Source organism: Pecten maximus, chromosome 1, assembly GCF_902652985.1.
Source record: "Pecten maximus chromosome 1, xPecMax1.1, whole genome shotgun sequence".
NCBI lineage: Eukaryota > Metazoa > Mollusca > Bivalvia > Pectinida > Pectinidae > Pecten > Pecten maximus.
Genome location: NC_047015.1, coordinates 14,848,336 through 14,910,168, shown reverse-complemented (window position 1 = coordinate 14,910,168; position 61,833 = coordinate 14,848,336). Strand labels below are relative to the sequence as shown.

General features: G+C 37.9%; 2 protein-coding genes across 4 annotated transcripts; one reads left to right on the top strand and one right to left on the bottom strand.

Annotated features, from left to right (window-relative positions):
* Positions 1–2,169: 2,169 nt before the first annotated feature.
* On the bottom strand, positions 2,170–47,492 carry LOC117325764 (hemicentin-1-like). Of its 3 annotated transcripts, none has more exons than XM_033882210.1 (11): positions 47,312–47,492; positions 32,231–32,340; positions 22,602–22,661; positions 17,265–17,303; positions 16,048–16,164; positions 9,012–9,098; positions 6,446–6,477; positions 4,974–5,109; positions 4,525–4,752; positions 3,245–3,427; positions 2,170–2,776 (listed from the first exon to the last, which is right to left on the bottom strand). In XM_033882210.1, exons 2-11 carry the CDS (start codon positions 32,313–32,315, stop codon positions 2,484–2,486), a joined length of 1,260 nt encoding a protein of 419 aa, XP_033738101.1. In that variant the 5' UTR covers positions 32,316–32,340; positions 47,312–47,492; the 3' UTR covers positions 2,170–2,483. The 3 variants fall into 3 exon arrangements, with proteins under 3 accessions (XP_033738101.1, XP_033738110.1, XP_033738118.1); XM_033882219.1 differs by having other exon boundaries at positions 47,336–47,492; XM_033882227.1 differs by lacking the exon at positions 47,312–47,492 and adding an exon at positions 34,963–35,056.
* Positions 47,493–53,559: 6,067 nt separating this feature from the next.
* On the top strand, positions 53,560–54,925 carry LOC117329997 (ATP-dependent DNA helicase RecQ-like). Its single transcript, XM_033888257.1, has 2 exons — positions 53,560–53,689; positions 54,103–54,925. Exons 1-2 carry the CDS (start codon positions 53,676–53,678, stop codon positions 54,923–54,925), a joined length of 837 nt encoding a protein of 278 aa, XP_033744148.1. The 5' UTR covers positions 53,560–53,675.
* The last annotated feature ends 6,908 nt before the right edge of the window (positions 54,926–61,833 follow it).

Genomic DNA, 61,833 nt, shown 5'->3' with positions numbered 1-61,833 from the left:
AGTGAAAATTGTCCCAGTTGTGTGATATATTAAAATTAAATAGTCATCATTATGAATATAAAAAGACGTTATTTCATGTCCAAGGCACGTTGAGTCAACATATACAATAAAAATAGATGTTTAGGGACGTAGCAAAGTTTCTAGTTTGCCAAGACTATGTCTATTTCATTATGCAAAAGTTGAAAAAAAAACTTGCTATTTCCCTCAATCCCTTACTTTAACTATTTTACTAAGAAGTGATTCACATTAAAAAAGAAAAAAGAAAACGACCAAAAACAACGAAATGTTTTATCCGCATTTAAGCTACAAACTAAAGAAAACACTATTGGATAAGCTTTGAATGAGTTTGTATTGCCAAGTGAGGATACTTACATGGATTTCACATTGATGACGGTCTGGTCTTTATTTGATATCGTCTACAATACAGCCCGTTTACATGTCTCTCCTATCAACACACTCTAGGTAACAAACATTTAAAATGTACATTGTGTTCATGTATCAACGTGTTACTGTTACGTTCGTAATAAAATTTCATTATTAAACAAACATTTCAACACATATACAGGAATGACAAAAGGGTGTTTTAATTCACCGGTCCTTCTGTCATGCAGCAGCGTCCATTGTTCGTACGTCTTTTTTCTTAAAATCCCTAATAGTCATGAACGAATAAGCGGATTGTGGTTAAATTTAGTTAGAAGCATCATTTTGGGAAGAAAAACAAGTGTTATGTAAAAGGTAAGTCTGAATAGATAGTGGAATAGTGGAAACGGAGGAATATCTTTAAACTCCTTCGTCAGGTGGAAAGTAGACCTGTATTTGCTCAAATGGTCTACAGCATGATTGAGCAACTGAAAACCGATTTTGTACAAACGGATGGTCTTTTATCTCCTGTATGAAATATACTCTTTTTTTTTTTTTTTTTTTTTAACTTTTTCAAACTTTTTGTTGGTTATATGGAGGGTCTAGAAAAGCATGATTCCATATATCATGTCTAAGTTTATCTATAAAAAACAATGTATGTACAAATCATGACGTCACATATATATTTCGAAGTTTAGTAAGTATAATATACAATTTTATCACATTTTTACCAGTGAAATATCAAAAATTATTCATTCTATAAAAGTGATATTTTTCACTAGTGAAGAATATCATATTTTTCACTAGTGAAAAATATCACTTTTGCTGATTTGACCAATCAAATTAATGATTAGAAAATAGCACAATAATTGACCAATCAGAAAGCCCGACATATACATCAGCAGCTGGACAGGGGAAACTACTTTTTTTGTTTACAAATTATCGCTGTAGTCCTAGTTAGCATACGGGATAGGGTTTTCGTTGATAAAAAATGTAATAAACAGAATATCTAACAGTGTCTTCAGTAAAACCAAATATATTTCACTCGTGTGGCTAATATTTTGATATTTTTCACTCGTGCTGCGCACTCTTGAAAAATATCAAAATATTAGCCCCACTCGTGAAATAAATTTGGTATTACTGAAAACACTGTTAGATATCCTCTATTTATTACATTTTTACCAGTGAAATATCAAAAATTATTCATTTTATAAAAGTGATATTTTTCACTAGTGAAAAATATCACTTTTGCTGATTTGACCAATCAAATTAATGATTAGAAAATACCACAATAATTGACCAATCAGAAAGCCCGACATATTTGTCAGCACCTGGACAGGGGGAACTACATTTTTTGTATGCAAACTTTCGCTGTAGGCCTAGTTAGCATACGGGGTAGGTTTTTCGTTGATAAAAAATGTGATAAACAGAATATCTAACAGTATCTTCAGTAATACCAAATATATTTCACTCGTGTGGCTAATATTTTGATATTTTTCACGAGTGCGCATATCCTCTATACTCTGAATGCCAGATATTTTGGATTTAAATCTGTACACAGAAAACAGTTTAATAGCCAAAAAAATAATGTTCCAAATGAGCAAATCTATGAAATTGATTATAACATATATCTACACTGAAATGCAGGACAATTAAATGGATTACAATTAAATATGTTGTCTATAAAGATTGCACGCGGCCGGAGAGCGAAACTATATTAGAAGATTGATTTTCTTCAACAACCAATTTAAATTGTTATATACAGGTGATCGTAATGGAGATGTTAGGTGATATACGGGGTCTGTAAGGTAAATTTCAATATAAATGCCATTTATTACAGAGATGTTAAAGGTACGGTGATTCACAACGAGTCCAGCCATCCTCTGACAGTCCACATACTCTACAGGGTACTTGATGCCAGGTTAGCCCCCACTCCTATTTTTATCCGACCGTAGTTTTGTAAAATCCTACAACTTAACAAGTCATGTGAACGCCAGAGTAATATTTTACATATTCCGGTTTAAAACATTGGTCACTTGCTGTAGCATGACATCTTTTTGGGTAGATTCCCAATCTCCTGTGTCGAAACATGTCATGTCATGCTCCGTAAACGTGTATAGCCTTCATGGTTCCACAACAGTTTCGGCTGGCTTGTACCTTCTTGATACGGAAGTGTTGTCTATGAGTTTACGGAGACCCTTTAGTGGAGTACACCGGCTTTCATGGCAGTGTTCTACTGAAACTTTGAGCAGGTAACAGGCCTGCGCCACCTCTTCTCCACTGATTTCCGCCAGCTCACCCCCTGGAGCTTGGCACACAAGTTTGGTTCGAACTCTCAGCCAGCCAGGAACTTCATTCTCAAATGTGATATTGCCCCAGGAGGAGAATTCCGTCATCTGTAGCTCTGATCCAGATACTTAAAATAAACAATATAATATTTACAACCGTATCAAACTTTAAAAAGTCACACACAGTTCACCAGTCCATGAGAAACAGCTGACTACGTGTAATAGTTTCCCATGTTTTTTTTTTACTGTGGGTTGGTCCCCGTGTCCATATGGCAACAGACTCATATACATGTATACGGTAAGAAAACGTGACACTTTATCGTGCTAAATCATTGATACAAATACATAGAATTAATTAATCAACAAACGCAGTATTGCATCTTCATTTTGACTTCAAGTGTATCTATTATGACACCACATTGCAAAACTTAATATATGATGACATGAAGTTGTGATGTCATAAATGAATTTCGAAATGAAAACTTCAGCTACAATGTGTAATTACAATAACTGAAGGGCGATATCAAACTTGTGTTATATAATGTTATCAGTTGTCTGGTACATTCTTTTGCTTCAGTCCTTGAGTTGACTCCTACCTGGACAGTCATGGTTGCATCTCTCTGTCTGTACGTCCGTGTCCTCTGACTTCCCGTCACATGACCTACCGCCATACTTGGGAGCAGGGTTGCTGCAAAATCTATACCGGGTCCGTTTCCCACTCCTCCCACGGGTAGATGAGCATGCTGACCACGGCGTCCAGTCTGTCCAGTGTCCGTGTTCTGGTGGTCACGAATAAAATTTGTTGTAAAATAAATTTAATAAATTTTACTTCATGAAAATAATTTAAACCATTAGTAAGCATTCGATATCTTGCCTTGTTGTAATTACGATAAATGTTTCTGTTAAAAAGACACAAAAATGATAGAAGTGTTTTGATTTAAACAATTGTTTGTCCTCAAAGAATTGACGGATGATTGTACTTTACTTGTAAAATTGGACGCAGTGTTTAGGTAGACACCTTATCTGCACAATCAGACAGTATATCAATAATAATCAAACATTTCCCTCTTTGTAAACACAATGTTAGCTTGGTGTTGATGTTCAAACAATAGTAAATCACATTATTACTGTAGGTGATTTTAGGCAAACTTATGGAAATATAAAAATCTATAAGATATTTATCTTTACTCAACTGTCGATTCTAATTCAGAATATTCAGTTCAATTTCTGTAATGCCTTGCGCAATTCACTTTGGTAAGTAAACAAACCGGTAAGACAGTTTTACCTGTGTCATTAGACCGCTCAGTAAGACAATTTTATCTTTGTCATTAGACCGTTCAGCAAGATAGTTTTACCTGTGTCATTAGACCGTACAGTAAGGCAGTTTTACCTGTGTCATTAGACCGTACAGTAAGGCAGTTTTACCCGTCATTAGACCGTACAGTAAGACAGTTTTAGCTGTGTCATTAGACTGTACAGTATGACCGTTTTACCTGTGTCATTAGACTGTACAGTATGACCGTTCTACCTGTGTCATTAGACTGTACAGTAAGACAGTTTTACCCACGCCATTAGACAGTACAGTAAGACAGTTTTACCTGTGTCATTAGACCGTGCAGTTACGACAGTTTTACCCGTGTCATTAGACTGTACAGTAAGACAGTTTTACCTGTGCCATTAGACCGTACAGTAAGACAGTTTTACCTGTGCCATTAGACTGTACAGTAAGACAGTTTTACCTGTGCCATTAGACCGTACAGTAAGACAGTTTTACCTGTGTCATTAGACCGTACAGTAAGACAGTTTTACCTGTGTCATTAGACCGTACAGTAAGACAGTTTTCATTAGAGGTCTTTAACTGATATACACCTCTTACCTGTACAATTGGTCACTTGAATATCTGTTCCTTGACAACTTTCGTCCTTACATTCCCTCCTCCGGCACATACAGGGCCCCGTTGATCTAGCATCTTCTGACATGGAACACCTTGACCACTGAGACCAAGCTGACCACTGGCCAGTGTTAACGGGACCTTCGGTCACGGGATCAGGGGTCACCAGACCTCCCTCAGGGATCTGGGAACATTCTGTCAGACCACTCACATCTATAACGTGATTTTAGGAAGAATTTATTTGAAACGACTCCTGAGTTCAATATTATTCTTGATAATTCAAGCTTATATAATTGGCTTATGTTGTCATACATTGTCATCAATATTTACTTATCACATCTTCAATCTCCAGATTGTAACACCTGTATACTTACTTATTATGTTATTAATATACAGAATCTGAAAATGTCTACAAACATAATATTGTTTCTAACCTTTTCGTGGCACTGGGATATCGCAGTGGAAGCTAGTATGGTTTACTGTATGTAAACAGGGAGACGGAGACTCGCCAACGCTCTCACAACTCGGTAAATCAGCAGTAAATGCATCTTTGGAACATTTTCGGTTAACCTGTCAAAATCAATTAAATCAAATTGTAGTGGTTAACCTCTCGAAAACTGATATTGGTGACAAATATCAAATTAGATGTGTTGGTGATATGATATTCATAGCATACAGTTGTGTTTGTGTTTTAGCCCGACGTGTACGTGATACAACAGCCTTATTTTCCATCCCTCCATCCCATGGTCTATGTGTTTTAGCCCGACGTGTACGTGATACAACAGCCTTATTTCCCATCCCTCCTTCCTATGGTATATGCCTTTTAGCCCGACGTGTACGTGATACAACAGACTTATTCCCCATCCCTCCTTCCTATGGTATATGCCTTTTAGCCCGACGTGTACGTGATACAACAGCCTCCCTCCTAGAATATGGTATATGCCTTTTAGCCCGACGTGTACGTGATACAACAGCCTCCCTCCTAGAATATGGTATATGCCTTTTAGCCCGACGTGTACGTGATACAACAGCCTCCCTCCTAGAATATGGTATATGCCTTTTAGCCCGACGTGTACGTGATACAACAGCCTTATTTCCCGTCCCTCCTAGAATATGGTATATGTCTTTTAGCCCACCATCATGCATCAGACAGTGAGTTATTCACCTCGAGCCCATGGTCCGTCCTTAAATCATTATTGTTGTAGATATTTCGTGAGAAGTGCGGATGAATCACTCAGATTTTATATGCAGTTTTCTCTTTTTTCCCTAGTTTTGCCCTTTTCCCTATTTTGTGCCCTTTAGGTTTTTGGACTGGTCAGAAAAATATACTGAATGGGGCAGTCATCTTTGATTTTGGCGACGAAATGTTGTCATCATTATCCGATGTACTAAATGGATCTTACTGAAACATGATAGGTACACCACTCTAAGCCCCTAAATGGATCTTACTGAAACATGATAGGTACACTACTCTAAGCCCCTTATACATGCTAGGTACACTACTATAAGCCCCTAAATACATGCTAGGTACACTACTATAAGCCCCTTATTTTGTTCAGTTACGAGCCTAATCAGGAAAGCATCCATCCTGGATTTTGACGGTACAATTTAGTTACTGATATTTCATGGAAATTTGTTATCGATATATCTATTAGTTCTTAGATCTTTCGTATACTTCATCTAGGGCCCCTTATTATCAAATGCTTAGAGGAAGAATGAAAAGAATAGAGAAAATATCAGATCTCTTTGGGATCTTCTGTTTGTATCGACAACACATACAGCTAAAAGCAGAACAACTTGTCTAAAGGTGGTCTATGTGTTGAAGGATATTTTTTGACGAGATGAGAACTAAGAAAACAGCACCAAATATGCTTGATAAAACAATTTACAGTGGCAGATTACTTACACTAACTAACTCACACCTTTCACCTCGAAATGCTGTAAACAAACAAATTAATAATTAGAATGTGTACCTTATCGATTGCCCCTTCGAATAATTGACATTGTTTTAAACACTAATCGCATTGTCTTTATGGCATATTATAGTGACACTCCGGGGCATATTATAGTGACACTCCGGGGCATATTATAGTGACACTCCGGGGCATATTATAGTGACACTCCGGGGCATTTAAGGATTGAGGTGTATGGGGGTATAAACCTCAATAGGTCTTGAGACAAATTTTATGAACTGCGAAGCAGTTCATGATCAATTTGTCTCAAGACCTATTGAGGTTTATACCCCCATACACCTCAACAAAACTTTATTTAATCCTTATATTTATATTTTTTGATATTTTGTATATATTTTGTCCTTGACAAATAGGGACTTGTGCAAGTCTACCACGGAACTTACCGAAATGTACGTCATCACTCTTCGTCTACATATGGGTATTACTTTCAGGATTTCTTTCATGAACAAACTTAATAACGAATTAAAACAAATATTATTTTTAATGGAATTTATTTCATATAAATATGATAACTTTTGAAAATGATATAGTCCCAGCTCGATAAATGTATTCCTACGCCAGACTTGATATAGTTCATTGAAAAATGACTTGAGTTAACTGTGGTAGGTTCATTGAGTCTGAATTAAGTGGAAATATAGATATATTATAGTGACACTCCGGGGCATATTATAGTGACACTCCGGGGCATATTATAGTGACACTCCGGGGCATATTATAGGAACTGGGATATTATAGTGAATCGGGCATATAAGCACTCCAATATAGTGACCTCGGGCATATTATAGGAACTCCGGCATATTATGTGAACACTCGAGGCATATTATATACCTCCGGGGCATAATGCGACACTCCCATTATATACATCCGAGGATATTATAGGACACTCGGCATATTTGTGACACTGAGATATTATGTGCACTAGGCATATTATAGGACACTCCGGGCATATTATAGTGACACTCCGAGCATATTATAGTGACACTCGAGGCATATTATAGCGACACTCCGGGCATATTATTGACACTCGGCATATTATAGTGACACTCCGAGCAATTATGACACTGGGCATATGATAGTGACATCGGCATATTATAGTGACACTCCGGCATATTATAGTGACACTCCGGCATATATAGTGACACTCCGGGCATATTATAGTGACATGGGATATTATGTGCAACTCGATAAATGTATTCCTACGCCAGACTTGATATAGTTCATTGAAAAATGACTTGAGTTAACTGTGGTAGGTTCATTGAGTCTGAATTAAGTGGAAATATAGATATATTATAGTGACACTCCGGGGCATATTATAGTGACACTCCGGGGCATATTATAGTGACACTCCGGGGCATATTACAGTGACACTCCGGGCATATTATAGTGACACTCCGGGGCATATTATAGCGACACTCCGGGCATATTATAGTGACACTCCGGGGCATATTATAGTGACACTCCGAGGCATATTATAGTGATACTCCGGGGCATATTATAGCGACACTCCGGGGCATATTATAGTGACACTCCGAGGCATATTATAGCGACACTCCGGGCATATTATAGTGACACTCCGAGGTATATTATAGTGACACTCCGAGGCATATTATAGCGACACTCCGGGCATATTATAGTGACACTCCGAGGCATATTATAGTGACACTCCGAGGCATATTATAGCGACACTCCGGGCATATTATAGTGACACTCCGGGGCATATTATAGTGACACTCCGGGGCATATTATAGTGACACTCCGAGGCATATTATAGTGACACTCCGGGGCATATTATAGTGACACTCCGGGCATATTATAGTGACACTCCGGGGCATATTATAGTGACACTCCGGGCATATTATAGTGACACTCCGGGTCATATTATAGTGACACTCCGGGCATATTATAGTGACACTCCGGGGCATATTATAGTGACACTCCGGGCATATTATAGTGACACTCCGGGGCATATTATAGTGACACTCCGGGCATATTATAGTGACACTCCGGGCATATTATAGTGACACTCCGGGGCATATTATAGTGACACTCCGGGCATATTATAGTGACACTCCGGGCATATTATAGTGACACTCCGGGGCATATTATAGTGACACTCCGGGGCATATTATAGTGACACTCCGGGGCATATTATAGTGACACTCCGGGGCATATTATAGTGACCCTCCGGGCATATTACAGTGACACTCCGGGGCATATTATAGTGACACTCCGGGCATATTATAGTGACACTCCGGGGCATATTATAGTGACACTCCGGGGCATTGCTGACAATAACGTTCGCTACAAAATGTATGACATGGATTTCAATTTTCAGCGGATCATTTTTACTTTCAAACGGCAAGATAAGTAAACTTATGTTACATAATCTCAATGTGTTCAATTTCTACAATAGAAAATTCCACGTGATTTCATAGCTCATGTTTCGTTTGCTTACTAGCTCAATGATAGAATAGCAAAAATAATAAAGGAGACACTTACGGTCACTACAGTTACATTGGAAATAACCGGGTTTACAAGTCAGCAGCCTTCCTCCATTCAGACATATCCAGTTCCCTCTTGTACAGCCTGAAATGAATGTATACAAATGGAAAATGATATTTCTTCCTTAGTCAATTTCCTAGAAACTGTCTGGCCGAGAAATGTCGGCAATGAATATCTTCTTATGTTTATATATCAGATAAGTACATTTGTATACCTGATGATATACACTAACGTTTATGTATCAGATACATATACCTGATGATATACACTAATGTTTATGTATCAGATAAATATACCTGATGATATACACTAATGTTTATGTATCAGATAAATATACCTGATGATTTACACTAACGTTTATGTATCAGATAAATATACCTGATGATATACACTAATGTTTATGTATCAGATACATATACCTGATGATATACACTAACGTTTATGTATCAGATAAATATACCTGATGATATACACTAATGTTTATGTATCAGATAAATATACCTGATGATTTACACTAACGTTTATGTATCAGATAAATATACCTGATGATATACACTAACGTTTATGTATCAGATACATATACCTGATGATATACACTAACGTTTATGTATCAGATAAATATACCTGATGATATACACTAACGATATACACTAACGTTTATGTATCAGATAAATATACCTGATGATATCAGATAAATATACCTGATGATATACACTAACGTTTATGTATCAGATAAATATACCTGATGATATACACTAACGTTTATGTATCAGATAAATATACCTGAAGATATCAGATAAATATACCTGATGATATACACTAACGTTTATGAATCAGATAAATATACCTGATGATATACCTGATGATATACCTGATGATATACACTAACGTTTATGTATCAGATAAATATACCTGATGATATACACTAACGTTTATGTATCAGATAAATATACCTGATGATATACCTGATGATATACCTGATGATATACACTAACGTTTATGTATCAGATAAATATACCTGATGATATACACTAACGTTTATGTATCAGATAAATATACCTGATGATATACACTAACGTTTATGTATCAGATAAATATACCTGATGATATACCTGATGATATACCTGATGATATACACTAACGTTTATGTATCCAATACATATACCTAATGATATACACTAACGTTTATGTATCAGATAAATATACCTGATGATATTACACTAACGTTTATGTATCAGATAAATATACCTGATGATATCAGATAAATATACCTGATGATTTACACTAACGCTTATGTATCAGATAAATATACCTGATGATATACACTAACGTTTATGTATCAGATAAATATACCTGATGATATACACTAACGTTTATGTATCAGATAAATATACCTGATGATTTACACTAACGTTTATGTATCAGATAAATATACCTGATGATATACACTAACGTTTATGTATCAGATAAATATACCTGATGATATACACTAATGTTTATATATCAGATAAGTACAATGTACATTTGTATACCTGATGATATTACACTAACGTTTATGTATCAAATAAGTACAATGTACATTTGTATACCTGATGATATTACACTAACGTTTATGTATCAGATAAATATACCTAATGATATCAGATAAATATACCTGATGATTTACACTAACGTTTATGTATCAGATAAATATACCTGATGATATACACTAACGTTTATGTATCAAATACATATACCTGATGATTTCAGATAAATATACCTGATGATATACACTAACGTTTATGTATCAGATAAATATACCTGATGATATACACTAACGTTTATGTATCAGATAAATATACCTGATGATATACACTAACGTTTATGTATCAGATAAATATACCTGATGATATACCTGATGATACCTGATGATATACATTTGTGTTGTCAGGAGGATTCTGACCAGCTTTATTCTCGGTATTTTTTACTTTTGTGGACGGAGGTGAAATTTTCAGGTTTGCATACGTATGCCAAAACAAGTGTGCATAGGCTTCTGCATCTAGCTACACCAGAGACCTATATTTAGTATATAAGTCTCTGGCTACATGTAGTAGAGTATCTATAGAAATATTAGTCCCTAATCTGCTATATCAACCAGATGTAACATTGTAAAGTCAGAAGCAGAGGATAAGCTGCAATTCACTTTGAATTTTGGTTTAATTCGGCCATAAAATGCATACTTCAATAACGTACCTTGGTTAAAATGTTTAATATCAACGGATGCTATTCTTTTGTCGTGTGACAATGAAAATATAAAAAAATAAAGATTGAAAATAGGCTATCTATTTTAGAGTGGTTTTGCAACGGGCAATCGGATTGGTCAACAGCTCTGTGAAACAATACTGACTATAATTGTCGACCAATCAGACTGTCCGTACCAGATGCAGACACCTGTGATGTGTGCAAAGGTTCATTTAATTCGTAATATTAGAAATTTTAGCAACCTAAGGTTGACGAATTCTACATTGACGATTTAGAGATAAAATGAAAGTTACTTGCACAATTGGCTCACTGCACAATAGGTGACTTTGTATAGGACACGGGTATTTCTGGCTAGGCGATTGGATGGCGTATATCATGAGTTCGAGGTCCGGTCAGGCCACGAGTCATAAAGTTTTCTCGTACCTTTGCAGATGCAGTTGTCGCACGTGGAACACCCATATACAGGTTACACGAGTGGTTGTTGGATATGGAATTTATTTCACACGAGTAAGTTATTTTTTTAAAAGTTACAAAAGACACGAATTTATCGCTAGCGCTTCATGTTAAATTTGCCTCTGTCCAGTTGGCATTCATCAGCCCACAACTTCCAAATGAAAGCAGTTCAATGCATATATTTACCTTTGACAATAATTTTTAAAGACTATATCCAGGAATTTCGCTCTGACTATGAATGAACTAATTATTATCGTCAAAGACGGGACAGCCTTTTCATCAGCCATCTTTCGTTATCGCCCACGTGACTATTATGATGTCACTATATAAAAATGACATCATAATAAAGATTTGGAAGTTAGGGCGACAAGAAATATTTATCTGTCACCCAAATTGTATTCTTATCGACTGCATACTACTATTTGGTAACAGTCCAATGCTTATAATATTTACATTCATATCTTTTTACGGTAGCTTAAGTCGCGTTTTAATTTGCCGCTTCCCCTATCACTGACGTCAACAAGTTCAAATACCGAAACAGCCAAAATTTCCAGAAGGAATGATATAGTCCTTCCATGTCGTTATTAATAGTAATCACATAAAAAATATATTATATTTCATATACGTTTGTAGACATCGTCAAATTGTACACAATTGCCTAATTTCTTAGTGTTTAAAATCAAAGCCGTTTTTAGGCGCAATGATATGCGGTTACATGTAACATTTAGAAGTGATGCGGCGTTGAACGGGTACTGCACAGGACATACTTGATTCCTCGGAAACACGTACGTTTCTATCGACTGGATTTACGTTATTTTCAGAAGAATATCAGTTCTTAAATTCTAAATGAAAGTCGTCTTGACCACAGGCGCTTGCATAGGAAATGCGATTTTCAAAAAAAAAAAAAAAAAAAATTGATATCAATTTTTTTTTTTTTTTTTTTTTTGAAAATCGCATTTTCTATGCAAGCGCCAGTGATCTTGACATTAGGTGAAAACGATTCCAAGGATATTTCTTTCGAAACCGATTCCAGTCTAACCTGTCACATCAGTGTCGCTAACTTAGCAGACGATGTTCAACTTCACAGGGACTCGATTTTGGAGTAAGGTAGGCCTTTAACATCAGTGAAAAACCACAAAACTATCATTCAGTATGCATACACAACCGGAAACCATGTCGATACTGCCGATTTTTTTCACAAGATTTTTGAATGTTGTCGTGTCTAGCATTTCTGAAAATTCGGCAACGAGCCTTGGCAAAGCCTAAACAAAGTACCACACAAAAGACTTCAGTACAAACTCAAATTTTATGGGATTACAGTGAACACACTCGCATAGATAACAGACTTCGTAACACACAGCACACAAACAGTAGTACTTGATGGGAAGCACTCAGATAAAATACCAGTAACATCAGGAGTACCCCAAGGAACCTGTTTGGGCCCCATCCTCTTCGTCATTTACATTAATGATTTACTAGATTACATCAAACACAGTACCCTCAGACTTTTTGCAGATGACAGCATCATTTACAAAACAATACACAACATCAATGACGCAACCAAACTACAACAAGACATAGACGTAGCAGGCAAATGGGAACACGATTGGCTGATGACCTTTCACCCCGACAAATGCAATATCATATCCACATCCAACAAACGTACAAAAATTAAATACCCATACAAACTCCACAACCACACATTACAACAAGTAGATTCCAGGAAGTACTTAGGCATACCATTACATAATCTTAAATGGGACACACATATAAACAACATCACATCAAACGCAAACAAATCACTAGGATTTTTGAAACGGAACCTAAAAATAAACTCACAACACATCAAAGATAATGCATACAAGGCCATTGTTAGACCCAAACTGGAGTACTGCTCCTCCATATTGGACCCTCACAACACAAGCCAAATAGATCAGTTTCAAAAGAAAAATACAACGCAGAGCAGCACGATATGTGAAAAAAACAGATACCACAACACAAGCTCATTACACGACTTGCTAGACAACTTAAATTGGTCATCACTACAAACAAGACTCATTCTATTCTACAAAATCATACACCAACATGTATCCATAGAATACAGCAACATCCTTCATCCAACAGACTCTAGAACCAGACAAGTACACCCGTACACTTACAAACACATATATCTGCTACCAAGGACACATACATTCTCCTTCTTTCCTCACACAATTACACAATGGAACCTCCTTCCGGTAGCAGGAGTACCGTGCACCACATCGGAGGGCTTGAAGGCACACATACCACACTCAGTCCTTGAACCCCTCACAAACAAACAGTAGGTCACAATAAATTGTTTATCCTTTTAACCATACTAAAAGAAATGAATAAGCGCCCCTGTGACCCACACTCCCATAATCGTCATTATGTGGTATACCACATTGACAGACGAGTTAAGTACCTGTGGTATACTACATTGACAGACGTGTTGAGTACCTGTGGTATACTACATTGACAGACGAGTTGAGTACCTGTGGTATACCACATTGACAGACGTGTTGAGTACCTGTGCTATACTACATTGACAGACGAGTTGAGTACCTGTGGTATACCACATTGACAGACGTGTTGAGTACCTGTGCTATACTACATTGGCAGACGAGTTGAGTACCTGTGGTATACTACATTGACAGACGAGTTGAGTACCTGTGGTATACTACATTGACAGACGGGTTGAGTACCTGTGGTATACTACATTGACAGACGTGTTGAGTACCTGTGGTATACCACATTGACAGGCGGGTTAAGTACCTGTGGTATACTACATTGACAGACGGGTTGAGTACCTGTGGTATACTACATTGACAGACGGGTTGAGTACCTGTGGTATACTACATTGACAGACGGGTTGAGTACCTGTGTTATACTACATTGACAGACGGGTTGAGTACCTGTGCTATACTACATTGACAGACGAGTTGAGTACCTGTGCTATACTACATTGACAGACGGGTTGAGTACCTGTGGTATACTACATTGACAGACGGGTTGAGTATCTGTGTTATACTACATTGACAGACGAGTTGAGGGACTGTGGTATACTACATTGACAGACGAGTTGAGTACATGTGGTATACCACATTGACAGACGGGTAAGTACCTGTGGTATACTACATTGACAGACGTGTTGAGTACATGTGGTATACTACATTGACAGACGAGTTGAGCAACTGTGGTATACTACATTGACAGACGAGTTGAGGAACTGTGGTATACTACATTGACAGACGGGTTGAGTACCTGTGGTATACTACATTGACAGACGGGTTGAGTACATGTGGTATACTACATTGACAGACGTGTTGAGTACCTGTGGTATACTACATTGACAGACGGGTTGAGTACCTGTGTTATAGGACTCACACAACTAAATCAGCTAATCAGCTGGTGTTTCACCCGAACCAAGTCCCTGAGGAAAATGTGTTTCTTAGGTTTGTAGCTGTTTTCCTGAGTAAGTAACATATGAAATGGGTACTTTCTATATACGAGAATAAAGTATAGGGTCTTGAGGTTTGGAAAATCAAAAATATACACTCCCACTGAAAATAGAATGGCGTAGGATTCGAGGTGTAAAAAGGCGAGAATTCCCCAGGTGGGGGTTCCCCAGTGTACTGTTAATGTCAGGGTTACTGTCTTTCGAGTACCCGTGTGCTCTAATATGCCATTAAACCTATACAATAACAACATTTATCCGATAGAAAAAACTTCAAACTTTAATTTGATATAAATTTCACATCATTTGAACTTCAAACGAGCAAATAAAGGGATTGGGTCACTAATAATAACATATAGTAAATTATTTAGTTGTGTGAGTCCTTTAACAGAAACAAATCGTTAGTCCAAACTTAGCTGCAGATGCAATACAGAATGTAGGTGTATGAATATGTAAGGAATTCAGACATTTTGTTCGCTGTAAAACGATTTACTATGAAATTGCGCGGAAGTAAAAGCAAAGTTGGGTGTTAACTATGAATCGTAATATCAAATTTTAAAACACTGTTTCAAACATCCAAATTCATTTATGAGAAAAATATCAGTATTATCACAGACTGCAGAAAACCTAATGTTATTTTGAGCAAACTGTTTTCTAGTCTTCCTCGTCAAGTTCAAGGTCATATGTTTTTTTGTCGAACAAAATGAATGATATCTTGATATATTACTACATCACTCACATCCGGGGTTATATGTAAAGTCACCGTGGAGTTCCGATATTCACGTCACCGGAACTACTTACATTCGTTTACGTCACAATCCAAATGACTTTTTTTAACATCTCGTGCCCGCATTCCGTACTTACATTCGTTTACGTCACACTCCAAATGAATATGTTCTATCATCTCGTGCCTGCCACACAAACAACGGAGACTCACAGCCTTAGGAGAGGAACTATGTGGTTGTTTACAGAGCAATACATCTGGAAGAAGACACAAGGGCAGACATCAGTACCAAATATTATATATTAGTGAACTCCTATCATATTTAGATAAACTTCAAATGTTTCTATATAAGAACTAAAACACCGACATTTCTGTTCCGTTATATCCTGGTAATCATCAAGCAGCCATATGACCGTATCGCTTTAGTTAACGCTCGATATAACTATTGACTTCTATGTTTTTGTTCACTTCGATTTGATTCATTTAACCCTTACATACCATCACCACTAACAACCAGGATCACTGTCAGAGATCAACTCTGTCCTTGAACCTTTGACCCAAATGACCCTGACCAAGTAACATTGATCTTTGATCAGCTGACTCCGTGTTTTCTTACGACCAAGTTTGCTTCATACTGTCGTAACAAAATGTGCATTTGACGTGATACAAAATTTAACTGAACTTTTGACCCAAAGACCTTAACATTTTTACTTCGGTAACCTTGATCTTTGGTACGTTTACTACTTGTGTAATTCCGACTGACCTCCCTCCATCATTTCACAAAATGTTAATCAGTGGAAAGATATAAAATTTGACTTTGAGCTTTAGGGCTAATGACAACTACCCTTGACCTTGATTTTCGATCCCAGTATGATCAATTGACTCTCTCTTTAATTCCGAACAAATTTGCTGCATCATTTCATAACAAACTATTCATCAGTGACCCAGTGACCTTACCTTTCTTGATATAGTAACAGTGACCTTACCTTTCTATATATAGTAACAGTGACCTTTAGTTGGTTAACACCTTGTTTACCAGATCTCCACCATTCATCAGATACATTAAAACCAAAAAATCACCTTGACCTTTCGGCCTAATGACCTTTATAGGTGACCTTAATCTTTGACTTCAGCTAAATGATTCAATGCTTTTTTACATTCACAATGATAATGAGCGATATGTTGACGTTCACACTGACGTTGATATTCACAGTGACGTTGATATTCACAGTGACGTTGACATTCACAGTGACGTTGATATTCACAGTGACGTTGACTTTCACACTGACGTTGACATTCACACTGACGATCATACATTATCATATCATTATAAACCAATGTTGATTTAGATACTTACTTTCTGGATCACCATTAGTGCAGTCTTCCAATGTCAGGTCTAAAACATATAAATTGCGATGAGTCAACATTCGAGATCAACATTTTAGTCACTTATAACGAATTAGGTATGTTCCAACCCATTACATTTATAAGTACATTTGAGTTAATGGGAATTTGTATTCTTAGCGCAAAAGAATTTTTCTCCCAATAACGCATGATCTGCGTGAAACTTAAAATGAACCATGACGCATATATATGAAATACTGACATATTCTAATAACACGTGGAACACCAACACCGACCTCGAATAAATCAGGATATGGTTGGTTTATTAAAAAGTTTGTCAATCAATAAAATCTGTCGCGACCCTACGGGGGAATAATTGTTGATTAATGTTATTTACCTTGAAATTTACACTAACCTTAAGCCTTATGACGTAAACTGGGACCTTTAAACCCACGCCGCTAGAATGTATGTATCGTTTAACGAGAACTGTAGGTAAGTGATCAACTTAGAAACGTCATCAAACATTACACTATTGTCAACACCACATGTCAGTATGCTCCCTGGTCCTGTTAGCATAGTGACTTGATCAATTGCTAGTATGATAGCTAACCATGGGTCTTGCTGTTAACATGTACATGTAAAGAGGTCCACCTGGATTTTTCAGGAAACATAGCAAAATGCTCCGATTTAACTTCTATTTCAAATATTTTCCTACTTTTGAATTGGCTCTCCCAACAATGGTTCTACAGGTGGCATAAATCCTGTCATTCTTGAAAAGGTTTGTTTTGTTTTGTTTGTTTGTTTGTTTTTTTAAGTAACAATTGAATAAATTCGGTACAGTGTAGGTATTGTCTCGGATATGTATCATCTTTTGTTACGGTACAGTGTAGGTATTGTCTCGGATATGTATCATCTTTTGTTATGGTACATTTTAGGTATTGTCTCGGATATGTATCATGTTTTGTTATAGTACAGTGTAGGTATTGTCTCGGATATGTATCATCTTTTGTTATGGTACAGTGTAGGTATTGTCTCGGATATGTGTCATCTTTTGTTACGGTACAGTGTAGGTGTTGTCTCGGATATGTATCATCTTTTGTTATAGTACAGTGTAGGTATTGTCTCGGATATGTATCATCTTTTGTTACGGTACAGTGTAGGTGTTGTCTCGGATATGTGTCATCTTTTGTTACGGTACAGTGTAGGTGTTGTCTCGGATATGTATCATGTTTTGTTATAGTACAGTGTAGGTATTGTCTCGGATATGTATCATCTTTTGTTATAGTACAGTGTAGGTATTGTCTCGGATATGTATCATCTTTTGTTACGGTACAGTGTAGGTGTTGTCTCGGATATGTGTCATCTTTTGTTACGGTACAGTGTAGGTGTTGTCTCGAATATGTGTCATCTTTTGTTACGGTACAGTGTAGGTATTGTCTCGGATATGTATCATCTTTTGTTATGGTACAGTGTAGGTATTGTCTCGGATATCTGTCATCTTTTGTCATAGTACAGTGTAGGTATTGTGTCGGATATGTGTCATCTTTTGTTACGGTACAGTGTAGGTATTGTCTCGGATATGTATCATCTTTTGTTATGGTACAGTGTAGGTATTGTCTCGGATATCTGTCATCTTTTGTTATAGTACAGTGTAGGTGTTGTCTCGGATATGTGTCATCTTTTGTTATAGTACAGTGTAGGTGTTGTCTCGGATATGTATCATGTTTTGTTATAGTACAGTGTAGGTATTGTCTCGGATATGTGCCATCTTTTGTTATAGTACAGTGTAGGTGTTGTCTCGGATATGTGTCATCTTTTGTTACGGTACAGTGTAGGTATTGTCTCGGATATGTGCCATCTTTTGTTATAGTACAGTGTAGGTGTTGTCTCGGATATGTATCATCTTTTGTTACGGTACAGTGTAGGTATTGTCTCGGATATGTGCCATCTTTTGTTATAGTACAGTGTAGGTGTTGTCTCGGATATGTATCATCTTTTGTTACGGTACAGTGTAGGTATTGTCTCGGATATGTGTCATCTTTTGTTACGGTACAGTGTAGGTATTGTCTCGGATATGTGTCATCTTTTGTTACGGTACAGTGTAGGTGTTGTCTCGGATATGTGTCATCTTTTGTTACGGTACAGTGTAGGTGTTGTCTCGGATATGTGTCATCTTTTGTTACGGTACAGTGTAGGTATTGTCTCGGATATGTATCATCTTTTGTTACGGTACAGTGTAGGTATTGTCTCGGATATGTATCATCTTTTGTTACGGTACAGTGTAGGTGTTGTCTCGGATATGTATCATCTTTTGTTATGGTACAGTGTAGGTATTGTCTCGGATATGTATCATCTTTTGTTACGGTACAGTGTAGGTATTGTCTCGGATATGTGTCATCTTTTGTTACGGTACAGTGTAGGTATTGTCTCGGATATGTGTCATCTTTTGTTACGGTACAGTGTAGGTGTTGTCTCGGATATGTGTCATCTTTTGTTACGGTACAGTGTAGGTGTTGTCTCGGATATGTGTCATCTTTTGTTACGGTACAGTGTAGGTATTGTCTCGGATATGTATCATCTTTTGTTACGGTACAGTGTAGGTATTGTCTCGGATATGTATCATCTTTTGTTATGGTACAGTGTAGGTATTGTCTCGGATATCTGTCATCTTTTGTTATAGTACAGTGTAGGTGTTGTCTCGGATATGTGTCATCTTTTGTTATAGTACAGTGTAGGTGTTGTCTCGGATATGTATCATGTTTTGTTATAGTACAGTGTAGGTATTGTCTCGGATATGTGTCATCTTTTGTTACGGTACAGTGTAGGTATTGTCTCGGATATGTGCCATCTTTTGTTATAGTACAGTGTAGGTGTTGTCTCGGATATGTGTCATCTTTTGTTATAGTACAGTGTAGGTGTTGTCTCGGATATGTATCATCTTTTGTTACGGTACAGTGTAGGTATTGTCTCGGATATGTGTCATCTTTTGTTACGGTACAGTGTAGGTATTGTCTCGGATATGTGTCATCTTTTGTTATAGTACAGTGTAGGTGTTGTCTCGGATATGTGTCATCTTTTGTTACGGTACAGTGTAGGTGTTGTCTCGGATATGTATCATCTTTTGTTATAGTACAGAGTAGGTGTTGTCTCGGATATGTGTCATCTTTTGTTACGGTACAGTGTAGGTATTGTCTCGGATATGTGTCATCTTTTGTTACGGTACAGTGTAGGTATTGTCTCGGATATGTGTCATCTTTTGTTACGGTACAGTGTAGGTGTTGTCTCGGATATGTGTCATCTTTTGTTACGGTACAGTGTAGGTGTTGTCTCGGATATGTGTCATCTTTTGTTACGGTACAGTGTAGGTATTGTCTCGGATATGTATCATCTTTTGTTACGGTACAGTGTAGGTATTGTCTCGGATATGTATCATCTTTTGTTACGGTACAGTGTAGGTGTTGTCTCGGATATGTGTCATCTTTTGTTATAGTACAGTGTAGGTGTTGTCTCGGATATGTACCATCTTTTTTTATAGTACAGTGTAGGTATTGTCTCGGATATGTATCATCTTTTGTTACGGTACAGTGTAGGTGTTGTCTCGGATATGTGTCATCTTTTGTTACGGTACAGTGTAGGTGTTGTCTCGGATATGTGTCATCTTTTGTTATAGTACAGTGTAGGTGTTGTCTCGGATATGTATCATCTTTTGTTATGGTACAGTGTAGGTATTGTCTCGGATATCTGTCATCTTCTGTTATGGTACAGTGTAGGTGTTGTCTCGGATATGTACCATCTTTTGTTAGAGTACAGTGTAGGTATTGTCTCGGATATGTGTCATCTTTTGTTATAGTACAGTGTAGGTATTGTCTCGGATATGTATCATCTTTTGTTATGGTACAGTGTAGGTATTGTCTCGGATATGTATCATCTTTTGTTATGGTACAGTGTAGGTATTGTCTCGGATATGTATCATCTTTTGTTATGGTACAGTGTAGGTATTGTTCCTGATGTTTTCAACTTTTGTCACTACATTGTCATCGTACATAGTATCGTTCTGTCAACTCACGTGTCCTCACTTTATCATTGTCCTGTTATCGTAAACATCATCACTTTTCCATTGTCCTGTCATCGTACGAATAGCCTTTTGTAATTGTCATCGTATGTGCCCAACTTTTGTCATTGTTCTGTCATCTTTAATGTCATCACCTCTACCAGTATTTTCTCATTGTACAAATGTGCATGGTATCATTTTACCATTGTTCTGCCATCATATATGTCTTTAGTAAGTAAATCATAGCATAATCGTTAAGAAACCTGCATGTGTAATCATCCTTTTCCTAATTTAACATGGTTTTTCCGTAGATGGTGCCGACTGGACGTGACCAGGTATAAACATGATACGTATTCATTATACATTATACATACATTATACATACATTATACATTATACATACATTATACATACATTATACATTATACATACATTATACATACATTATACATTATACATACATTATACATACATTATACATTATACATTATACATTATACATACATTATACATACATTATACATTACATTATACATTATACATTATACATACATTATACATACATTATACATTATACATACATTATACATTATACATTATACATTATACATACATTATACATACATTATACATTATACATTACATTATACATTATACATACATTATACATTATACATTATACATACATTATACATACATTATACATTATACATTATACATACATTATACATACATTATACATACATTATACATAATACATTATACATACATTATACATTATACATACATTATACATACATTATACATTATACATTATACATACATTATACATTATACAAGCATAACCTTCCTATTAGCTCGATATTTGGTTTTACTAACCTGTAAAAATATATATCAACCGATGTATTTAAGTAAGTCATAATCAATTTATTTTTAGAAGCAACCAATCATCCAGCATTTTGTATCATTTCTTGTTTTGTTTGTTTATTTATTTTTTTTTTTTTTTTGCACGGCCGTTCAATGTGACATTTTTATCGGAATTTGCGACAAAATGTTAGCCAATCAGAAAGTGTGAAACATATATTTTTGTCAGTATGTATCAATGCGCCAAAAACCGTCACGAGGTGGGTGAACAATTCGGTATATAACACAGCACAAATTCCCAACCCACTGTCCACTTACATAGGCTGGCAATTAGTGCAAAGTATCTATGTTATGGCATACATATCTATAAAGTATTGTACCGATATTATAACATCAGTGATGTTTATTGCCATGTTGGCTCGGTCAGGTACCTACCTTGTAGTTTATTATAGGCCGTACTATTGAAGTTTTTCTTAAACACACATTGAGGGCTCACTGCAATTATAAAATGGTTTGTTGTTAAGAAAAGGAGCCACAATCCGCTGTAGAAATGATGTCACCCTATCAAATTATTCACACATTATAAAAAAACGAGGTCACTCTCTGCAACTATACATTTATGTCAATCATATTCAAGTATGAAGGAGTTTAATATTAATTTTCTTGCAACTATAGACTAGTAACGATATTGTAACTATAGACTAGTACTGGTATTGTCACTATACACTAGTACTGGTATTGTCACTATACACTAGTACTGGTATTGTCACTTTACACTAGTACTGGTATTGTCACTATACACTAGTACTGGTATTGTCACTATACACTATAGTACTGGTATTGTCACTATACACTAGTACTGGTATTGTCACTATACACTAGTACTGGTATTGCCACTATACACTAGTACTGGTATTGTCACTATACACTAGTACTGGTATTGTCACTATACACTAGTACTGGTAGTGTCACTATACACTAGTACTGGTATTGTCACTATACACTATAGTACTGGTATTTTCACTATACACTAGTACTGGTATTTTCACTATACACTAGTACTGGTATTGTCACTATACACTATAGTACTGGTATTGTCACTTACACTAGTACTGGTATTGTCACTGTACACTAGTACTGGTATTGTCACTATACACTAGTACTGGTATTGTCACTATACACTAGTACTGGTATTGTCACTATATACTAGTACTGGTATTGTCACTATACACTAGTACTGGTATTGTCACTATACACTAGAACTGGTAGTGTCACTATACACTAGTACTGGTATTGTCACTATACACTAGTACTGGTATTGTCACTATACACTATAGTACTGGTATTGTCACTATATACTAGTACTGGTATAGTCACTATACACTAGTACTGGTATTGTCACTATATACTAGTACTGGTATAGTCACTATACACTAGTACTGGTATTGTCACTATACACTAGTACTGGTATTGTCACTATATACTAGTACTGGTATAGTCACTATATACTAGTACTGGTATTGTCACTATACACTAGTACTGGTATTGTCACTATACACTAGTACTGGTATTGTCACTATACACTAGTACTGGTATTGTCACTATACACTAGTACTGGTATTGTCACTATACACTAGTACTGGTATTGTCACTATACACTAGTACTGGTATTGTCACTATACACTAGTACTGGTATTGTCACTATACACTAGTACTGGTATTGTCACTATACACTAGTAACGATATTGTAACTATAGACTAGTACTGGTATTGTCACTATACACTAATACTATTATTGTCACTATACACTAGCACTGGTATTGTCACTATACACTAGTACTGGTATTGTCACTATACACTAGTACTGGTATTATCACTATACACTAGTACTGGTATTGTCACTATACACTAGTACTGGTATTGTCACTATACACTATAGTACTGGTATTGTCACTATACACTATAGTACTGTTATTGTCACTATACACTAGTACTGGTATAGTCACTATACACTAGTATACTGGTATTGTCACTATACACTAGTACTGGTATTGTCACTATACACTAGTACTGGTATTGTCACTATACACTATAGTACTGGTATTGTCACTATACACTAGTACTGGTATTGTCACTATACACTAGTACTGGTATTGTCACTATACACTAGTAGTAGTATTGTCACTATACACTAGTACTGGTATTGTCACTATACACTATAGTACTGGAATTGTCACTATACACTAGTAGTAGTATTGTCACTATACACTAGTACTGGTATAGTCACTATACACTAGTACTGGTATTGTCACTATACACTAGTACTGGTATTGTCACTATACACTAGTATTGGTATTGTCACTATAAACTAGTACTGGTATTGTCACTATACACTAGTACTGGTAGTGTCACTATACACTAGTACTGGTATTGTCACTATACACTAGTACTGGTATTGTCACTATACACTAGTACTGGTATTGTCACTATACACTAGTACTGGTATTGTCACTATACACTAGTATACTGGTATTGTCACTATACACTAGTACTGGTAGTGTCACTATACACTAGTACTGGTATTGCCACTATACACTAGTATTGGTATTGTCACTATACACTAGTACTGGTATTGTCACTATACACTAGTACTGGTATTGTCACTATACACTAGTACTGGTATTGTCACTATACACTAGTACTGGTATTGTCACTATACACTAGTACTGGTATTGTCACTATACACTAGTACTGGTATTGTCACTATACACTAGTATACTGGTATTGTCACTATACACTAGTAGTAGTATTGTCACTATACACTAGTACTGGTATTGTCACTATACACTATAGTACTGGTATTGTCACTATACACTAGTACTGGTATAGTCACTATACACTAGTACTGGTATAGTCACTATACACTAGTACTGGTATTGTCACTATACACTAGTACTGGTATTGTCACTATACACTAGTATTGGTATTGTCACTATAAACTAGTACTGGTATTGTCACTATACACTAGTTCTGGTAGTGTCACTATACACTAGTACTGGTATTGTCACTATACACTAGTACTGGTATTGTCACTATACACTAGTACTGGTATTGTCACTATACACTAGTATACTGGTATTGTCACTATACACTAGTACTGGTATTGTCACTATACACTAGTACTCGTATTGTCACTATACACTAGTATACTGGTATTGTCACTATACACTAGTACTGGTATTGTCACTATACACTAGTATTGGTATTGTCACTATAAACTAGTACTGGCATTGTCACTATACACTAGTACTGGTATTGTCACTATACACTAGTACTGGTATTGTCACTATACACTAGTACTGGTATTGTCACTATACACTAGTACTGGTATTGTCACTATACACTAGTATACTGGTATTGTCACTATACACTAGTACTGGTATTGTCACTATACACTAGTACTGGTAGTGTCACTATACACTAGTACTGGTATAGTCACTATACACTAGTATACTGGTATTGTCACTATACACTAGTACTGGTATAGTCACTATACACTAGTACTGGTATTGTCACTATACACTAGTACTGGTATTGTCACTATACACTATAGTACTGGTATTGTCACTATACAATATAGTACTGGTATTGTCACTATACACTAGTACTGGTATTGTCACTTTACACTAGTACTGGTATTGTCACTATACACTAGTACTGGTATTGTCACTATACACTAGTACTGGTAGTGTCACTATACACTAGTACTGGTATTGTCACTATACACTAGTACTGGTATTTTCACTATACACTAGTACTGGTATTTTCACTATACACTAGTACTGGTATTGTCACTATACACTATAGTACTGGTATTGTCACTTTACACTAGTACTGGTATTGTCACTGTACACTAGTACTGGTATTGTCACTATACACTATAGTACTGGTATTGTCACTATACACTAGTACTGGTATTGTCACTATATACTAGTACTGGTATTGTCACTGTACACTAGTACTGGTATTGTCACTATACACTAGAACTGGTAGTGTCACTATATACTAGTACTGGTATTGTCACTATACACTAGTACTGGTATTGTCACTATACACTAGTACTGGTATTGTCACTATACACTATAGTACTGGTATTGTCACTTTACACTAGTACTGGTACTGTCACTATACACTAGTACTGGTATTGTCACTATACACTAGTACTGGTATTGTCACTGTACACTAGTACTGGTATTGTCACTATACACTAGTACTGGTATTGTCACTATACACTATAGTACTGGTATTGTCACTATATACTAGTACTGGTATAGTCACTATACACTAGTACTGGTATTGTCACTATATACTAGTACTGGTATAGTCACTATACACTAGTACTGGTATTGTCACTATACACTAGTACTGGTATTGTCACTATATACTAGTACTGGTATAGTCACTATATACTAGTACTGGTATTGTCACTATACACTAGTACTGGTATTGTCACTATACACTAGTACTGGTATTGTCACTATATACTAGTACTGGTATAGTCACTATACACTAGTACTGGTATTGTCACTATACACTAGTACTGGTATTGTCACTGTACACTAGTACTGGTATTGTCACTATACACTATAGTACTGGTGTTGTCACTATACACTAGTACTGGTATTGTCACTATACACTAGTAACGATATTGTAACTATAGACTAGAACTGGTATTGTCACTATACACTAATACTATTATTGTCACTATACACTAGCACTGGTATTGTCACTATACACTAGTACTGGTATTGTCACTATACACTAGTACTGGTATTATCACTATACACTAGTACTGGTATTGTCACTATACACTAGTAGTGGTATTGTCACTATACACTATAGTACTGGTATTGTCACTATACACTATAGTACTGTTATTGTCACTATACACTAGTACTGGTATAGTCACTATACACTAGTATACTGGTATTGTCACTATACACTAGTACTGGTATTGTCACTATACACTAGTACTGGTATTGTCACTATACACTATAGTACTGGTATTGTCACTATACACTAGTACTGGTATTGTCACTATACACTAGTACTGGTATTGTCACTATACACTAGTACTAGTATTGTCACTATACACTAGTACTGGTATTGTCACTATACACTATAGTACTGGAATTGTCACTATACACTAGTAGTAGTATTGTCACTATACACTAGTACTGGTATAGTCACTATACACTAGTACTGGTATTGTCACTATACACTAGTACTGGTATTGTCACTATACACTAGTATTGGTATTGTCACTATAAACTAGTACTGGTATTGTCACTATACACTAGTTCTGGTAGTGTCACTATACACTAGTACTGGTATTGTCACTATACACTAGTACTGGTATTGTCACTATACACTAGTACTGGAATTGTCACTATACACTAGTACTGGTATTGTCACTATACACTAGTATACTGGTATTGTCACTATACACTAGTACTGGTAGTGTCACTATACACTAGTACTGGTATTGCCACTATACACTAGTATTGGTATTGTCACTATAAACTAGTACTGGTATTGTCACTATACACTAGTACTGGTATTGTCACTATACACTAGTACTGGTATTGTCACTATACACTAGTACTGGTATTGTCACTATACACTAGTACTGGTATTGTCACTATACACTAGTACTGGTATTGTCACTATACACTAATATACTGGTATTGTCACTATACACTAGTAGTAGTATTGTCACTATACACTAGTACTGGTATTGTCACTATACACTATAGTACTGGTATTGTCACTATACACTAGTACTGGTATAGTCACTATACACTAGTACTGGTATAGTCACTATACACTAGTACTGGTATTGTCACTATACACTATAGTACTGGTATTGTCACTATACACTATAGTACTGTTATTGTCACTATACACTAGTACTGGTATTGTCACTATACACTAGTACTGGAATTGTCACTATACACTAGTACTGGTATTGTCACTATACACTAGTATACTGGTATTGTCACTATACACTAGTACTGGTAGTGTCACTATACACTAGTACTGGTATTGCCACTATACACTAGTATTGGTATTGTCACTATAAACTAGTACTGGTATTGTCACTATACACTAGTACTGGTATTGTCACTATACACTAGTACTGGTATTGTCACTATACACTAGTACTGGTATTGTCACTATACACTAGTACTGGTATTGTCACTATACACTAGTACTGGTATTGTCACTATACACTAGTATACTGGTATTGTCACTATACACTAGTAGTAGTATTGTCACTATACACTAGTACTGGTATTGTCACTATACACTATAGTACTGGTATTGTCACTATACACTAGTACTGGTATAGTCACTATACACTAGTACTGGTATAGTCACTATACACTAGTACTGGTATTGTCACTATACACTAGTACTGGTATTGTCACTATACACTAGTATTGGTATTGTCACTATAAACTAGTACTGGTATTGTCACTATACACTAGTTCTGGTAGTGTCACTATACACTAGTACTGGTATTGTCACTATACACTAGTACTGGTATTGTCACTATACACTAGTACTGGTATTGTCACTATACACTAGTATACTGGTATTGTCACTATACACTAGTACTGGTAGTGTCACTATACACTAGTACTGGTATTGTCACTATACACTAGTATTGGTATTGTCACTATAAATTAGTACTGGTATTGTCACTATACACTAGTACTGGTATTGTCACTATACACTAGTACTGGTATTGTCACTATACACTAGTACTGGTATTGTCACTATACACTAGTACTGGTATTGTCACTATACACTAGTATACTGGTATTGTCACTATACACTAGTATTGGTATTGTCACTATACACTAGTACTCGTATTGTCACTATACACTAGTACTGGTATTGTCACTATACACTAGTACTGGTATTGTCACTATACACTAGTACTGGTATTGTCACTATACACTAGTACTGGTATTGTCACTATACACTAGTATACTGGTATTGTCACTATACACTAGTACTGGTATAGTCACTATACACTAGTACTGGTATTGTCACTATACACTAGTACTGGTATTGTCACTATACACTATAGTACTGGTATTGTCACTATACAATATAGTACTGGTATTGTCACTATACACTAGTACTGGTAGTGTCACTATACACTAGTACTGGTATTGTCACTATACACTAGTATTGGTATTGTCACTATAAACTAGTACTGGTATTGTCACTATACACTAGTACTGGTATTGTCACTATACACTAGTACTGGTATTGTCACTATACACTAGTACTGGTATTGTCACTATACACTAGTACTGGTAGTGTCACTATACACTAGTACTGGTATTGTCACTATACACTAGTATACTGGTATTGTCACTATACACTAGTACTGGTAGTGTCACTATACACTAGTACTGGTATTGTCACTATACACTAGTACTGGTATTGTCACTATACACTATAGTACTAGTATTGTCACTATACACTAGTACTGGTAGTGTCACTATACACTAGTACTGGTAGTGTCACTATACATTAGTACTGGTATTGTCACTATATACTAGTACTGGTATTGTCACTATACACTATTACTGGTGTTGTCACTATATACTAGTACTGGTATTGTCACTATACATTAGTACTGGTATTGTCACTATATACCAGTACTGGTATTGTCACTATACACTAGTACTGGTATTGTCACTATATACCAGTACTGGTATTGTCACTATACACTAGTACTGGTATTGTCACTATACACTAGTACTGGTATTGTCACTATACACTAGTATACTGGTATTGTCACTATATACTATAGTACTGGTATTGTCACTATACACTAGTACTGGTATTGTCACTATACACTAGTACTGGTATTGTCACTATACACTATAGTACTGGTATTGTCACTATACACTAGTAGTGGTATTGTCACTATACACTAGTACTAGTATTGTCACTATACACTATTACTGGTATTGTCACTATATACTAGTACTGGTATTGTCACTATACATTAGTACTGGTATTGTCACTATATACCAGTACTGGTATTGTCACTATACACTAGTACTGGCATTGTCACTATATACCAGTACTGGTATTGTCACTATACACTAGTACTGGTATTGTCACTATACACTAGTACTGGTATTGTCACTATACACTAGTATACTGGTATTGTCACTATATACTATAGTACTGGTATTGTCACTATACACTAGTACTGGTATTGTCACTATACACTAGTACTGGTATTGTCACTATACACTATAGTACTGGTAGTGTCACTATACACTAGTACTGGTATTGTCACTATACACTAGTACTGGTATTGTCACTATACACTATAGTACTAGTATTGTCACTATACACTAGTACTGGTATTGTCACTATACACTAGTACTAGTATTGTCACTATACACTAGTACTGGTATTGTCACTGTACACTATAGTACTAGTATTGTCACTATACACTAGTACTGGTAGTGTCACTATACACTAGTACTGGTAGTGTCACTATACACTAGTACTGGTAGTGTCACTATACACTAGTACTGGTATTGTCACTATACACTAGTACTGGTAGTGTCACTATACACTAGTACTGGTATTGTCACTATACACTAGTACTAGTATTGTCACTATACACTAGTATACTGGTATTGTCACTATACACTAGTACTGGTAGTGTCACTATACACTAGTACTGGTATTGTCACTATACACTATAGTACTAGTATTGTCACTATACACTAGTACTGGTAGTGTCACTATACACTAGTACTGGTAGTGTCACTATACATTAGTACTGGTATTGTCACTATATACTAGTACTGGTATTGTCACTATACACTAGTACTGGTAGTGTCACTATACACTAGTATACTGGTATTGTCACTATACACTGTTACTGGTATTGCCACTATACACTAGTACTGGTATTGTCACTATACACTAGTACTGGTATTGTCACTATACACTAGTAGTAGTATTGTCACTATACACTAGTACTGGTATTGTCACTATACACTATAGTACTGGTATTGTCACTATACACTAGTACTGGTATAGTCACTATACACTAGTATACTGGTATTGTCACTATACACTAGTACTGGTATTGTCACTATACACTAGTAACGATATTGTAACTATACACTATAGTACTGATATTGTCACTATACACTAGTACTGGTATTGTCACTATACACTATAGTACTGGTATTGTCACTATACACTAGTACTGGTATTGTCACTATACACTAGTACTGGTATTGTCACTATACGCTAGTACTGGTATTGTCATTATACGCTAGTACTGGTATTGTCACTATATACTAGTACTGGTATTGTCACTATACACTAGTACTGGTATTGTCACTATATACTAGTACTGGTATTGTCGCTATACACTATAGTACTGATATCGTCAATTTATCAATAGCCCTCCATCTCTGGGTTGCGAGTTCGAAATCCACGTGGGAAAGTTGCCTAGTACTGATGGTAGGTCGGTGGTTTTTCTCCCGGTACTCCGGCTTTCCTCTACCTTTAAAACCAGGCACGTCCTTAAATTACCCTGACTGTGTATAGTACGTTAAATAAAATAAACCAAAAGGACCCGTGATCTGGTGCATAATTAGTTTATACACCCCAATGTGATTCAGGACCCTGTGATCTGGTATATAGTTTGTACACCCCAATGTGATTCAGGACCCTGTGATCTGGTATATAGTTTGTACACTCCAATGTGATTCAGGACCCTGTGATCTGGTATAAACAGGGAAATGTGATCAGCAATGACGTGTTTCCGGATGTCCGATACATGCCTGTAGCTTACTTACCGTACAACACATGTACTGTACTCGAGTCGATCGACACACAGTCAATATGACCTGCTCTGCCTGTACATTTTACAGTCTTGCTTAACTCAGCTATCAGATCAATGTGAAAATACATGTTTAACTACATTTTGAGGTTGTCGTTACCTGCGAATGCGTGTGTTGTGATGCACGTGAGCTGCACGAGGAATGACAGGCTCAATAGAGCTAAATGCTCCTTTCTTCTAGCCATGGCTCGTCATTTCAGAGGAAATGCCCTGGAACAGTAACAGAGAAATAATTCCGACCGCGTGTGTATTGTCAGAGTTGGCAGTGTTATCACGGTAAAGTCCAGTGGAATTCCTCTGTACCACTGTGCATATTGTCTTCACTACGGAAATAGAATGTAAACTCCAAACATAATTTCCTGAAACAACTTTCGTTTCGCCTATAAGAAGGTTACCGCTATGTGGAACTGTTCATTATATTACGCACACAAAATTTATACGTGACATTTCGCATACAAACAACATTACACGGTGGCTCAAGTAAGCCCCATCGTCAGATAACCAAGGTTGATTGCACTACGCTGCACTACGTTTATCAATAATTATGATAGATGTAACAAAGTTTATAGGGCGTTAAAACGTGGAGATACGACGGTGTAGAAACAAACGTTAACGAGTCCTAAAAAACATTAACACTACACGGAATCCTAACAAATCTTAACACATACAAACAACACTACACGGAATCCTAACAAACCTTAACACATACAAACAACACTACAGGGAATCCTAACAAACCTTAACACATACAAACAACACAACACGGAATCCTAACAAACCTTCACACATACAAACAACACTACACGGAATCCTAACAAACCTTAACACATACAAACAACACTACACGGAGTCCTAACAAACCTTAACACATACAAACAACACTACACGGAGTCCTAACAAACCTTAACACATACAAACAACACTACACGGAATCCTAACAAACCTTAACACATACAAACAACACCACACGGAATCCTAACAAACTTTAACACATACAAACAACACTACACGGAATCCTAACAAACCTTAACACATACAAACAACAATACACGGAATCCTAACAAACCTTAACACATGCAAACAACACTACACGGAATCCTTACAAACATTTAAACATACAAACAACACTACACGGAGTCCTAACAAACCTTAACACATACAAACAACACTACAGGGAATCCTAACAAACCTTAACACATACAAACAACACTACACGGAATCCTAACAAACCTTAACACATACAAACAACACTACACGGAATCCTAACATACATACAAACAACACTACATGGAATCCTAACAAACCTTAACACACATAAACAACACAACACGGAATCCTAACAAATCTTAACACATACAAACAACACTACATGGAATCCTAACAACCATTAACACATACAAACAACACTACACGGAATCCTAACAAACCTTAACACATACAAACAACACTACATGGAATCCTAACAAATTTTAACACATGCAAACAACACTACACGGAATCCTAACAAACCTTAACACATACAAACAACCCTGCACGGAATTCTAACAAACCTTAACACATACAAACAACACTACATGGAATCCTAACAAACTTTAACACATACAAACAACACTACACATAGTCCTAACAAACCTTAACACATACAAACAACACTACACGGAATCCTAACAAACATTTAAACATACAAACAACACTACAGGGAATCCTAACAAACCTTAACACATACAAACAACACAACACGGAATCCTAACAAACCTTCACACATACAAACAACACTACACGGAATCCTAACAAACATTAACACATAAAAACAACACTACACGGAGTCCTAACATTACTGTATACATACAAACAACAGAAATTGTCCTAACAACACTTTACACATAAAAACAACAAAGGTTGTCCTAACAACACTTTACACATAAAAACAACAATGGTTGTCCTAACAACACTTTACACATACAAAAATTGTCCTAATAACACTTTACACATGAAAGCAACAACGGTTGTCCTAACAACACTTTACACATAAAAATAACAAAGGTTGTCCTAACAACACTTTACACATAAAAACAACAAAGGTTGTCCTAACAACACTCCACACATAAAACAAAAGTTGTTTTTAGTTTGACCTTATCAAATTTCTAGTAAAGCTCTTTATGGTATACAATGATATATATATACATTTGTGTATATATATTACGAATCGTAAATGAAGAAATGAAACAATTGTAAAATTAAAGTGGTATTCTACTGTTCTTTTGTGGGGGCTCGTCTGATTATTCCCGGCTGTATTTGTTATCGTAAACACCGTGCATAATTACGTAATAACAACGACTCACGTGCTTTTCTATAAAGAAGGTACTATCGACCTCCAACGAATTACAGGCCGCTGATGAATTCCTCAAACCCGGATAACAAAGAACCTCACAGGCATAATTTAAATAATAAGCATGAACTAACCATTGGCGTTGTTTCAGGGACTATTTTGGAGCGACGCGCCAACTAATGGACATGGCATTTAAATGTAGATCATTTAAGGAGCGGAAAACAACTAACACGACAAACTTACAAACTTATAGTCAGTTATTAATGACGGAGATCTGTATCGAGATTTATGTAGCTTTAGCGATGCTAATTCTAATCAACGTGGTGTATAAAATACCCATCAATTGATTTAAAGCCTCTCCTTGAAGAACCAAAACATAAATATATACATATACCCTTTGTCGTAAATGGAAATCCAAAATCTCCAACAACCCACACTGAACATTCTAAACAGTGTAGACTTTACATAAGATATGCATAATATATCCGTGCTATACTACCTACCTGAGCGAATCCGTTAAATACGATCTGCTATATGGACCGGGGGAAATAAGTCAGTCTTACTTATAACACAAACCAATTACTACATTTTCCGTGATCATGTACCGCTTAGCTTTTAGTTAACTGAAAAGGTTAATGCTTTCAACGACTTAATACAGTCCCGCGTGTTACTGTGACAAATACGTATGTACCTGTACCTTACATATACCATATTTATCACAATAATTGAAAATTGACCACGAAGACGTGGTCTTTGTGTACTTTATAAGTCAATTTTATTAGTAAACTGGCAGCTGGCGAAGGGGGGCTACATTGTATTACAAACGCGTGGTATTGCATGTGCTATCCCGGATACGAATGTCTAATATGCAATGTGGGTCACAACACAACGTGATAATATTGAAACCGATAATAAAACAATGACGTATCCACACACACGTGCTATAAACATGCTACGTCTATTATTGATGTTCTATTTTTAGATTATAATGCATATGAGTGACTCGACCTTGACCTGCCGGTTGCGTGTAAAGGATTGTCAATTATGGTGCGGTATGTATCTACCGGGACATACAGTTTTGACAACACCGTCCAGTTGTGTTGTTATGCCTTTCAAAGTCAGATATAAACCACAGATAATTTTTCTTATCATATTTAAATTGTCTTTGTTGAATGTTTAGAGTTTCACCATGTCAATTGTTGGCAACTTCAGTCTTTTCTAAGTCTAAATGTATATTGTTAAATTCAGTCTTTTCTCAGCCTGTATTGTTAGTTTACTTTTTATTGTAATATCCTTATTATGTTTACTTTGACAGTTTTGATTTACATTCTCAGTTTTATCCCACCATCATCGGATGGTCGCCCTGCCTCCGTGGTCAGTCCGTCCATAAACAATCCTTGTTATCGCTATTTTTGAGAAGTGCCTGGAAATGTTTTCTAAAACCTCATTCATAGGTTTCCCTTGATTTGATATCTAGTTGTGACCATTTTATTTTTGGTCTGATTCAGAAAACAAAATGGCCGCCAGACAGTCATCTTTGATTATGACATTTAAGTAAAGTGAAATGAGTTCAAGAGTTAACAGTCAACGGGATAGTCCTGCGAAGCCTCAGCAATCCGCCGGTACCGAGGAAATAGGTCGACTCAGTTATTTTAAAAGGAATTACAAAGAAAACTATTAAAAATGTAGAGTATATATATATATATATATAGTAATAATAATAAAAAACACAAACCAGAAATTCACACTAGCGCACCTGAAGAGCTTGCTCTCAAAGCATGTGAAAGCGCTAGTGTGAATTTCTGGTTTATGTTTTTTATTATTATTACTATGTATATCCATCACAAGGACATTATATATTTTTAATTATATATATATATTTATATATATATAAATGGGGCAAAGAAGTAATTCAAACAGTGTGGACAATGAGGCTTGTTAAATTTTCGAGGCAATCCGCCCCTTTATCAAAACACAACAAATACAAATACAATCACATAACATATATAAAAAGAACTGGAAATACAATAAAATACAATAAGAATAATGTTTTAGTAACTGAAGAAACAACAATGAACCCTTCGGCAAACGTGGGCCGAAGGCGGATACTAGCGTGACTGTATCATGTTCAGCACTAGAACGCTAGCGTGTCCATACATTTATGTGAGGATCCAGTATTATCTGGATTATACTGTTTATATTACTTCTTTGACCCATATATATATGTAAATAGCCTGTTTTTTGTTTTAGTTTTAACCTCCATGGACTCGGTATGACATGGCTCAGGGATATATCCCATCGTCGGATCAGGCGCATCATGGTCAGAATCAAGCTGCAGTATGGACTCATTTTCGCCCCTCATCCGCAGTAACCAAACTGGGAGTACCAGATCGTGGCAAAGCTTTGGTCTATCACGATGCACTACCACCTCAGTTTGTTTCGGTTACGGATCTGGTAGAGGGCAGGTGACAAACACTCCACTTACAAATAAGTACCGACCCAGGGAGATTTGAGCTTAGGGAGATTTGAGCTTAGGGTTCTGACCGACCTTTCTAGACATGTCCAGCTTAAGGACTGCCTCGTCAATCGCATATACTGGTTAACTGAGAGATTGGTATCGTTGGCTCTTTTCTGTCTGATCTGGGCCTCTCGAATATTTTCTCTGGCTAGGAAATTTTCCACCTAGTCCTTGGACATATTCCGACTCCTCTTTGCCTCTGAAGCCACCGTTCCAAACATAATGTCAAATGGCTGTGTAATAATGTCAACTGGCTGTGTAACCTCTCTCCCTAGCATCATGAGGTTACAGGATAACCGGTTTGTCAATGAAGGATAGCCCGGACAGCCGCTGAGCAGTGACTGACGTGTTCATCCCAGGTGTTCTGTTTATTTCTCGTGTAACACCTTAAACACTGCAGAATTATCCCATTGTATCGCTAAACCTGCCCATAGGAGCTCGGTTGCCTCTATGGAGTGGTCCAGGTTTTTGGCAATCTGACGCACTTCGCAGAGACTCCGGATCACACTCCTATCCACATTCCTCCATCCGTCAGTGCGGAGCTCCAGTGGGCAACGTAACCTCAAAATGAACTCTTCCGCTAGCTTTTTTGGCAATTGAATCAGCTTTCTGATTAGGAAGAGCGCAGCACTCGACCCATTTTGTGAAGTGATCTATTATCACCAGGATGTACCTATTTCCTTGTCTGGTCACTGGGAGTGGTCCTAGGATACCCGTGTAATATCCCCATGGGAAACCCTGTATGATATGCATCGAAGGCTGCTTTCGGCTTTGTTTTGGGTATCTTAGCTCGGTTACATACATCACACATCATCATATATTTTAGCCTCTCTAACATCCTAATGCGCCTGAGATGCCTAGCAGATTCTACAACATGGCACTGCAAAAGGCTTGATTTTACATCTGTGTCGGTACCATAAACAGAAAACTGGGGTCCAAGGGATACTCCCGTCGATAGTATATAATCCCCTTCCTCAACACCAGCTGTAATTTTCACAACCACCAGTGCCGGACTGCCTGACCAGAAAGGTGAAGTTCTTGTTTGGTGCGGATTATGCCTGCCTCCAGCCAGTCCAGGAACTGTCGAAGCTCGGGATCTTCCCTTTGCTTGTCTCTCGGCCCACTTAATGACACAGCATCCTGCCAGTTGCTTTCAGTGAATGGTGCGCCTTCAACAAACGAATTTGTCTTATGGTTAGAGGAACAAAATAGTCTTAGTCCTCCTCGAATGCAGAAACCAGAATGCAATACGGGTATCTCCATTATGGCAATGCATTCAGAGATACTGCCGTGAGTAGCTATGACATGCGGACAAACCATCGGTATTACCGCGAGTCTTTCCTGGTCGATGTTCAATTGCCAATGTGTACTGCAATAGTTCTTCGATCCTTTGACGTTCAGCAACCATATCAGACTGTTGTGGTCGGTTCTGACAATGAACGAATGTCCAAGTAAATAGTGACGGAAATGCCAAGTGAAACACTATCGCGAACAATTCCTTTCGGATGGTGCAATACTTCCTCCCCAACTGACACGACTCGTTTAGTTTGTCATCCATATCACCGTGACAATGTCCGTCCAGTTTGTCATCCATATTACCGTGACAATGTCCGTCCAGTTTTTCATCCATATCACTGTGACAATGTCCGTCCAGTTTGTCATTCATATCACTGTGACAACGTCCGTCCAGTTTGTCATCCATATCACCGTAACAACGTCCGTCCAGTTTGTCATTCATATCACCGTGACAATGTCCGTCCAGTTTGTCATTGATATCACCGTCACAATTTCCGTCCAGTTTGTCATTCATATCACTGTGACAACGTCCGTCCAGTTTGTCATCCATATCACTGTGATAATGTCCGTCCAGTTTGTCATTCATATCACTGACAACGTCCGTCCAGTTTGTCATCCATATCACCGTGACAATGTCCGTCCAGTTTGTTATCCATATCACTGTGACAATGTCCGTCCTGTTTGTCATTCATATCACTGTGACAACGTCCGTCCAGTTTGTCATCCATATCACCGTAACAACGTCCGTCCAGTTTGTCATTCATATCACCGTGACAATGTCCGTCCAGTTTGTCATTCATAATACCGTGACAATGTCCGTCCAGTTTGTCATCCATATCACTGTGACAATGTCCGTCAAGTTTGTCATTCATATCACTGTGACAACGTCCGTCCAGTTTGTCATTCATATTAACGTGACAATGTCCGTCCAGTTTGTCATTCATATCACTGTGATAACGTCCGTCCAGTTTGTCATCCATATCACTGTGACAACGTCCGTCCAGTTTGTCATTCATATCACTGTGCCACGGCCAAACTTCTTTGTGCAGGAGACAAGAATCACAGTCCAGTCTTTCGGCGATAAAACTACTGACCACTAGTTAATGCCAGGGTAATTAGACCACCAACATGTTTATCCCGTGTTGACGTGTTCATAGAACAGGCGGCACACGTGTGGCTGTTTCGAGAGGGAGTCAATTAAGTAGACAACTCTTTACCATTTTGTCCGCTGTTCCTAGCAACATATTTCGATTTAAAATTCAAAATTAGGGTATCTACATGTGAAACAGTTTTCAAATGTGAATAAAATGGTCATCTGACATTCCGCGTGGGCATTCGCGATGTCAGAAAACATTCAGATATGCGGAAACCACCTGAAATATATGACTTACATTAACCAGTTTCTCATTAATTTCCAACTGTGACACCATCCGTCTAGTTTCTCATTGATGCCCACTGTAACACCGTCCGTCTAGTTTCTCATTGATGCCCACTGTGACACCGTCCGTCTATTTTCTCATTCATGCCCATTGTAACACCATCCGTCTAGTTTGTCATTGATGCCCATGGTAACACCGTCCGTCTAGTTTGTCATTGATGCCGATTGTAACACCATCCGTCTAGTTTCTCATTGATGCCCACTGTGACACCATCCGTCTAGTTTCTCATTGATGTCCACTGTAACACCTTCCGTCTAGTTTCTCATTGATGCCCACTGTGACAACATCCGTCTAGTTTGTCGTTCATGCCCATTGTGACACCATCCGTCTAGTTTCTCATTGATGCCCACTGTGACGCCATCCGTCTAGTTTGTCGTTCATGTCCATTGTAACACCATCCGTCTAGTTTGTCATTGATGCCCACTGTGACACCATCCGTCTAGTTTGTCGTTCATGCCCATTGTGACACCATCCGTCTAGTTTGTCGTTCATGCCCACTGTAACACCGTCCGTCTAGTTTGTCGTTCATGCCCATTGTAACACCGTCCGTCTAGTTTGTCATTGAGGCCCACTGTGACACCATCCGTCTTGATTCCCATTGATGCCCATGGTAACACCGCCCGTCTAGTTTGTCATTGATGCCCATTGTTACACCGTCCGTCTAGTTTGTCATTGATGCCCACTGCGACACCTTCCGTCTAGTTTCTCATTGATGCCCATTGTGACACCGTCCGTCTAGTTTGTCATTGATGCCCACTGTAACACCGTCCGTCTAGTTTGTCATTGATGCCCACTGTGACACCATCCGTCTAGTTTCTCATTGATGCCCACTGTAACATCATCCGTCTAGTTTGTCATTGATGCCCATTGTGACACCGTCCGTCTAGTTTCTCATTGATGCCCACTGTAACACCATCCGTATAGTTTGTCGTTCATGCCCACTGTGACACCATCCGTCTAGTTTGTCATTGATGCCCATTGTAACACCGTCCGTCTAGTTTCTCATTGATGCCCACTGTGACACCATCCGTCTAATTTTTGTTCATGCCCACTGTGACACCGTCCATCTAGTTTCTAATTGATGCCCACTGTGACACCATCCGTCTAGTTTGTCGTTCATGCCCATTGTGACACCATCCGTCTAGTTTGTCGTCCATGCCCACTGTAACACCATCCGTCTAGTTTCTCATTGATGCCCACTGTGACACCATCCGTCTAGTTTGTCGTTCATGCCCACTGTGACACCGTCCGTCTAGTTTGTCATTGATGCCCACTGTGACACCGACCGTCTAGTTTCTCATTGATGCCCGTTGTAACACCATCCGTCGTTTCTCATTGAAGCACATTGTAACACCGTCCGTCTAGTTTGTCATTGATGCCCATGGTAACACCGTCCGTCTAGTTTGTCATTGTTGCCCACTGTGACACCATCCGTCTAGTTTGTCATTGATGCCCATGGTAACAATGTCCGTCTAGTTTGTCATTGAGGCCCACTGTGACACCATCCGTCTAGTTTCTCATTGATGCCCACTGTGACACCATCCGTCTAGTTTCTCATTGATGCCCACTGTAACACCGCCCCTCTAGTTTCTCATTGATGCCCACTGTGACCATCCGTCTAGTTTCTCATTGATGCCCATTGTAACACCATCCGTCTAGTTTGTCGTTCATGTCCATTGTAACACCATCCGTCTAGTTTTGTCATTGATGCCCACTGTGACACCATCCGTCTAGTTTGTCGTTCATGCCCATTGTGACACCATCCGTCTAGTTTGTCGTTCATGCCCACTGTAACACCGTCCGTCTAGTTTGTCGTTCATGCCCATTGTAACACCGTCCGTCTAGTTTGTCATTGAGGCCCACTGTGACACCATCCGTCTTGTTTTTCATTGATGCCCATGGTAACACCGCCCCTCTAGTTTCTCATTGATGCCCACTGTGACCATCCGTCTAGTTTCTCATTGATGCCCATTGTAACACCGTCCGTCTAGTTTCTCATTGATGCCCACTGTGACACCATCCGTCTAATTTCTCATTGATGCCCATTGTAACACCATCCGTCTAGTTTGTCATTGATGCCCATGGTAACACCGTCCGTCTAGTTTGTCATTGATGCCGATTGTAACACCATCCGTCTAGTTTCTCATTGATGCCCACTGTGACACCATCCGTCTAGTTTGTCATTGATGCCCATGGTAACACCGTCCGTCTAGTTTGTCATTGAGGCCCACTGTGACACCATCCGTCTAGTTTCTCATTGATGCCCACTGTGACACCATCCGTCTAGTTTATCGTTGATGCCCACTGTAACACCGCCCCTCTAGTTTGTCATTGATGCCCACTGTGACACCATCCGTCTAGTTTGTCGTTCATGCCCACTGTGACACCGTCCGTCTAGTTTGTCATTGATGCCCACTGTGACACCATCCGTCTAGTTTGTCATTGATGCCCATTGTAACACCGTCCGTCTAATTTCTCATTGATGCCCACTGTAACACCATCCGTATAGTTTCTCATTGATGCCCACTGTGACAATATCCGTCAAGTTTGTCATTGATTCCCATTGTGACAACGTCCGTTTAATTTCTCATTGATGCCCACTGTAACACCATCCGTCTAGTTTGTCGTTCATGCCAACTGCGACACCATCCGTCTAGTTTCTCATTGATGCCCATGGTAACACCATCCGTCTAGTTTTTCATTGATGCCCATTGTGACACCGTCCGTCTAATTTCTCATTGATGCTCATTGTAACACCATCCGTCTAGTTTGTCATTGATGCCCATGGTAACACCGTCCGTCTAGTTTGTCATTGATGCCGATTGTAACACCATCCGTCTAGTTTCTCATTGATGCCCACTGTGACACCATCCGTCTAGTTTCTCATTGAAGTCCACTGTAACACCTTCCGTCTAGTTTCTCATTGATGCCCACTGTGACACCATCCGTCTAGTTTGTCGTTCATGCCCATTGTGACACCATCCGTCTAGTTTCTCATTGATGCCCACTGTGACACCATCCGTCTAGTTTGTCGTTCATGTCCACTGTGACGCCATCCGTCTAGTTTGTCGTTCATGTCCATTGTAACACCATCCGTCTAGTTTGTCATTGATGCCCACTGTGACACCATCCGTCTAGTTTGTCGTTTATGCCCATTGTGACACCATCCGTGTAGTTTGTCGTTCATGCCCACTGTGACAATATCCGTCAAGTTTGTCATTGATTCCCATTGTGACAACGTCCGTTTAATTTCTCACTGATGCCCACTGTAACACCATCCGTCTAGTTTGTCGTTCATGCCAACTGCGACACCATCCGTCTAGTTTCTCATTGATGCCCACTGTAACACCGTCCGTCTAGTTTCTCATTGATGCCCACTGTAACACCATCCGTCTAGTTTGTCGTTCATGCCCACTGTGACACCATCCGTCTAGTTTGTCATTGATGCCCATTGTAACACCGTCCTTCTAGTTTATGGTTCATGCCCACTGTGACACCATCCGTTTAGTTTGTCATTGATGCCCATTGTAACACCGTCCGTCTAATTTCTCATTGATGCCCACTGTAACACCATCCGTCTAGTTTCTCATTGATGCCCACTGTGACACCGTGCGTCTAGTTTCTCATTGATGCCCACTGTAACACCATCCGTCTAGTTTGTCATTGATGCCCACTGTGACACCATCCGTCTAGTTTGTCATTGATGCCCACTGTAACACCATCCGTATAGTTTCTCATTGATGCCCACTGTGACAATATCCGTCAAGTTTGTCATTGATTCCCATTGTGACAACGTCCGTTTAATTTCTCATTGATGCCCACTGTAACACCATCCGTCTAGTTTGTCGTTCATGCCAACTGCGACACCGTCCGTCTAGTTTGTCATTGATGCCCATGGTAACACCGTCCGTCTAGTTTGTCATTGATGGCCATTGTAACACCGTCCGTCTAGTTTGTCATTGATGCCCACTGCGACACCTTCCGTCTAGTTTTTCATTGATGCCCATTGTGACACCGTCCGTCTAGTTTTTCATTGATGCCCACTGTAACACCGTCCGTTTAGTTTGTCATTGATGCCCACTGTGACACCATCCGTGTAGTTTGTCATTGATGCCCACTGTAACATCATCCGTCTAGTTTCTCATTGATGCCCATTGTGACATGGTCCGCCTAATTTCTCATTGATGCCCACTGTAACACCATCCGTCTAGTTTGTCGTTCATGCCCACTGTGACACTATCCGTCTAGTTTGTCATTGATGCCCATTGTAACACCGTCCGTCTAGTTTCTCATTGATGCCCACTGTAACACCATCCGTCTAGTTTGTCGTTCATGCCCACTGTGACACCATCCGTCTAGTTTGTCATTGATGCCCATTGTAACACCGTCCGTCTAGTTTGTCATTGATGCCCACTGCGACATATTCCGTCTAGTTTCTCATCGATGCCCACTGTGACATTTTCCGTCAAGTTTGTCATTGATGCCCATTGTGACACCATCTGTCTAGTTAGTCATTGATGCTCATTGTGACACCATCCGTCTAGTTTGTCATTGATGCCCGTTGTAACACTGACCGTCTAGTTTCTCATTGATGCCCATGGTAACACCGTCCGTCTAGTTTCTCATTGATGCCCATGGTAACACCGTCCGTCTAGTTTCTCATTGATGTCCGTTGTAACACCATCCGTCTAGTTTGTCATTGATGCCCATGGTAACACCGTCCTTCTAGTTTCTCATTGATGCCCATTGTGACACCGTCCGTCTAGTTTCTCATTGATGTCCATTGTGACACCGTCCGTCTAGTTTGTCAGTGATGCCCATGGTAACACCGTCCGTCTAGTTTGGCATTGATGCCCATTTTAACACCGACCGTCTAGTTTGTCATTGATGCCCACTGCGACACCTTCCGTCTAGTTTCTCATTGATGCCCATTGTGACACCGTTCGTCTATTTTTCATTGATGCCCAAAGTAACACCGTCCGTCTAGTTTGTCATTGATGCCCACTGTGACACCATCCGTCTAGTTTCTCATTGACTCCCACTGTAACATCATCCGTCTAGTTTCTTATTGATGCCCAATGTGACACCGTCCGTCTAATTTCTCATTGATGCCCACTGTAACACCGTCCGTCTAGTTTCTCATTGATGCCCACTGTAACACCATCCGTCTAGTTTGTCGTTCATGCCCACTGTGACACCATCCGTCTAGTTTGTCAACACCGTCCGTCTAGTTTCTCATTGATGCCCACTGTAACACCATCCGTCTAGTTTGTCGTTCATGCCCACTGTGACACCATCCGTCTAGTTTGTCATTGATGCCCATTGTAACACCGTCCTTCTAGTTTATGGTTCATGCCCACTGTGACACCATCCGTTTAGTTTGTCATTGATGCCCATTGTAACACCGTGCGTCTAATTTCTCATTGATGCCCACTGTAACACCATCCGTCTAGTTTCTCATTGATGCCCACTGTGACACCGTGCGTCTAGTTTCTCATTGATGCCCACTGTAACACCATCCGTCTAGTTTCTCATTGATGCCCACTGTGACACCATCCGTCTAGTTTGTCATTGATGCCCATTGTAACACCGTCCGTATAGTTTCTCATTGATGCCCACTGTGACAATATCCGTCAAGTTTGTCATTGATTCCCATTGTGACAACGTCCGTTTAATTTCTCATTGATGCCCACTGTAACACCATCCGTCTAGTTTGTCGTTCATGCCAACTGCGACACCATCCGTCTAGTTTCTCATTGATGCCCATGGTAACACCGTCCGTCAAGTTTGTCATTGATGCCCATGGTAACACCGTCCGTCTAGTTTGTCATTGATGGCCATTGTAACACCGTCCGTCTAGTTTGTCATTGATGCCCACTGCGACACCTTCCGTCTAGTTTCTCATTGATGCCCATTGTGACACCGTCCGTCTAGTTTTTCATTGATGCCCACTGTAACACCGTCCGTCTAGTTTGTCATTGATGCCCACTGTGACACCATCCGTCTAGTTTGTCATTGATGCCCACTGTAACATCATCCGTCTAGTTTCTCATTGATGCCCATTGTGACATGGTCCGCCTAATTTCTCATTGATGCCCACTGTAACACCATCCGTCTAGTTTGTCGTTCATGCCCACTGTGACACTATCCGTCTAGTTTGTCATTGATGCCAATTGTAACACCGTCCGTCTAGTTTCTCATTGATGCCCACTGTAACACCATCCGTCTAGTTTGTCGTTCATGCCCACTGTGACACCATCCGTCTAGTTTGTCATTGATGCCCATTGTAACACCGTCCGTCTAGTTTGTCATTGATGCCCACTGCGACATATTCCGTCTAGTTTCTCATCGATGCCCACTGTGACAATATCCGTCAAGTTTGTCATTGATGCCCATTGTGACACCATCTGTCTAGTTAGTCATTGATGCTCATTGTGACACCATCCGTCTAGTTTGTCATTGATGCCCGTTGTAACACTGACCGTCTAGTTTCTCATTGATGCCCATGGTAACACCGTCCGTCTAGTTTCTCATTGATGCCCATGGTAACACCGTCCGTCTAGTTTCTCATTGATGTCCGTTGTAACACCATCCGTCTAGTTTGTCATTGATGCCCATGGTAACACCGTCCTTCTAGTTTCTCATTGATGCCCATTGTGACACCGTTCGTCTAGTTTCTCATTGATGTCCATTGTGACACCGTCCGTCTAGTTTGTCATTGATGCCCACTGCGACACCGTCCGTCTAGTTTGTCATTGATGCCCATTGTAACACCGTCCGTCTAGTTTGTCATTGATGCCCGTTGTAACACCGTCCTTCTAGTTTCTCATTGATGCCCATTGTAACACCATCCGTCTGGTTTCTCATTGATGCCCGTTGTAACTCCGTCCGTCTAGTTTCTCATTGATGCCCATGGTAACACCGTCCGTCTAGTTTGTCATTGATGCCCACTGCGACACCGTCCGTCTAGTTTGTCATTGATGCCCATGGTAACACCGTCCGTCTAGTTTGTCATTGATGCCCATTGTAACACCGTCCGTCTAGATTGTCATTGGTGTCCACTGTAACACCATCCGTCTAGTTTCTCATTGATGCCCATGGTAACACCGTCCGTCTAGTTTCTCATTGATGCCCATTGTAACACCGTCCGTCTAGTTTCTCATTGATGCCCATTGTGACACCGTCCGTCTAGTTTTTCATTGATGCCCATTGTGACACCGTCCGTCTATCCTGTCGTTCATACAAACATCGTATTTCGCGCTCAATCTTAATCGCATTGAATCAATCCGTCTAGTTAATTGATGCAGCAGTATTTGTGGAAGCACGTCAGCAGCATGATAGTTCACTTGCACACACCAGACATTGACATTTGATCATCATCAAATGGGTGTTGGCAATGTATTTGTAATTTTCTAACAATCTAACATTATTCAGAGATGAAACAGAATAAAACCCATACCTGATTTAAACAAACAAACAATTGCTGTAGGTTCTCCTTTAACGTCGTCTCTGTTAAAATCTCTTTCGCGGGATTATGTAACCACCTACATTTGTATTTACATCAACAGAATACTATAAATATGAAGTATATATACTCACAACGTGATATTACGTAATTTTCACCTGGTTGTGTTGTTCTGGAGTCGTGGTAATCTTAGCCTGCAGCCACTCAGCCATTTTGGTCGGTTGGTTAAGTAAATGACATGGTGATATTGGTCACTACACGTACATGTAGATGATCTAGTTCCTGCCTACATTAAACTAGATTCTCCAGCAATCGTATTCCCGGAAGTCTGGCGACGTAACAGTCTGTTCATGGGAGGGGTTGGCTCTCACGGCGTGTAATCGCTGTGTCAGCTTCATGAATATCGTGTTTTATTAAATAATGTGCTGTATTTACTGGAATCGACTATCTACTATTTCCACAAAACAACATTACAGTACACGGTACATTGCCATTTGACCGTGCAATATTATACAAATATATCATGGGTGTCTGTACAATAGATCCTCAGTCGATTACCAGTACCTCGTGTCAGATATGCTGGACTATTGCAAAAACAACCATGATATATTTATTTTATTACATAATCACTAAAACACACTTAGAATTACTGAAATCTCGACTTTCCTATTGACATCTGAGTGACTTGGACGCTTGAAAGGGTAGGACTATTTTCGAAACGTCAAGGGTGTTCAATAGTTCACACGTGACCATGCAATTGTCATTTTAGTCTGCGGCCTCGGGAAACAGTTCATCGAGTTGGTCCCAACACCTCGGAGAAGGGTTTTTACTGTTTACTGATATGGCATGAAACAACTGTTTTGTTACATGAATTATCCACAAGATTCACATATAGGCTATTTTATTAGGTCGAGGAACGCGTAAAAATTCTTCAATAAACTGTTAATTCCGACTTTGGTACATTTTCGAACTCCAAATTTGACTTTCCTTTTGGCCTCGCAGTACGCTGTAAGGATTCTTACAGACCGTTTTTATGACAATTTGTGTGGAAGCCGAATCCTTGTTTTCAATAAGATACAACAAACCCTGATCGGTGATTTCTTCGAACTTTTCAGACTGCGAATCTATGCGTTGCTAGAGATACCGTTTACAAATCACGACCAGAAAGAGAAAGACACTTTATCGTAATCATATGGGTGTTTAGGCGCGTGCTGATGTTCCTCGCCAGTCAACAGTCAAAAAAATTGACTGGCCAACAGTCGAAAATACTTCATTTAAATTGACATAGAGAGTTAGGTAACAAAGCAAAATATACCTTATGCGTAATGTTAAGGAAAATCAAACTTATTATGTAATAAAATCGTTTTGATACATGACTGTAATTTGTAGTTTTTTGATGGGTTGAGACCTCTTCGACAGATCTTGATAAAATTATGGCAAGCCAAAGTGGAAAAATATCACTTAAACATTTTTTCCCACTTTGGCTTGGTTACCCGTAATTCATTTCAAATATCCATAATTCATTTTTTAATATCCATAAATGATTGATGGATTTCCATTTATTCGACTTATTCATTGATATCCATTAATTCGACTTATTCATGAATGTCAATAATTCACTCAAGGCTATTCAAAAATGAATTATGGATACCATGAATTGAACCATGGTCAGGAGGAGAGACAACTGAAATATAAGTAAATTCTAAAATTTAGTTAAAAATATATATCAGATTGTACATGTACCATTAATATCAGATCAACTACGTCAACAGGTAAACAGAGTTGGTGCCAAAGGGCAAATGTGTTATATAGAAATACAGATCTAGGAATATTTTTAGATATAAAATCTGATATATATTTTTAACTAAATTTCAAAATAATTTATTATATTTCACAACTCTTGATTGTCTCCATCTTCTGTGGTTAGTTTTGACTTATTTGTAACGGACGAAACTTCCGTTGGGCTTGATGTAAAAAGCTTTAGCTGTATTTCGGATACCGATCTACAAAATATTTTGGCACACATACAGAGTAAAACACCACAATCGGCAACGAAACACACGTGAGGATACTCTGGGATTATTTGTTGAAAAAAGGCATAAAGATGCCGCAGCCCTTTCAGTGAAGCTGCGGAACTCGATAACTGTCACACATGTATATGCACTATTGCCGTAGCCAAATTAAACTGAAACAGGTTGTTCTCGAGCGGTAAATATCACAAATTGCTAACATAGGCTATAAATAGTAACAGGTAATTTCCCGAGGCTGCAGAGTTTTTGACCAATCACAAAAGAGAGGGATACGAAATGTTTCAGCTGTATTTCGGACACTGGCTAACAAAATGTTATGGTAAACATGCACTAGGAATAACATCAAAGCCACCAATTAAAAAAAGAATCAGATTTAAGGATTACTTTTGCGGGAAAAGACCATGACATTCATTTTGAATATATATAGATGCAGTTACAGTGAAGCGGAGGAATATGACACACTACCACATGGACAGTATAGTCATTTGAGTACTTACATGTGAATTACTTCAAGGTTGTGTTAAATTCATATTTAGGCCTATTCAGAGATAAAGGTGTTTAGGAATCATTTGATATATAACAGAACAGTTAATGACTCCGAAGAAATATTCATACTGCACCGCACGTGGTCAGTAATTGTGTCGTGTATTTGACGTTGTGTGAAGTTGTGACGCTGTCGTTATTCAGTTGATGGTGCCGGTCTGTCGACTGTCCGTCATGATGACAGATTTATTCCCTAAATGAAGACGATATGGGGAAACAAAGTTAACAAGGATTACTGGCAGTAGAAATCTACTGAAAGAAAAGAATTCAATGTTCTGTCCGGTTTTATGAATCTTATTTGACATCAGTTGAGAAAAAAAAAGACTTTAAGAGAAATGCAAGAACTTCCGCCAGACAAAACATCCGAACGTCTAGGACATATCGGCAAGGAACTAGAAACTCTACCATCAAAGTTAGATGATTTCAACTAGATACGAAAACACTTTCATATAGTGAAGGAAATCAATATTGTCATTATTAAATCGGCAAATCTAGTTTTCAAACCCGCTATCAGTACAGCTGATATAGACTGGATTACCTGCCTTAGAACCATTTCTCTCTGCTAGGCTGTCTCGAAGGGAAGCGAAGAGGAGAATAACTACGGCAGGTAATCCAGTCTTCAGATGATATAGAAAACAAACTGTGATACCTCTACGGTGTCCAGGGTATACCGAGGTGACTCGTGGATAAAGTATTTGTGAGTGTCAGGCTTTATTTTTGTAATAAGGAAACCTTCAATTAAGGTAATTTATGAAATGTATATCACACCTGAACATTAATTTGGAGAGTGCCCAAAGTCTGTACTCCAGGGAGACTTTGGTATGATAACGGCCCACTTGGAATCAATAGCCTTGTAGACAAATTAAAACTGTGTCATGTCTCTTGGTTATCTATATAAACCATCGTCAGAGTGCAACGGCTGTTACACAACTATATCAAGAAAGGTTTGAATCCAGACACACAAAAGGCCACAATCATCTGGTTATAAAGCGGCGATCTAGTCCTACGCCCGTGCTGACGGGTCCCAGAGGCGAAAGATGTATTCTGAAACCAATGGTGTTGTTTGAGGTAAGAGTCTAGAATGTGTATGTTATTTTCATTAAGTTTGAAATGTAATTTTCAATACAGATTATTTCTCGCTGGCGAGGTCTTTCTTAATTAAAGATCAATACCATCTTCACATTGAAAGCGAGCTTCAACGTTCGCCTGCTATTTCCTTGAGTCTTCGTCCAGACGAAGATTTAGCAATGAAAAGGCCAAGGTAGACAACACTCATACAAGTCACAAACAAAGGTGTGTAGGTTTGATTTGATAGAGGTTCGAATCATTTATCAATATAACATGATACATTTTAAATATGCATATCGAAAATAATCTTGTAAAACGTTTTGTTTTCATCTCAGACCATGCAAGAAAATGCATATGGCTATGGATGGGGAAGCAGCGATATAGACCTAGTTTAGAGGTGAAGAAAAGCAAAGCAGATCGTCAATACAAAATATATGTCCATAAACGCTGTGCTTGACAACCAAAGTTAATCTGAGACGAAAACTATGAATCGGGAATATGTCGGTTAATTAAAAACGTAAAAGGTATTATTAAAAGATGTTGAGTTGTTTCTTTTAAGTTTGTTAACAATACTGGTGTCTTTACGTAGATTCAACGGAACTATATTATCTTAGCAACCAGGACTGCCGAAGGTACCAACGTCGCAACACATCCTGATTTTTATTTCCTTCGTACTGTATTTAAACGATTTGTTTGATGTTATTATAAGGATTGCACCTCATTTTGACTAACGCGCTAACCATAGGAAATGTTCGTTGCCAACTGCGGGCATACTACCGTATAAGCAGTCAAAATGAGGTACAGTCCTTAATTCTAACACGATTCGTTTGCAACGCGTGTTTTGATTGGTTACGGACCATGTTCTAATCTGCGATAGAACCATGCTCTATCGTGTTTAGCCACGCCCCGTTTCTAATCAAAACAATATGGCGTCAAGTTCGACTCGTAGCGAAATTTAACACTCTACACCATTTATGATTGATGATCCATGAGATTGGAATCGAAAGTGAAGAAATCGAAAAGAATGAATTAACTGAATAAATTTTAAAAAAATCGTTAGCATCATTCTTACCGTCATTTATTGATTGAAACGTTCATTTCGTCCGTGTGTAGGCATATCTAACCAAGTAAAATCCGAAATGAAATGGAACAAGTGCACACAACTTCACATAACGATTGAGCCTGTAGAAACACATCAACACTGACTTTGTCAAAACGTAAATGTCGTTATGCATACTGCATAGTCGTTATGCATAGTATGCATGTAAATCCAAATATGTCGTTAAATCTTCGGTAACAGGACTTTCACAATAATCCAAATACACCGCTTCGTCAACATACAGATCGAACTCTCGTCATTATGGGCGTGGCCAATTGACCGACTTTCTGATTGGTCAATCCGCCACAGTATGACACGTCACTAGCGGAGGTCACAGAGTACTTAACAGCGTAGTTGTAGCGATGTAAAACAATGTTTCTAAATATATGCGATAGTAAACGTGTTAGAATGGGGACACTCGGAACACCTCGGCCGATTCTCTACGGTCATCTAACCTCGGATGTATCACGGTATTTGATATGTATAAACGCCGTGCATTTGTGATGCGGTTGCCGTATCAATCATTATGGATGAGTCTCCGCTGTGCATATAGATCTCCAAAATGGCGTCATTCGAACAGTGTTTAAGTATTTTCTCGATAATTGTCCTTTATTTAAAGAAAACAATATCACTTTGAAAGAGAAACAGATTGAAACGTTGCGAGCATTATACGAAGATCATGGCTGTGTATCGGTATTACCCACAGGCTACGGCAAAAGTGTGATATTTCAGCTGTTACCGTGGTTTTGTCAGCTGAAAATGGAGAAACGGAAACCAATGAGCGTGATAGTCGTGTCCCCGCTGAATTCCCTAATCCAGGACCAAGTCATTACAATGAGGAAGAAGGGATTTACTGCTTGCAGTTTGAAATTCACTGGTATGTGTCAGTTATATTGTATGCTTTATGTATTGTATGTTTGGATCCCCTCATGTCTGTTATAGATCTGGTCAAAGTATGGAAAGAAATCGTTAACGTTGTAGGTTTAAATTTGTAACACCGGGGAATCGAGCATACATCTTTAGATACATTTTACGATGTAAGTAAAAGCACATAATTAAGACAGCCAACCATAACAAAATTTTATAATAGTCATTTAAAACACAAAAACAGGTGCACGTGTGACTGTCACAATTGCTACTACACATGTTTGAAATACATATCAGCCCTTTCATACACATGATACAGTGATAAGTTATGTCCCTGTGTCCAGTTTAGCCCCTCCCACTGATGGTCTGGCTTTGTTGGTTTGGCTAGATATGTATCTCTGTAAAGTAGAATGCTTTCATTGTCAATTTCATTCGTATTTAAAAACAAACACATTTAAAATGTCATGTACCAAAATGCAAGATGAATATTGAATGATACTCTTTCCCGTAACATGTATGGTACCTTTCATTTTTCATTGCTTTGACAATTGTTATCAGCTCACCAGTACTTTTTCCTTTTTCAAACTTACATAACCCAAACCAACTGAAACCACCAGTAGGCATGACATAACCTATTGTTCTGACTAGTGTGAAATCAGCCTGAATAACCCATCTCTGTTTCACATTTCACAGGTACTCATGGCTCAACTTATACAGATGCGGATTGCGAGAACGATGAGGAACAGGATCATGAATATGTTGAAGTTGATGTTCCATTTGAGCAACTGGAGAGAGGAGACTTTTGCATAATTTATTGTCATCCAGAGTCGACTTCTCAGGTCTCAACTGTACCAAGAGATCATTTGTGCAGTAGTCAGAGATGAAGTCCATATGGTTTCAGAATGGTATGTATAAATACACATTTGCAAAAAAAAATTAAATCAGCATTAGGGCAATGTTGCAAAATAAAATGAGGTAGAATTCATATTTTAGAGTATAATCAGTCCTTATTGAAAAAGAAATCAAGTTGCAATAACCAGTCTTTGCCTTCAACAATATATTTTTAAGAAAATGGTAAATTTTGATAATTTGTATTATAATTAAAATTGTTATAATTTCATTGGTGTCGGATTGAATTAAAACTTTGCAGGGTTATTGATATCATCACATTAATGAATATCTAATCATAGCCCGTTTTTGGGAAATTTATCGACAAAGCATGCGCAGGAAAGAGGCGACAAACAATTACGAATTAATCTTGTTCTATATTTGTTAATGTCAACCGCAATTAATCTTTTTTTTCCTTTTTTTTTTGAAGGGGAGAAGAATTCCGTCCTGCATTCCAGAAGCTTGGGGAGTTAATGTGCATTCTAGAGAAAGCTTTGCATTTAATTCTCACAGCAACTGCTACACCGAAATCAATTGCAAGTCTATCTAAACAGCTGAATTTGAAAAATCCACTTGTTATCAGTGAGAATGTGGACCGTCCAAAGATATTTATAGACATTAGAACCAGATTGCCAAACTTTCATAAATTTGACAAATTTGATGACTTGATACAACCAGTGGCAACAGAATTGCTGGAAAAAGGAGTTCATTTTCCAGTAACCATAATGTATGTGGAAAGTTTGGAAGCATTGTCCTATTTTTATCAGTTTCTTTCGTATAAACTTAAGGGTGCCAGCTATGATGGTGAGGAAATTCCACAGAATAGAATATATGCCCAATACCACAAAGATTATGCAGAGTCCATGAAGAAAATCACTATTCAAGAACTGACTAAAGAAACCCCTAAAGTCAGATTAGTTTTGGCAACTGTTGCACTGGGAATGGGGCTTAATGCTCCAAGTGTTTCACGTATCATTCATTGCAGGCCCCCAACAACACTGGAGAAATACCTACAAGAAATCGGTCGTGCTGGACGTGTTGGACAACCGTCAGTGGCAATTCTTTACTACAACAAAAATTATATTGCAAAAAACAGAATCGGTATGACGGAAGAAATGAGAAAGTTTTGTGAAAGTGAAACATGTTATAGAATTATTCTTGTGAATTACTTTGGATTTGAAAGTGTTGTTTTTTCAGGACCAAAGGAACATTGTTGCTCCATTTGTGGCAGAAAAGACTATGGCGATATTTAAAATATTCAAGTAATTTATTTTTATTTGTAATTAAATGCATTTATTTAAAAAAAAATGTTTTTATAATTTTTAATCAATGTTGTAAGATACAGCTTCACTTTATTTCTTCCAATGAACTTTCTATTTTTAGTTTCATGGAAAAGGGAATTCCCCTTAAAAGTAGTTCCGGCTAGTATGGTGATACAACATCTTGTATCACACATGTGTGATACAAACCGACAGAAAACATCCACCGAAATTTGTTGTATCACTATTGTAAGATTACATAGGTATGTGATAAAAAAGAATATGTGGACAGGAGACTCTGGTCTACTACCTGATACAGACGACTCAATTGCACCAATGCAACATCGTTACACGAAAGTTATTATAACTTAATAAGGAAAAATCAGACTATAGTTAAAATCTTTGTCACTTATTTATTGCTAATGAGTCCACATATGACAGTTTATTTGATTACTGTGTATATAGTATCATTGGTGGCATTTGATAATGATTTCCTAGATCAACAGTATTCAGGCAGTTACATAATGCAAACAGTTGATATTTTGAACAATTAATTACTTTGAATTAATTGAATGATAATGAAACCCCTGTGAATATTTAGGATTCTTCATTGTCAAGCTATATGGAGCTATATATATGTGTGTGTATATATATACAGTTGCCGTGTTGAATTTATATTTTTAAACTATATATAGTTATATATAGCAGACATTTAACAAGGATCTACTTAAAATACATTTACATCTATATGAATTAAAATATTGCAATTAAAACAATTTATTATCAGAAAAGTTAAGTACATGCATTGAAATAGATACATTGAACAAGCTAAAGCGATGACTCTCTGATTCTCACTTGCTGGTACCTGTATATACATCTTACTTACTTACAGATTGCACAAGATATATCAAGGAACTTTAAACTAGCAGGGATTCGACTGCGTCTGATACAAAAAGTAATTTCTGTTGAAATTGGGGCATACGATGAAGTCAATTGTATTTATATTAATTGAACAAGTAATGAGGTGAGTATTTATATATATTGATCAACATTTTCAAAGACAGAAACTATATACAGCTCCAAATATACTTTTTGAATAAAAACAACAAGATGCACATGGGCCTTAATGGTCACCTGATGTGTTAAATGTCTTTGATTTTAGCATATTTAACCCCTATGACCTACAAATGAAGGTCAAGGTCGTTCATTTAAACACATTTTGTAACACTACATCCTAGCATGCATTAGGGCCATCTGGACAACTTTGTTATTGAGAAGTTGTTCACACTTTCACAATGTGCCACACCACATTCATTACATCAAGAATTGAAACCGGAAGTCAGCAGTACTACTATAATATTAGTGTTACCAAAAATGAAACCTAGTGTGGCAGATCATATCATCCATCTTGCTATATATCAAGCTAGTCAATAGATATATATACTGTAATTCACACACACACACACACACACACACACACACACACACATATATATATATGTCCAGTATGTAAACAAGATATATGGTAGAATACATAAAAGTGTTTCTTAGGGTCACACATAAGTAATGTGGATTCAACCAAATGTATATTATACATGTCATGTATTAATATTTATATCTTACAGGGTATTTGGTTTCCACCTACATCAATCAGGTGTTACAAGAGTATATTTTTATACCGGTAATATATTCTCTTCACAGGCCTATGCTATACATTGATACAAAATACAGTTTGGTCATCTGTATGTGAAATGATCATTAATATGACACTATATGTACTATATGAATTTCAGCATATGCCGAGATTTATACAGAAACTTAATTACCTGGTTGGCGGGTAGATCCTCACCTACACCGAGTTCTTAGTAAATCACCAATATATATGCACACAGAAGCACAAATACATAAGACTAGTCATCTATATATACACATGTAAATGTGTTTTGATATATCAAGAATGTAACCTGTATGGGTGACGAGTGTGTCGCACGTACAACTGGTTTTTAACTTTTTTTTTATAGTATTCTCGCATACTTTTGTACCCACCTATAGGTTATATGTGGATATGTGCATTATTTGCAGATTACTATCTGGGTGTTGGGTATTTCCCACCTACACCATAGATATCCACTATAAACTGGCATATAAAAACATGTAAAAGTAAATTTAAAATATATACATGTAATAGGTACTAATACAATTGATTACAATCATGTAGACATCTCATAATTGTTGTGGAGGTAAGTAATTAATGAAACAATAGTTGCACTAGTACTGTTACACTGATCATGATGTATATTGGAAGGTATGCGGTTATAGGCTAGTGAGTAAGCAATATGGTTGTAAGGGTGGCGGGTAGACCCACCTACACCTACCATAATTTACTTATAAGTCACAGTCTTCCCTTGAACTCACACCTTCCATTCAAGAACTGACTAAAGAAACCCCTAAACATTCTCTTCACATATACAGATGTACAACTTATCAAACTTCATTGTCAGAGTTGTCATCAGCAGGAATAGAAATTCCTTTTCTCAGTCTTTCAACTTTCTTTTAGATAGTTTTCTTTTGTAGCCTTGGACTTTATCAAACAGTGAGCCCTCCGGTTTTCTTGTAGTCAAAGCATGCACGTCGTATTGGGCAAAACACTTTTCACGGGTGTTGTATCCATGGACGCAGCCATGTTTACCCCTCCCCCTCCCGCCCCGCATCCGGGAACTTGAAAGTAGTTCCAATATGGCGACGACCGTGATACATCCGAGGTTAGATGACCGTAGAGAATCGGCCGAGGCGTTCCGAGTGAGAATGGGGATAGTACGTTGTTTTTCGTGGCTATACTGGCGATTAGAATATGTAATTTGGTTTAAAATCTCGACCTATCGTACTCGAGTTCAAACCAAATTTCATGTTCTAATCGCCAGTATAGTCACTCAAAACAACGTTCTATCCCCTAAATATTCCTTTAGTGGAATATAACCTTTTGGTCTTTTGATTGGTCAAGAATTCGTACGTTGACTAGAGTTGCAATTGTTATTGACGTCATCCATAATCAAATGACGTCGCATCACCTATACCACCTTATTTGCATACGCCAAATAAGACTATGCCACGTTTCCCTTTGATTAAATCTGTTATTATTGTGGTAGAAAAAGGTCACATGGCTCGTGTCTTCTGTTATTTTAAAAAATAACTTACGAGTATGAAATAAATTCCATATACAACAACCACTCGTTGTGCAACCTCAATTTATACAATGATCCCATATACCATCACGCTTTATAAATGCTCCCATATGCATCCACCCCTTATACAATGCTCCCATATACCTCCACCCCTTATACAATGATTCCATATACCTCCATCCCTTATACAATGATCCCATATACCTCAACCCCTTATACAATGATCCCATATATCTCCACCCCTTATACAATGATCCCATATACCTCCGCCCTTATACAATGCTCCCATATACCTCAACCCCTTATACAATGATCCCATATACCTCAACCCTTATACAATGATCCCATATACCTCAACCCCTTATACAATGATCCCATATACATCCACCCCTTATACAATGATCCCATATACCTCCACCCCTTATACAATGATCCCATATACCTCCATCCCTTATACAATGATCCCATATACATCCACCCCTTATACAATGATCTCATATACCTCAACCCCTTATACAATCATCCCATATACCTCCACCCCTTATACAATGATCCCATATACATCCACCCCTTATACAATGATCCCATTTACCTCCACCCCTTATACAATGATCCCATATACCTCCACCCCTTATACAATGCTCACATATACCTCCACTACTTATACAATGATCCCATATACCTCAACCCCTTATACAATGATCCCATATACATCCACCCCTTATACAATGATCCCATATACCTCAACCCCTTATACAATGATCCCATATACCTCAACCCCTTATACAATGATCCCATATACCTCCACCCCTTATACAATGATCCCATATACCTCCACCCCTTATACAATGATCCCATATACCTCCACCCCTTATACAATGATCCCATATACCTCAACCCCTTATACAATGATCCCATATACCTCAACCCCTTATACAATGATCCCATATACCTCAACCCCTTATACAATGATCCCATATACCTCAACCTCTATACAATGATCCCATATACCTCAACCCCTTATACAATGATCCCATACACCTCAACCCCTTATACAATGATCCCATATACCTCAACCCCTTATACAATGATCCCATATACCTCAACCCCTTATACAATGATCCCATATACCTCAACCTCTATACAATGATCCCATATACCTCAACCCCTTATACAATGATCCCATATACCTCAACCCCTTATACAATTACCTTTTTATAATCAGGGGATAGTACATTGTTTTGAGTGGCTATACTGGCGATTAGAACATGAAATTTGGTTTGAACTCGAGACCTCATGTTCTAATCGCCAGTATGGCCACGAAAAACAACGTACTATCCCCATTCTAACACGTTTACTATCGCATATATTTAAAAACATTGTTTTACTATCGCTACAAGTACGCTGTTAAGTACTCTGTGACCTCCACTAGTGACGTGCCATACTGTGGCGGATTAACTAATCAGAAAGAAGCTTTCAAAGTCGGTCAATTTGCCACGCCCTTACTGGCGAGACTTCGATCTGTATGTTGACGAAGCGGTGTATTTGTATTGTTGTGGAAGTCCTGTTACCGAGGATTTAACAACATATTTGGATTTACCCAGTATGCATAACGACATGTGCGTTTTGACAAAGTCAGTGTTGATGTGTTTCTACAGGTTCAACCGTTATGTGAAGTTGTTCCATTTCATTTAAGATTTTACTTGGCTAGGCCTAGATGCCTACACACGGACGAAATGAACGTTTCAATGAATAAATGACGGTAAGAATGATGTTAACGATTTTTTGTTTAATTTATTCAGTTAATTCATTCTTTTCGATTTCTTCACTTTCGATTTCAATCTCATGTGTCATCAATCATAAATGGTGCAGAGTGTTGAATTTCGCTACGAGTCGAACTTGATGCCATATTGTTTTGATTAGAAACGGGGCGTGGCTTAACACGATAGATCATGGTTTTATCGCAGATTAGAACACGGTCCGTAACCAATCAAAACACGCGTTGCAAACGAATCGTGTTAGAATCACCCTTATACAATCACTCTACAATCACCCTTATACAATCACGCTTACACAATCACTCGTATACAATCACCCTTAATCATCCTTATACAATCACCATTATACAATCGCCCTGATACAATCAGCCTTACACAATCACTCGTATACAATCACCCTTATACAATCGCCCTGATACAATCATCCTTATACAATCACCCTTATACAATCACCATTATACAATCACCACTTATACAATCACCCATATACAATCACCCTTATACAATCACACTTATACAATCACAATTATATAATCATCCTTATACAATCACCATTATACAATCGCCCTGATACAATCATCCTTATACAATCACACTTATACAATCATCCTTATACAATCACCCTTATACAATCGCCCAGATACAATCATCCTTATACAATCACACTTATACAATCACCATTATACAATCACCCTTATACAATCACACTTATACAATCACCCTTATACAATCTCCCTTATACAATCACACTTATACAATCACCCTTATACAATCATCCTTATACAATCACACTTATACAATCACCCTTATACAATCATCCTTATACAATCACACTTATACAATCACCCTTATACAATCACCCTTATACAATCGCCCAGATACAATCATCCTTATACAATCACACGTATACAATCACCATTATACAATCACCCTTATACAATCACACTTATACAATCACCCTTATACAATCTCCTTTATACAATCACACTTATACAATCACCCTTATACAATCACACTTATACAATCACCCTTATATAATCGCCCTTATACAATCACCCTTATATAATCGCCCTTATACAATCACCCTTATACCATCACACTTATACAATCATTATACAATCACACTTATACAATCATCCCTTATACAATCACCCTTACACAATCATTATACAATCACCCCTATACAATCACCACTTATACAATCACCCTTACACAATCATTATACAATCACCCTTATACAATCACCACTTATACAATCACCACTTATACAATCACCCTAATGCAATCACCACTTATACAATCACCCTTACACAATCACCCTTATACAATATCCCATCATACCCTATATAAAAAAACATGAAACAGCCATACCCTATGTACAATAACCCCTAACACACAATCACCCTATATACAGATGTATCAAAACCAAAGTTTAACACGGAATCAAAATCAAAATTTATACTAAAATGGCTCGTGTTGAATGAGTTGTTATAAAATGAACATATTTTTAGGGTTTTTACAGTCCTTCACGAAATGCGCTTTAAGTACTGAAGGATTTGCTTATTGTCTCCAACAGTATACAATGTAGATGGCCTACATAGGAGACAATCCTAATTTGTAGTCCTGTAGGATCTCTTTCACTATCTTCAGCCAGTCACTGCAACATTACCCTGCAGGTAACCTGCTCCAATATTGGCGTGATCATAATGAAGACAGTCAAATGTCTTTTGATAGATCCGTTAAGGCCGCGACATACTCCTACGGATATCGAAGGTATAATACCGCACTCTACATTATACAATCCAACTAAAGTCTAATCACACCAACACTGCATTCGATCCAGTATCAAATCCAAAATATGAAGATGTTTTCGCTTCTCTATATTCTGTCATTAATTCATTTACGCCAACTTTCAATTTTTGTTTTGTGAGTGAGTGTGGAT

Bases quoted from the DNA above. Each gene is read 5' to 3' on its own strand.
- LOC117325764 (XM_033882210.1), bottom strand. From the start codon at position 32,315: ATGGCTAGAAGAAAGGAGCATTTAGCTCTATTGAGCCTGTCATTCCTC. The intron at 22,662-32,230 runs GTAACGACAACC...TTATAATTGCAG, and splicing joins CACAACACACGCATTCGCAG to TGAGCCCTCAATGTGTGTTT. The intron at 6,478-9,011 runs GTAAGTGTCTCC...GTTTGTTTACAG, and splicing joins CCAATGTAACTGTAGTGACC to CATTTCGAGGTGAAAGGTGT.